Source organism: Gigantopelta aegis, unplaced genomic scaffold, assembly GCF_016097555.1.
Source record: "Gigantopelta aegis isolate Gae_Host unplaced genomic scaffold, Gae_host_genome ctg5189_pilon_pilon, whole genome shotgun sequence".
Taxonomy (NCBI): Eukaryota; Metazoa; Mollusca; class Gastropoda; order Neomphalida; family Peltospiridae; genus Gigantopelta; species Gigantopelta aegis.
In genome coordinates, this window is record NW_024534273.1 from 1 (window position 1) to 60,370 (window position 60,370).

Below are 60,370 nucleotides of genomic sequence, written 5' to 3' on the forward strand. Positions count from 1 at the left end.
CATTAAGTAATAGTGTTTATCTTTAGGGTATTTTTACCACCTTTACAGAATCAATTTAGAAATAACTTGTTTTTTTCAGAAATTGGGTTAGGTTTGTTATTAACTTACCGTAATCAAATGCTTGTACCTATTAATGACAAAAATGATGTAAACATCAATGAAATTAAACCTACTTCTAAACATGGTAATAGACCCAGAGTTGTTGCAATGCATGGTAGCACAATTATATGATGAAAAAAGTAATCAATATTTATTGTGTTGATTAGGTAACATAACTAACGATTTTGACTGCTCATGTGCTAAATTTTAGAACTATCGATGATTTGTGCTTAGTCAAATAAATGAGAGCTGATAGCCATAGCTGTGGGTACTAGGGAAATTTTATATACACAATGCAAGTATATGACCAACATTCCTCAACACATACTCTATACACATTTAGTAATTATAAAATTTATTGTCATTTTCAAATGAGCAAACCCTTAAATGACCTTAGCCCATACAGGTAATCCCACATAAGGTATTAGTAATCATATTACTGGTTTTCTTGGGCTAGCTGGCCTTATTCTACTGGTAGTATCCTTAAAACTACACTAAGATTGTTTCTTCAATCTCTCTACCTAAATGTTATATCGTTATAGAAAGTAGGTGTGGTGCGTGGAGATAATTACAGTACATGATTAGAGAGAAAAATAATGTAAAGTGTAATACTTATACTAATTGGAAATTCCTGTGTGGACAGCATCTTAAAGCACATACTTTAAGTGCATACTTTAATGTGATTTTAATATATATATATCTTTGACACCTAACCCTTAACATTATTACTTAAATGTATGATTTTGCATTAGAGTATTATTTACTGTGCTGCTTATATGAATATTCATGTTGTTTTTATTTCTTCCATCTTATAATTTTGGTACGACCAAATCATAATCGGTTAGTCAACCAATCACTTTATAGTGATATAATATAATTAGTTATTTTTAGATTAACAACACCACAATAAATACTAAATAAAACGTTGTCTATTACCTTCAGCTAAAGGATATTATTAATCAAGCTTGACTTGACCCTTGCAAAAGTGGAGGATATTGACAGGATAAAGAAATACTGTTATACTCTAAAACCGTTGTCTTTTGTATAGTCTTGTTAATTCGTAGTTACTAAAAGAATAGATTTCTAATCTATCAGAGTAATAAGCTCGACCCAAGTACGGCACTATCGTCTAATCTTCACATATTCCCAGCCCTGACAAATTAAATAGGTTAACAATTACAATTTTTAATTTAACCCGTTTACAACAAAGTTATACCCATACATTATCAAGTACAAAAGGAGAATACGAATCAAGAATAAGATGTACATAAGTTGTATAGAAACTTCTTATTAATCTGCTTCTTTTATATGATTGTCATCATTTTCTGTTCTCTCCTTCAAGTAGTAGTATCACCTTAGGAACTACCTCTTCTCTTTTGGTATCAATGATTGTATAATCTGGCTTAAATCAAGTTTTTTCTTGCCATATAATCCCCATTTGTATTGGTGTCATGAAGAGCCTGGTTTTTCATGATAAGTCTGTATTTGCTGTCCATCATCCATACTGGCTAGTTTCAATATAGCATGTCGACCAAACAAGTCTCTTTAAATAAGAAACCTTCTCTACTTTCTTGTGAGAATATTCTTTCACGATTTACTATGACCTGCAAACTAGGCTTTTTTGTTCTTCAATGTGATCTTCTCTTCTTCTCTTCATCATCCTCAGGCAACTCAAGACCTTCCTTTGGCACTGACATAAATTGTCTTATCTTGGTTATTCTTTTGAGTTGTTGAACACTGGTACGTGTTTAACCATATATAATACAGGAAACCATGTTTTGGGTGTACCCATTGCGTACAAAGGCAGAGTTAAATACTTGGTCACAGGTCTCACTTCACAAGTAATATAGTAGATTTGTTTCTGGTTCTCCTTATCCTGCAGACATAATCCTTTGAGTGTGGTATATCATCACCTGCAAGAGGAACAATGGTAACACAATAGCTCAGAAATCTTCTTTCTATTCTGGATGTTCTTATCTATGCCAAGTACCAGGTTGTTACTGGAAGTGCTTGTAACAATTTCCTTGTAGGTTTCAGTAGATAACAGCTCGATTACCAGTACTGTTGACCATCTTCACAATATCATATCATGTTTCTGGATAATTGGAAGGCTTTTTTGAAACCGAAAATATTCTTGTGCCATGAGCCATCAAATGATCTGCTGATACCCCTTCCCTTCTTTACTCTGGTGTAAGTTCGGTACTAATGTTTCTGTTTAACTCTTAATTGTTGTAGCAACTCAACGTTTATGTTGGTGGTGGTCCTCAATTTGAAGTTTTATTGTTTAGTATTTCTTAGCCAAAACAATAGCAAAGTCACTTTCTTTTTGGATTTTTTTTCTAGAAGGACCTGCCACTCTGAGTACATTTTTTCTTATGTTATTGTAGAAAGAAGGTGCTATTTGATGATTTTCTGATTTGGATAAATGTTTAGAAAACGTCTGTGTTTGTCATTCGTTAAATGAAACCATCAGTCTGATTTTAAATTTCAATAGTTGCTGTACATCGGCATATCCTGCTTCATTTATACTTGAAAACTGAACTTCAGTATTAGTGACCCTTAGTGGCTGAGGGTTAAAACCTTTTTATGTATTAGAGACTGTTAGTGGTGTGGTTTTAAACCTTCTTGTTTAGTATTAGAGACTGTTAGTGGTGTGGTTTAAAACTTCTTTTTAGTATTAGAGACGTTAGTGGTGTGGTTAAAACCTTTTTCAGTATTAGAGACCGTTAGTGGTGTGGTTAAAACCTCCTTTTCAGTACTAGAGACCGTTAGGTGGTGAGATTAAAACCTCCTTTTCAGTATTAGACGGACTGGTTATGGTGGTTTAAAACCTTCTTTTTAGTATTAGAGACTGTTGATGATTGGTGGTTAAAACCTTTCAGTATTAGCGGACCGTTAGTGGTGGGTGTTTAAAACCTCCTTTTCAGTACTAGAGACCGTTAGTGGTGAGATTAAAACCTCCTTTCAGTATTAGAGACTGTTAGTGTGTGGTTAAAACCTTCATTTCAGCATTAGAGAGACATTAGTGGTGGGTGGTAAATATTGTGTCAAACTGTTTTACTAAGTCACTTCAGTAAATTCAATAGTTGCTTTGCATATCCTGCTTGACTTTATAATTGAAAACTGTGAACTTCTATTTGTGTTCCAGCTGATTCATCCATTTTTATAGGAAACTACAGTAAACATCTCCTTGTTTAAATATAAATTGGCATTCAAGGTAATGCTTCAAATCCACTCTTGTCAGTTTCATACTTCAAATTAAAGTACACATATTTAGGTTTACGTCTGTATACTTACAACTGAGTTGTCGTTAAACATTCTGCAGCCGCATTTCTAAATAATAATTAATATAATGCTTCTCGGGGCGTAACCTGAGGGGAACTTATTTGGTCAGCTGTTCGGACCCAGTATCGTAGTATTTATATATAAAGGCCAAGACTAGATTCTAAACTGTACTCTCGTGCTGTCTGGATAAGGAAATCTCGTTAAGCCTTGTATTGTTTCTTTAAAGTGTTTGCAAAAGCGTCAATATGGTGGACCTAAGTAAATGGTATGTGATTGTTTTATCTGTAAATTTCTGTTGGAGCACAAAAATAGCCCATCAGCCGTTACTTATGGGTATATTAGGGAAATCCTTTTGGCCTCCTTCAGTCAACTTATTTGAGTTGCTAACGACGGGAACACGAGTGTATAGTGATAGCGTTACTTGACTTGTCGCCACATCGTGCCTATTAGTGAGTCTCCGTCTACATGATATACTATAGTAATAATAATGCATTCTATCGCAGTATTGGAGCAAGTTTGAAGTTTCCCTTGACATCGTTTTCATTTGCAACCATCTCAAATACAGTAGATAATCTTTTCCAAGAATTCCGTGAAACTGCACATCAAGTGTCCAACTTGATTATGGAAAGTTTGTTTCAGTCATATGACCTTTCTAAAAGTTGCCTAGTTAGTAAGCCACTAGATCCAACATTTGTAACTGCATTGTTACAACTTCCACAAGACATTGATGATCCTCATCAATAGATTCATTTGCTGATTATGAGCAATTTGTGACATTATATGGTGGCTTTGTACTTACTGGAGTTAAAGTTGGAGCTCGACTACAAGTTTTTGCCACTGCAGAGACATCAAGAAATTATACTCGGACAAACAGTTTAATAATCGTGTATGTGTACCAGTTTCATTAGGTACTCTGGGGACTGTACCGTTAATATTGGTCCATGCATTGGTTTTTCATATTCAACTTTAAGCTCCTCGAGAAATCTCCATATGTCAACACGATACTATCCACGTGGTGGTAATAAGACTCTGCAAACTCAATTATCTACACAAGGTATAACACCTTCTGTGCTTACAAAATTTATTCAATCTGCTAGTACAAATCCATATCCTGTTGACTATACATTGACACCTTTATGCATCTATACACTGGGGAATAATGCCACAATTACTAAGGCTAGATAACATTCAATTGTACTTCACTCTTCTTTCGAGAGAAAAAGAAGAAGACACTTCCAAATTTCCCCACATATGTCTATTATATATTAGCTGGAGTGTTGACTGTATTATTATGTATCTGTGTCACCTGTTGTGCTTATTGCTGTTTACAAACGACAAGCTAACCATTGGGGTGCAGTATAAAATATAATATTGAGTTTCATAATATTTTTTTGTGGTCTTGTAATCTCCTTTTAGTCATTTATTGTTTTGCCAAAAAAATTTATTAGCAAAATTAAATCAACATTCTATGTTTTAATCTAAAAGAGTTCTATCACATTGTTTAGATCACTGTGATAATACCAAGAGGTGAAGAAAAAGAAAAGAGAGTCAATATCTTATTTATTATAAATTCATGGCTTACTGTGATATATATATATATTATGCAAGCCTTCAAGGACAAGGACTCTTAAGTTCTAGTAAAAAAGGCTATTACATCCAATATAATATAATCATAAATCGAAAATAATTAATTAATTATATCAATGTGGCCTGTCACTTTTATATTTACACCTTATTTGCACAGTTTTTTGCTGTTTAGAGTATGAATTATATGTTGGGAGTTTTCTAAAGAATTGTTTAATTTTAATACCACCATACTAGTAAATATCATATGCATGGATTCCAAGATATTAATTACTGTAAGAAAATTTGGCAAATATGCAATATCCTAGCCCAAATTAAACTCTCACCAAAATACTGTCACATGTAATAAATTAACAAATTTTAACATGCCAAACATCATTTTGGAAGCAATTTGTCAAATTTGGTCCTCACCAAATCAACCCACTAGATGGTATTAGATAGGTAGTAGCACTACCTATGTAGGGATAGCATGATGTTCTATCTTCTTTTATATAATACTAATAACCATATAATATTAGTATCAACTTGTCTATGCATTACATATTAATTTGTCTGGGTGTGTTATGGGCTCATAACACACATTGAAAAGTGGCCATGGGTGAGTTAGTATAGTATACATTTATAATTTGTATAGCTATCCTTTTAGTGACTTCATACGATCAAATAGGAGAGAAAAAGTAATTGACACGCATGGAACTCTTAAATAAATTTATAGGTGTACATAATCTTTGGTTAAATATGATATAAATTGTAAATTAATTCATGATAGGATTGCCAAAAGATAACTTAAATAGTTGTCTAGCAAGATCTCTACAGCACTCACACTACAAAACTACTTAAATACTAGATCACTATGCTAAGCTGATCAAACACACATGAATCAAGTCAGTGTGAGACAGCTGGTGTTTTTTACTAATTAAAGTGCAGTTGCCGAACAACCACAAAATCGTGGCAGAGATTACGTTTAGTATCTTATAATAGTCATGCCATATACCCATAGTTTTTGACATTATGTCCATTAGTCACATTAACTGTCTATCCATCCATCAATCTATCCATCTATTCAAACCATCCACCAATCAATGCATCATCCAATATTTTTAAATTCATTTGAAAAGGTTGTTAGATCTCTCAAGTACAGTTCACAATAATTATACCTATATATAACAAGACATTAACACTCTTATACAATATAGCATGGTGTCAAAATGATTTAACTTGGTCACATTTGGTAAGTCCCAATTCTCTGATATTGTACAGATAATCCCATTTTGTAGATTACAGCTGGACATTTCCTCAACTTGACTTGAGTGATGGGAAGAATGCAATGAATAAAACTATACACATAGTGCTAAAACATCCCCCAAGATTGTAAAAGGCAAATTGCTTAGTGTTATGTCACGCAATATTTTATCCTACGCAATTTTTGGTCCTAGGACCAAAAATTGCTATGTTGTTTTTTATCCCACCCTGAATTTTTGTATCGCATGTGTCGCTATCTCTCCAAACTGAACAAAGAGTCCTTGCCGCGCAAAATAACTGATCAAAGTCTTTTTGGAAAATGATATACTGTTCAGAGATTCACACTTTTACTGTTCAGAGATTCACACTGGTCGAGATTTAGCTGGAAAAGAAAGTATGGCTGAGGGAGACGATCTAATTGATGAAGCTTTTCTTTATGTGTCAGAGAAGAAATTCCAGATGGAGCCAGTGCAACTAGGAAGAGAATAATTAGAAAAAAAAAAGCAGAAAAGTTTGTCATAGTTGATGGAGAGCTGTACTACAAAACCTGGAAGAGAGAAGCAGGTAAAATGACAAATGTTTGTAAAATAAAGTTTCAATCATATCATCCACAGGTATTGTAGTCAGTCTCTTATGATATACTATTATGTGTAAAAATTGAATAGGCAAATGGATTAGATGAAAGGTGGAATCAAACCCTTAAACAGGTGTTGGTGAAGTTTACTCATGACAGGAAAGATGAATGGATTTATTTTTTAGAGACGTGGGTTTGCATATAATACATCCAAGCATGAATCCTCTCTGCATACACCATTTGAACTTATGTTTGGTAGAAGAGCTGTCTACCAATTGATGTTGAAACAGAAAAAAAAGAAGGGAATGAACTCCTACATGAATATCTAACAACCACATCTGTAAGTTAGTGTTTTTCTCACTGATTTTTACTAAAAAAGGAAGAAAGACAATAAAAGTGTATAATGTGTATAATAATTACTGTTATATCAGTCTTCAGATAAAAGATATCAGATAAAATTTCTGTATAATTCAAAAGTTTATTACAGTAAAATGAAAATTAATGTTAACCTTAAATATTATTAGTATAGAATGAAATATAACAAGTTATATTTTTATAGATCCTAGGATAAAATATTGCAAGCAATTTATTATCCTAGGATAAAATATTGCAAGTCAAATTTTTTTGTCCTAGGATAAATTTTGTGCGGTTAGGACAAAATTGTGCAGCAATATTTTATCCTAGGATAAAATAACTCAATTATCTACACAAGGTATAACACCTTCTGTGTTTACAAAATTTATTCAATCTGCTAGTACAAATCCATATCCTGTTGACTATACATTGACACCTTTATGGCATCTATACACTGGGAATAATGCCACAATTACTAAGAGGCTAGATAACATTCAATTGTACTTCACTCTTCTTTCGAGAGAAGAAGACACTTCAAAATTTCCCACATATGTCTATTATATATTAGCTGGAGTGTTGCCTGTATTATTATGTATCTGTGTTACTATTTGTGTGTATTGCTATTGTAAAAAATGTTGATTAAAGAGTTAATGATATTTCTTGTAACTCCTTTTAGTCATCTATTGTTTTACAAATAAATATAATAATAAAGCTAAATTAAATTAACATTATTCAATCTAAAAAGAGCTCTCACACTGTTTAGATCACTGATAATCCTGTTGTGTGCTTATTGCTGTTACAAACGAAAAGTTCGCCAAATGGAAGTATATTTGGTATAAAATATAATATTGAGTTAATAATATTTTTTGTGGTCTTGTTACTTCCTTTTAGTCATTTATTGTTTTACAAAAAAAAATTATTAGCAAAATTAAATCAACATTATATGTTTTAATCTAAAAGAGCTCTATCACATTGTTTAGATCACTGTGATAATACCAAGAGGTGAGGAAAAGAGAGTCAATATCTTATTTATTATAAATTAATGTCCATTAGTCACATTAACTGCCTATCCATCCATCAATCTATCCATCTGTTCAAACCATCCACCAATCGATGCATCATCCAATATATTTAAATTCATTTGAAAGTTGTTAGATCTCTCAAGTACAGTTCACAATAATTATACCTATAATAAACAAGACATTAACACTCTTATACAATATAGCATGGTGTCAAAATGATTTAACTTGGTCACATTGGTAAGTCCAAATTCTCCGATATTGTGCAGATAATCCCATTTTGCAGATTACACAGCTGGACATTTCCTCAACTTGAGTGTTGGTAAGAATGCAATCAATAAACTTATACAGATAGTCATAAAGTGCTAAAACATTCCCCAAGACTGTAAAAGGCAAATTGTTTAGTGTTACTCTGGCACACTTTTTACAATAGAACGATAGAATGGCTATCAACGTGGCACATGAAGCATGCTATAAAATTTAAAATTTGGGACTAATTATTCATGATGGGTGTGACCTTTAACTTATTATTAATGTTAGAAATGATCATTTGAATGTATAAATTGTTTGGCTATGAACTAATGACTGTTTCATTGGAATAAGCTAACTCTTAGGTTTTGTGCATTCTTGTGAATCACATGTTTTTGCTAAATGTGCATAACATGATAATTTATGTACAGTTGTTATATTCACACTTCGTCACTGTGAATAATTGAAAATATGTCATTACACAATGTACTTAAGTATGATGCATATTAATTAGATCTGTTTACTGAGCTATAGCTGTTTGCAATAAGATGTATACATTGATTCCAATTGTAATGGGCTTGCTTCATGCTCTAGTCGAAAATGTTGTGGACAATTCTTGATTCACTGTGACTATAGGAATAAACCAATTGCAAGATAATGGTTGTACACATCCTATAATGTCAAAGATATATAGTATTAAAATCACATTAAAGTATGCACTTAAAGTATGTGCTTTAAGATGCTGTTCCACCCAGAAATTTCCAATTAGTATAAGTATTACACTTACATTATTTTTCTCTCTAATCATGTACTGTAATATCTACAGCACCACACCCACTTTCTATAACGATATAACATTTAGGTAGAGATATTGAAAGAACAATCTTAGTGTAGTTTTGAGGATACATACCAGTAGAATAGCCAATGCCAAAGAAAACAGTAAATGATTACTAATACATTATTGGGATTAACTGTATGGCTAAGGTCATTTAAGTTTGCTTTGAATATGCTAAATACTAGATCCACAGAGGCAAATTCTCTCAGTCTTTGCCAAAAATGATGCAATTACCAAAATCAACCAAGTGATAGATGATTACACAAAATCATTTTTTCTACTACTGGCCTTCAGAAATTAATAAGAGAATCTCAACCAAAATGTTGTGTGTGTCTATGTGACATTGAGAACACACATGATATCATTAGATTGGAGTATTGTGGTCATCCTTACCATATTGAATGTATGAAGCTACAAGTGTCACAGAATACACTAACTATTCTCTTCTTTGTGCTGCAAAAGATTGTTCACAACATTTTGTTTGGCAAGACTTTGAAAACCCTTTTCAAGAGAACACCATTAACATTACCAGTCCTAGTTGAAGCTTTGCTGAGATCCTACTTAGTGGCTAATCAAGATAAAGTTCGTAAACTGTCTTACTCCAGACTGTAAAATGGTATATGCAGTGAATGAAGATGGCCAACGTTTTATATGTAGTCACTGCAGTGTTCATATATGTACTACTTGTCATGTTCAATATCATGATGGACTGACATGTGAAATATACAAAGATATGAAATTAGGTGGAGACAAAGCATTGGAAAATTGGATGCATAAGAATTCAAAAAAAACGTAAACGATGTCCTAAATGTGCAGCTCCAATTGAGAAAACTGATGGTTGTAATCACGTGACTTGTAGTCAATGTCATTCTCACATCTGTTGGGTTTGTTTAGACTATTTTGACACAGATCGTTGTGTTATGCACATTTAGTGAAAACACATGGTGACATTTTCTAAACATAACTGGTCATTTAATTTGTTAAGTAAAATGAAATTCTTTTTCAATGATCATGCATGTATTCATGTTTGTGATCATTATTACAGGAGGTGTTTAATTATATTTCATAATAGGTAGTTTTTTTCTTATATAGTGTCTAGATATAGTACTTTCAACTCTCTCTCTCTCTCTCTCTGCACACACACACACATACTTTATTAATAGTACTGTTACACTAATTAATTATTTATTTCTAGTTATACATTGGTTGATTAAAATGTAGATAATAGGGAGGACTTACATATGAGATGTACAAAGATATGAAGTCAGGAGGAGATAAAGCATTGGGAAATTGGATGCGGGAGAATTCAAAAAAACATATTGACTGGACAGACCAAATTATGGAGGTGCTATTGAAGTGTGGTAGCATCACTGTTACCAATACAAACTCAAAGAAGGAAAATTGTTTTTATGTCACATTTGACAATCATGTATCTGCTTCTAAGGCTGTTGAAACACTGAGTAACCTACAAAGTGGTGTTTACGTTCAAAATATAGTATGAGTTCAAGAAGAAGTGTCCATCTATTCATTATATATTAGCAATGTATAGAGTAGACCATGTTAAGGTAAATGAACAGACCAGAGAGGGTATTTCTGATGTGTAGAGTAGACAATGTTAAGCTAAATGAACCAGACCAGAGAGGGTATTTCTTATAACCTTTTGATAAGCGGAATGATTTACCTTGGTTAATACACATTTGTCCAGTTCATGAATGATTAATACTAAGATTTCAAGAGTTTTATCTACAATAAGGACAATGTATTTGTTTCTATCGTGTGACTGGAGAACATGTCCATTTACTAGAAGGATATATAATACTATTTACGTAATAAATTTCAAACTATTTACTGATACAATTTGGTAATCCTTATACTGTACTTATAACACTACAACACTACATGTTGACCTACCTTGGACATTTGTCCAGTTCATGAATGATTAATACTAATATAGTATGAGTTCAAGAAGAAGTGTCCATCTATTCGCTTATATTATATTAATCTTCTTAATGTTCGCCAGAGTTAAATACTTGGTCACAGGTCTCACTCACAAGTAATATAGTAGATTTGTTTCTGGTTCTCCTTTATCCTGCAGACATAATCCTTGAGTGTGGTTATATCATCACCTGAAGAGGAAGAATGGTAACACAATAGCTCAGAAATCTTCTTTCTATTCTGGATGTTCTTATCTATGCCAAGTACAAGGTTTTACTGAATTGCTTGTACAATTTCTTGTAGGTTTCAGTAAGAATAACAGCTCGATTACCAGTACTGTTGACCATCTTCACAATATCATGTTGTCTGGCATAAATTGGGAGTGCTTTTTGAAACCGAAAATATTCTTGTGCCATGAGCCATCAAAATCTGCTATGTTACCCATTCCTTCTGACTCTGTTTCTGTTTAACTCTTAATTGTTGTAGCAACTCAAGCTTATGTTGGTTGTGGTCCTCAATTTGAAGTTTTATTGTTTAGTTCTTAGCCAAAAAACAATAGCAAAGTCACTTCTTTTTTGATTTTTTTTCTAGAAGGACCTGCCTATCTCTGAGTACATTTTTTTCTTATGTTATTGTAGAAGAAGGTGCTTATCTGATGATTTTCTGATTTGATAAATGTTAGAAACATCTGTGTTTGTCATTCGTTATAATGAAACCATCATTCTTGATTTTAAATTTCAATAGTTGCTGTACATGCATATCCTGCTTCATTTATACTTGAAAACTGAACTTCGGTATTAGTGACCCTTAGTGGTGAGATTAAAACCTCCTTTTCAGTATTAGAGACCGTTAGTGGTGTGGTTAAAACCTTCTTTTTAGTATTAGAGACTGTTAGTGGTGTGGTTAAAACCTTCTTTTTAGAATTAGAGGACCGTTAGTGGTGTGGTGAAACCTTCTTTTCAGTATTTGTTAGTGTTGTGGTTAAAACCTTCTTTCAGTTAGAGTGTTAGTGGTTGTTGAAAACCTTCTTTTCAGTAGTGTTTGGTTAAAACTTCTTTTCAGTATTAGAGACTGTCAGTGGTGTGGTTAAATAATGTGTCAACTGTTTTACTAAGTCACTTTAAATTTCAATAGTTGCTGTGCATATCCTGCTTGATTTATACTTGAAAACTGAACTTCTATTTGTGTTCCTGATTCATCCTTTTTATAGGAAACTACAGTAAACATCTCCTTGTTTAAATGTAATTGGCATTCAAGGTAATGCTCAAATCCACTCTTGTCAGTTTCATACTTCAAATTAAAGTACACAATATTTTTAGGTTTATTTCTGTATACTTACAACTGAGTTGTCGTTAAAGTTCTGTAGCCATCTTTCTAAATTAATAATTATATAATGCTTCTCGGGCGTAACCTGAGGGGAACTTATTTGGTCAGCTGTTCGGACCCAGTGTCGTAGTATTTATTATATACTATTCTAGACTGTACTCTCGTGCTGTCTGGATAAGGAAATCTCGTTAAGCCTTGTACTGTTTTCTTTAAAGTGTTTGCAAAAAACGTCGATATGGTGGACCTAAGTAAATGGTATGTGATTGTTTTATCTGTAATTTCTGTTGGAGCACAAAATAGCCCATCAGCCGTTACTATGGGTATATTAGGGAAATCCTTTTGGCCTCCTTCAGTCAACTTATTTGAGTTGCTAACGACGGGAACACGAGTGTATAGTGATAGCGTTACCTTGACTTGTCGCCACATAGTGAATATTAGTGAGTCTCCGTCTACACTGATATACTATAGTAATAATAATGCATTTCTATCGCAGTATTGGAGCAAGTTTGGAAGTTTCCTTGACATCGTTTCATTTGCAACCATCTCAAATACAGTAGATAATCTTTTCCAAGAATTCCGTGAAACTGCACATCAAAGTGTCCAACTTGATTATGGAAAGTTTTGTTCAGTCATATGACCTTTCTAAAAGTTGCCTAGTTAGTAAGCCACTAGATCCAACATTTGTAACTGCATTGTTACAACTTCCACAAGACATTGATGATCCTTCATCAATAGATTCATTTGCTGATTATGAGCAATTTGTGACATTATATGGTGGCTTTGTACTTACTGGAGTTAAAGTTGGAGCTCGACTACAAGTTTTTGCCACTGCAGAGGCATCAAGAAATTATACTCGGACACAGTTTAATAATCGTGTATGTGTACCAGTTTCATTAGGTACTCTGGGGACTGTACCTGTTAATATTGGTCCATGCATTGGTTTTTCATATTCAACTTTAAGCTCCTCGAGAAATCTCCATATGTCAACACGATACTATCCACGTGGTGGTAATAAGACTCTGCAAACTCAATTATCTACACAAGGTATAACACCTTCTGTGCTTACAAAATTTATTCAATCTGCTAGTACAAATCCATATCCTGTTGACTATACATTGACACCTTTATGGCATCTATACACTGGGAATAATGCCACAATTACTAAGAGGCTAGATAACATTCAATTGTACTTCACTCTTCTTTCGAGAGAAGAAGAAGACACTTCCAATTTCCCACATATGTCTATTATATATTAGCTGGAGTGTTGACTGTATTATTATGTATCTGTCACCTGTTGTGCTTATTGCTGTTACAAACGAAAATTAACGATTGGGAAGAATATGTAATATAAAATATAATATTGAGTTCATATATTTTTTGTGGTCTTGTTACTTCCTTTTAGTCATTTATTGTTTTGCAAAAAATTTATTAGCAAAATTAAATCAACATTCTATGTTTTAATCTAAAAGAGTTCTATCACATTGTTTAGATCACTGTGATAATACCAAGAGGTGAAGAAAGAAAAGAGAGTCAATATCTTATTTATTGTAAATTAATGGCTTACTGTGATATATATATATAAAAATGCAAACCTTCAAGGACAAAGACTGTTAAGTTGTAGTAAAAAAGGCTATTACATGCAATCTAATATTATCATAAATTGAAATAATTATATAATTATGTGCATGGGCCTCTCACTTTTATATTTACACCTTATTTGCACAGTTTTTGCTGTTTAGAGTATGAATTATATGTTGGGAGTTTCTAAAGAATTGTTTAATTTTACCACACCATACTAGTAAATATCATATGCATGGATTCCAAAGATATTAATTACTGTAAGAAAATTTGGCAAATATGCAATATCCTAGCCAAATTAAACTCTCACCAAATACTGTCACATGTAATAAATTAACAAATTTTAACATGCCAAACATCATTTTGGAAGCAAATTTGTCAAATTTTTTGGTCCTCACCAAATCAACCCACTAGATGGTATTAGATAGGTAGTAGCACTACCTATGTAGGGATAACATGATGTTCTAGCTTCTTTATATAATACTAATAACCATATAATTTAGTATCAACTTGTCTATGCATTACATATAATCTGTCTGGTGTGTGTTATGGGCTCATAACACACATTGAAAAGTGGCCATGGGTGAAGCTAGTATAGTATACATTTATAATTTGTATAGCTATCCTTTTAGTGACTTCATACGATCAAATAGGAGAGAAAAAAGCAATTGACACGCATGGAACTCTTAAGAAAATTTATAGGTGTACATAATCTTTGGTTAAATATGATATAATTGTAAATTAATTTCATAATAGGATTGCCAAAAGATAACTTAAATAGTTGTTTAGCAAGATCTCTACAGCACTCACACTACAAACTACTTAAATACTAGATCACTATGCTAAGCTTATCAAACACACATGAATCAAGTCAGTGTGAGACAGCTGGTGTTTTTTACTAATTAAAGTGCAGGTTGCCGAACAACCACAAAATCGTGGCAGAGATTACGTTTAGTATCTTATAATAGTCATGCCATATACCCATAGTTTTTGACATTATGTCCATTAGTCACATTAACTGTCTATCCATCCATCAATCTATCCATCTATTTCAAACCATCCACCAATCGATGCATCATCCAATATACTTAAATTCATTTGAAAAGGGTTGTTAGATCTCTCAAGTACAGTTCACAATAATTATACCTATAATAACAAGACATTAACACTCTTATACAATATAGCATGGTGTCAAATGATTTAACTTGGTGACATTTGGTAAGTCCCAATTCTCTGATATTGTGCAGATAATCCCATTTTGCAGACTACAGCTGGACATTTCCTCAACTTGAGTGATGGGAAAATGCAATCATAAACTTATACACATAGTCATAAAGTGCTAAAACATCCCCCAAGATTGTAAAAGGCAAATTGCTTAGTGTTACTCTGGCACACATTGTGAAACGGTAGAAGGGTAGAAGGGCTATCAACGTGGCACATGAAGCATGCTATAAAATTTAAAATTTGGACTAATTAAATTTCATGATGGGTGTGACCTTTAACTTATTATTAATGTTAGAAATGATCATTTGAATGTATAAATTGTTTGGCTATGAACTAATAACTGTTCCATTGGGATGAGCTAACTCTTAGGTTTTGTGCATTCTTGTGAATCACATGTTTTTGCTAAATTGCATAACATGATAATTTATGTACAGTTGTTATATTCAACACTTCATCACTGTGAATAATTGAACATGTGCCATTATACAATGTACTAAGTATGATGCATATTAATTAGATCTGTTACTGAGGCTATAGCTGTTTTGCAATAAGATGGTATATGTTGATTTCCAATATAATGGGCTTACTTCATGCTCTAGTCGAAAATGTTGTGGACAATTCTTGATTCACTGTGACTATAGGAATAAACCAATTGCAAGATAATGGTTGTACATGTCCTATAATTGAAGATGTTCATATCACAGAGTAAAACAATCACTATAATCATCTGTCCAGAAGGGAGTTCCATACTTTTGATGCGTATACTTAATGTTATAGGATTTAAGGGTGTGTGGTGATCACTGGCGGATCCAGAGTGCAGAAATAGGGGGTGCACAAACCTAATAAATATTCATAAATTTATTATTCATAGCACACCCTTTTAATTGCAAGGTGTGGTTGCTATGAAATACTTAAAGTAATAATTATATACCACAGGGTGTGACTTGATGATTGACCATGAATATTATTATAGAATAAAAAAGGGGGTGCTGTGCACACATCTGATCTGCCAGTGGTGGTGATCAGTATTAATGTTACCAAAAATTAATCACTTAACATAATGAAACATATTGACTATTAAAAATGTGGCATACAACTAATAACTGATATGTCTGGCATAAACTGGAAGTTGCTTTTTGAAACCAAAAACAATCTTGTGCCATGAGCCATAAATTTTGCTATGTTACCCATTCCTTCTGACTCGATCCGTTTCTTGTTGTGGAAGTGGTATATGACATTTGAACTCAAGCTTATGCTGGTTGTAGTCCTCAATTTCAAGTTTATTGTTTTGTTCTTAGCCAAAACAATAGCAAAGTCACCTATGTTTGATTGCTTTTCTAGAAGAACCTGCCTATTCTGAGTATGGACATTTTTTTTGTTATGTTCTCGTAAGAGAAGGTGTCTTTTTTGTCCAATGAATTTCTGATTTGATAAATGTTAGAAACATCTGTGTTTTGTCATTCGTTGCAATGAAACTATCATTGTTGATTTTAAATTCTCTAGCTCAATAGTTGCTATGCATATCTTGCTTGGTTTGTACTTGAAAACTGAAACTTCTATTTGTGTTCCTGATTCATCCTTTTTATAGGAGACTACAGTAAACATCTCCTTTTTAAATATAATTGGCATTCAAGGTAACGCTCAAATCCACTCTTGTCAGTTTCATACTTCAAATTAAAGTACACAATATTTAGGTTTACTTCTGTATACTTACATACTGAGTTGTCCTGTAGCCATCTTTAGTTTGTTTTCTAAATAATAATTAATAATAGTACTTCTCTGGGCGTAACCTGAGGGGAACTTTTTTTGGTCAGCTATTCGGGACCCAGTGTCGTAGTATTATATATAAAGGCAGTCTAGATTCTAGCTAGACTGTACTCACGTTCTGTCTGGATAAGGAAATCTCGTTAAGCCTTGTACTGTTTCTTTAAAGTGTTTGCAAAAACGTCGATATGGTGGACCTAAGTAAATGGTATGTGATTGTTTGTCAGTAATTTCTGTTGGAGCACAAAATAGCCCATCAGCCGTACTATGGGGATATTAGGGAAATCCTTTTGGCCTCCTTCTGTCAATTTATTGGAGTTGTTAACGACGGGAACACGAGTGTATAGTGACAACCCACCTGACTTGCCGCCACATCGTTCCTATTAGTGAGTCTCCGTTACACTGATATACTATAGCAATAATAATGCATTCTATCGCAGTATTGGAGCAGTTTAGATGTTACCCTTGACATCGTTACGTTTGGAGCTATCTCAATACAGTAGATAATCTTTTTTTCCAAGATTTCCGTGAAACTACACATCAAGGTGTACAACTTGATTATGGAAAGTTTATTTGGTCATATGATCTTTCTAAAAGTTGCCTAGTTAGTAACCACTAGATCCAACATTGTAACTGCATTGTTACAACTTCCACAAGACATTGATGATCCTTCATCAATAGATTTCATTTGCTGATTATGAGCAATTGTGACATTATATGGTGCTTTGTACTTAACTGGTTAAAGTTGGAGCTCGACTACAAGTTTTTGCCACTGCAGAGGCATCAAGAAGTTATAGTCAGATACAGTTTAATAATCGTGTGTGTGCATCAGTTTCGTTAGTACTTTTGGGACTGTACCTGTTAATATTGGTCCATGCATTGGTTTTCATATTATAGTTTAACCTCCTCAAGAAATTTGTATATGTCAACAAGATACTATCCACGTGGTGGTAGCAAGAGTCTGCAAACTTATCCTATCTACACAAGTTTAACCCTTCTGTACTGAGAAGTTTTATTCATCTGCTAGTACAAATCCTTATCCTGTTGACTATACATTGACACCTTATGGCATCTATACACTGGAAATAATGCCGCAATTACTAAGAGACTAGATAACATTCCAATTGTACTTTGCTCTCTTTCAAAAGAAGAATAAGACACTTCTAAATTTCCCACATATGTCTATTATATATTAGCTGAGTGTTGCCTGTATTATTATGTACCTTTGTTAACATTTGTGTGTATTGCTATTGTAAAAATGTTGATTAAAGAGTTTAATGATATTTCTTGTAACGTCCCTTTTAGTCATCTATTGTTTAACAACTAAGTATAATAGCTAAAAATTAAATTAATATTATTCAATCTAAAAAGAGCTCTCACACTGGTTTAGATCATTGTGATAATACTGAGAGTGATGAAAAGAAAAGAGAGTGTCTGTTTTTATTTATTAAAATTCATGTCTTATTGTGAGTTGATATATATATGTGTATATGCATACATTGATAGGATTTTCAAAGATAACTTAAGTGAGTTGTCTACCAAGAACTTTACAGCACTGACACACTACAAGCTGCTTAAATACTAAAAATTAACGATCCACCTTAAAAAAAAATATTAAGCTGACACACAATAGGTGAGACAAATTGGGTGTTTACTAATTAAAGTGAGCAACTGGGTACAGAATAACAACCACTGAGGGATTACTGATAGTATCTTATAATTGTCAAGCATATGTCCATATTTTGACGAATTGTACTCATAGTCACTTAGTCTATCCATGTATCAATCAATCACTGTGTTGTTTGTTGATTATATTGATCTAGTCAAACAATCCATCATTCATTACAACTTCCAGTACATTTAAATTTATTCCAAAAGGTTTGTTAGATCTTTCAAGTATCTTTGCAATAATTTATACCAAGACATTTATACTCTTTGTGATATAACAGAGTGTGTAAAATGATTTAACAATGGTCACATTTGGTAAGTCCAATTGATTACAGCTGGTTGTTTCCTCAAGTTTTCCTCTTTTGATGGGCTTAAGTTGTCACTAAAAGGCATGCAATCAGTTATACTTATACACATAGTAAAACATATCCCTCAAGAGTACATTGCTTGGTGTTGCTCGATAACTTTTGTACAGTTGTTAAAGTGGCAAAAAAAAAAGAACGTTGGAAGGGCAGGCCCTCGTACACAGGGGGGTGACAAGTCACCCCCCTTTTGAGCTTAATAAATTAATTTTCATATACGGTTTGCTTTGATCAGAGGATGACAAAGCAAAAGCTTTCAATTGGTGTGCAAATTATTTTATTATGTGCCCTCTTAAACTATACTCCAAATGCATTAGAATTGCTCTCTAAGCACCTATTTAAAACATTTTTCTGGGGGGAGAGCCCTGCCGTGGGCTGCATATTTCCGAGGGTCTGACACAACCCTATTTAGTATACAAGATTATAAATCAACCTGAATTACTATTGATTTTCTGTGATTTATGGATTACACGTCGTCTTTAGGTATTGCATAGTTTTGATTTTACAGATTTCACTATTGATTTCCCAAACTTTCCTTGATTTTGTTTTGTTATTATTTATCCCCCCCCCCCCCCCCCCGTTAGAGATTTTGTCACCCCACTTTTCAGAACCCTGTGTACAGGCCTGAAGGGCAATCATTGCAACAAATCTGGGTCTAATTGAATTCATGATGGGTGTGACTATTGATTGATTATTATTAATGTTAAAAAATAACTAAATGTAATCTACGTTTAAATCTATAATTGTTTGGCTATGAACTAATGACTGATCTCGATTCTCGAGTAAAAAATTACAATGATATCTGTCCAGCAGGAGCTCGAGTCCATAGCTTTCATGCATATACTTAATATTATAGGATTTAGGGGGTGAGTTTAAGTATTCTGTTACCAAAAATTAATCAATTCTAAAATAATGAACATGTATGAGTACTTGGCTATTAGGAAAACATCTCATTTCAACATACAAACTAAATAACCAATAATTACGAGTGTGTTCCATGTTCCTCATTAAATGTGTATAACACAATTGGTCTAAACAAACCAACAGATATGGAATGACATAGCTGCAAATCATGTGATTACACCTTTTTGTTTTCTCAAGTGGAATAGCACATTTAGTAATACTTACAACACAGGAAAAACAATCCCTCAAGAGTGTAACAGATAAATTGCTTAGTGTTACTCTGACAATTTATGTACAGTTGTTACAGTGGCAGAGAAACACTAGAAGGGCTATATAGCAACAATTTGGGTCGATTTAAAATTCATGATGGGTGGACCATTAATTATTATTAATGACTAAAAATTCAAGTCTATAAATTGCTTGACTATAACTAATGACTTATCTTAAGTAAACAATTGCAATGATATCTGTCCAGCAGGAAGTCCATACTTTGATGTGTATACTTAATATTATAAGACTTAGGAAGTGTGGGATTAGTATATTATGTTATCAAAAAATAATCACTTCTAAAATAATGAATAGTCATAAATACTAATAAAAAAAGTTTCATTTCAGCATATTAAAAACTAAATCAATAGTATTTAGGACATGCTACCATGTTCCTTCATTAAATGTGCATAACACAATTGGTCAGAATCATAATAGTCTAAACAAACCCAACTGATATGGAATGACAGCCTGCAAATCATTTGATTACAACCTTTTATCTTCTCAATTGGAATAGCACACATTGGACAATCGTTTATACGTTTTTTTGCTAAATTCTCTCGCATCCATTTTCTAATGCTATATCTCCACTGACTTTTTTTTCATATCTTTGTACTCTCATATGTGAAAGTCTCCATCCAATATTAAGGATATGAACATGACAGTAGTACATATATTGAACACTGCAGTGACTACATATAAAAAGTTGGCCTCTTCAGTCACTGCATATACCATTTTACAGTCTGGAGTGAGACAATTACGAAATTTATCATGATTAGCTGCTAAGTAGGATCTCAGCGAAGTTTCAACTAGACTGGTAATGTTAAAGGTGTTCTCTTGAAAAGGGTTTCAAAGTCTTCCCAAACAAAATGTTGGAAAAATCTTCTGCCAGCACATGAAGAGGAATAGTTAGTGTATTCTGTGACACTTGTAGCTTCATACATTCAATATGTAAGGATACCACAAATTCCAATCTAATGATATCTTGTATGTTTCTCAATATCACCTAGACACCACACAGTCAATTCGGTTGTGATGTCTTCTTATGATTTCTGAAGGCCAGTAGTAGGAAATGATTTTGTGTAATCATCTATCACTTGGTGATTTTTGTAATTGCATCATTTTTGGCAAAGACTGAGAGAATTTGCTTCTGTGGATCTACATAGCATTTTCCATACCATCCATTTTAATGATACCATAAGATAGTACCAAATTGGTCTAAATGTTTCATTAATCCTGGAGCTCTATCTGAAGCTTTTAATTAATCTCATGAACTCCAAACCCATGGTCTTCAGAATTTGCATCTGCTCATTCACTTGGACTAAAAGCCTTATTTCGATTTAGTTCAGCTCCACATATATTAATATTCATGGTTGAAGGTTGTCAGATATGTAGTTGAAGTAGTAACTTGTATCTTTGTAATATGGCTGTCGACAAGTATGAGACCATAAATATGCTGACGGTCAGGAGTTTGACATTCAGAACCAAGGAGAATATCAGACTGTGACGTTGTTCCTTGCTTTCATAAAGACGTCGACACTGATATCATCGTAACTGAATCTCACATAAAGGATGTTGCCATATTTGTCGTTCTCTGCTCATTTTATTAAAGACTTGTAATTGTTGTGAGTAAGCTTAGCTTCAATAGTAGCTATTTCACTCTTTATAACTTTATAAACTTGTTAACAACACTGAATGGAGCACCGTTATCAATCTGAATTTCAATTCTTTTTCATCAATAGACTCAGCCTGAAGACCTCATAGCCTGAAGTCCTTCTTGTGGGTTTTTTATAAAATCGAACAAAAGTTGGAATTTTGCAAAAAGTGATCTTTAGGTACTGAATAACGTTAACATTATCTTGACCTGTGAACATATTGACTATGATACTTTCTAGTTCATCTTGCAAGTCTTTCCACATCTTCCCCATTGTAACAAAAGGTTTTTCAATTATAAACTAGCTTTACTTCAATTGAATATCACAATAAGTAACTCTCCAATGAGTCTGATATCTTCACGACATCATGTCAGGAACATTTGCAACAAAATTTCTTGGTTAGGATCATTCTGGGAGGTTTGAATTTTAAACCTGGATTCTGACTAGTCGCTCCTGATGATAGCAACAACATGTACTGACAATGAATCATGTGCAGATTGATGTTATAGGATTTTAAGGGGTATTGGTGGGAATAGTATTAATGTTACCAAAAATTTAATCACTTCTAACATAATGAACATATTTGCTACTAAAAATGTGGCATACAAACTAAATAACTGATAGTGTGTAGGACATGCTAGCCATGTTTCTTCATTAAATGTGCCATAACACAATTGGTCAGAAATCATAATCGGGTCGTGGGTAAACAAACCCACAGATTATGGGAAGAATAGACCTGCAATCATATGTGATTACAACCTTTTATCTTCACTATGGAATACCACATTTAGGACAATCCATTTATTTTTTTTTTAATTTCTCGCCTCCAATCCATTTTTTCAATGCTTATATCTCCACCTGAGTTTCATATCGGTTGTACGTCTCTATGTAATCCTCCATATTATCTACATTTTTAATTAACAAGGTTTATACCTATGGAAATAAATAATTCAATTAGTGTAACAGTACTATTAATAAAGTATAGTGTGTGTCTTGTGTTTGTGCAGAGAGAGAGAGAGAGTTGAAAGTACTATATCTAGACATCTATATAAAGAAAAAACTTACCTATCAGTATGAAATATAAACTAAACACTCTTGTATAATTATCACAAACATGAAGACATCCATGATATTGAAAAAGGATTTCATTTACTTAACAATTAAATGACCAGTTATGTTTAGAAAAATGTCACCATGTGTTTTCCACCTAAATGTGCATAACACAACTGATCTGTGTCAAAATAGTCTAACAAACCAACAATGTGAGAATGACACTGACTACAAGTCACGTTGATTACAACCCTTCAGTTTTTCTCAATTGGAGCTCACATTTAGGACATCGTTTACGTTTTTTTGAATTCTTATGCATCCAATTTTCCAATGCTTTATCTTCCACCGATTTCATATCTTTGTATATTTCACATGTCAGTCCATAATGATATTGAACATGACAAGTAGTACATTATATGAACACTGGCAAGACTACATTAAAACGCTGGCCATCTTCAGTCACTGTGCATACACCATTTTACAGTCTGGAGTAAGACAATTACGAACTTTATCTTGATTTACCACCTAAGTAGGATCTCAGCGAAGCTTCAACTAGGTTTGGTAATGTTAAAGGTGTTCTCTTGAAAAGGGTTTCAAGTCTCCCCCCCCCCCAAACAAAATGTTGTGAACAATCCTTCTGCAGCACAAAGAAGAGGAATAGTTAGTGTATTCTGTGACACTTTGTGCCGTCATACATTCAATATGGTAAGGATGACCACAATACTCCAATCTAATGATATCATGTGTGTTCTCAATGTCACATAGACACACACAGCATTCTGGTGGTGATTCTGTTATTGATTTCTGAAGGCCAGTAGTAGGAAATGATTTTGTGTACTCATCTATCACTTGGTTGATTTTTGTAATTGCATCATTTTTGGCAAAGACTGAGAGAATTGCCTCTGTGGGATCTAGCATAGCATTTTCCACATATTCATTTCAATGATACTTGAAGATCAGTACCAAATTTGGTGACTAATGTTTTCATTAAACCTGGAGCTCTGTCTGGAGCTTTTAGATGAATCTCATGAACTCCAAACCCATGGTCTTCAAAATTTCTATCTGCTCATTCACTTGACTAAAAGCTTTATTTTGATTTAGTTTAGCTCCATAAATATAATAGTCATGATTTGAAGGTTGCATATACGTAAGTTGAAGTGGTAGCTTGAGTTCTTTGAAATATGCTGTCGACAAGTATGAGACAATAAATATTGCTGACGGTCAGGAGTTTGACATTCAATACCATGGAGATTCAGACTGTGGAGCTTGTTCCTTGCTTTATAAAGACACTGATATCAGTAGCTGAGATCTCATAAAGATGTTGCCATATATTGTCTTTCTTTTTCTGCTCAATTTTATTAAAGACTTGTATTTGTTGTGAAGCTTAGCTTCAATAGGAGCTATTTCACTCTTTATAACTTTATAAACTTGTTTAAAAACCGAAATGGAGGACCTATCATCTGAATTTCAAGTTCTTTTTCATCAATAGACTCGACTGAAGACCTTCATAGCCTGAAGTCCTTCTTGTGGGTTTTAGAGAAAATCAACAAAAGCTTGAAATTGCAAAAGTGATCTTTAGGTACTGACAACGTTAAACATTATATTGACATTGTGAACAAGAATTGACTAATGATACTTTTCTAGTTCATCTTGTAAGTCTTCCAAATCTTCAATCAGTTGTAAAAAAAGGTTTTTCTAAACTACGCTTTACTTCAATTGAATATCAAATAAGTAACTCTCCATTGATGTTCTGATATCTTCAGCTGACATACATGTAGGAACATTCGCAACAAAATTTCTGTAGGATATTCTGGGAGGGTTGAAATTTAACGTTGATCTGCTTTGCTCCTGGAATTGAGATAGCAATAACATTTACTGACAATGAATCATGTGCAGATTTGAGCATCTCCAGCAGAGTGAAACTGTAGAAAGAAACAAAATTGCGTCGTTTCCTACGGGACCATTCAAATTGAGTGTGAAGCTTTACGTCCTTAAACTTTTTAGAAGGATACACAGGTTTGAACGTTAAACACCACGTTGTAGGTTACTCAGTGTTTCAACAGCCTTAGAAGCAGATACATGATTGTCAAATGTGACATAGAAACAACTTTCCTCTTTGAGTTTGTATGGTAACAGTGATGCTACCACACTTCACATAACACCTCAATAATTGGTCTGACCAGTCAGTATTTGGTCCATCAATGGGACCCTTTACAACCACTGTACGATAGTCACATGGCATGAGAATATGTTAACAGTACCTCCAGGACCTAGAATGACTCTAACATCATCTGCTGCCTGTGATGCCAATTTCTTGTGACTTTTTTTGCCTTCATTATAATTGGGTTTTTCTTAGTTTAGCTTTAAACAACTCTTTTTATTGCTGTGTGGTGGTGTGGGCTACATAAACACGAACCAATCCTAATTCTGGTCTGCAATCATATAAAATGGAGGAGTACATCAGTGACACGCATAATTTCATCTTGTATTGGACTGGACAGGTTTCGTGATAGTAACTCATAAACTTTCTGGCCAATGTTAGAAACTGTTAGAGGTGTGACTAAGTAATTGTTAAACTTTTCAATGGATCACACGAAAGTTATTTAGACTTATAGCTTCTTTAATCCATAAATCATCCACTGGCATAGCTTGAAGTAGAAAGTGTTGTGATAACTTGAGGGTTTTCTCATAAATGAGATACTTTTGGAACTTGTTGGTCTGTTATAAGAGACGATCCTGGAAACACAATAAGAGGGTCTTCTATCTTAAGGGTCATATCACCAAACTTTCTCAGGCCTAGAATAAACTGCTATATTACCTAAGAAGGCATAAAAAAAAATCATTGGGAAAGTTAGCTTCAGCATTTAATAAATTGATTGTGTTAGAAATAGTGCATTGAAGATTGTGTGTCAAGATTGTTTTTAAACGCTTTCATGTTTCTTCTACAATTCTCATCTCTTACGATTGATGTAATTCTCAACACACCATTTTTTGCGTTGGTCTTTCTTTTGTGACGACCACTCCTGGTAGACTACAAGAGACGTTAGTTGATCCCTCCTTCAGGATGAAAAATTTGATTTTCTTTCGATCACTTTCAGTTCATTTCTTCAGTTTCTTCCTCGAAAAAAATATTGCCACCAAGACTAGAGACAGCAACAGATATAGCAGCTTCATAACCTATACCAGCATCCAATGCCATCAAGAAGTACCTTGCCTAGCAAAGGGTCCCTGGCAGAAGAGCTAACTTCTTGTCCAAAAGATGTAAGAACATTTCATTCTCTCGCCACCAATATATGAAGTGTGTTATTTGCATTTAGTAATGCATTTCTTGACTGGGCATTTCTAAAAATTTAAAGCCAATATATTAGAAATGCCAAATCGTAAAGCTTTAAAAACAGCATGTGTGAGATGAACTCGAAGAAAATCTGGGAGTGTCCTGTCTTTGCATAGCTTTGTACTTTTTCCTCAGAGTAAAGACGATAGCATTTTCCAGCAGAGACAAACGCCCAGCTCTCCCTTTCCTTTGATCAGCAGAACTTTTGCTGATCAATCGAACTTCTAGTGAGTTCATGTTCTCTTAGCATTCAAAAGCACAATTCTTTTGGCTAGACCAGTGTCTACAATGTTACTTAATATCTGGAATTGTCACTGATGTTTCCGCAACATTAGTTGACAGAACTAGTTTCCTTTTTTCTGTATTTGCTTAAAAACTTTTGTTTGGTCTTGTGGGTGTAATTTACCCATGTAATGGAAGGACAATGGCTGATTCACCAAGCTCCTGTTGTAAGGTTTCACAGGCACGCATCAATTTCTGGAGGTGCTGTTAGAAACACAACAAATACCAACACTCTCTGGTTATTCATTATGTATCTGCTTGACTACCACTATGGCATCTTGAACATATTGTCCCGTTGTAGTGGAAGCTCGATTTGAGTTAAGAGGGTTCCAAATGATATCAACAGACAAGCTCTTTCCAAAAACTTTATAATTGGAGCAATGACCAAAATATTGGACAAAGATAGATGTGAGGCTAATGGTAGCTTTGACATGATGATGACTTTCAGATCTGGTACAACCGATATGGTAAACACTCTTTGATAAAGGCTAATAACATATTCAGTACCTAGAGGACCTCTCTCGTGGCGTGTGCCTTCATCAATAAAACTAAGCGTAGGGAGGAGTATTTTGAAAAATGTCGATCACTAATGCACTCTTTAATAAACCTGATGATCTGGGGTCATATATATGATTTTTGTATCAGATCTGACTTTTCTTGTAGCTGAAACGTACAATGGCCTACAAGGAGTTCCCGAGCAGGAATACACATTTTCAGGTACCAACATGATTGTAGTGTGACAGCTGCTACTTTTCTTGGTTAGTACATACAATACAACCATGTTTCAGCAAAACCATCATATATAAATCTTGAACTACTTGTGTGTACTCTTTCCAGAAACCTGTTTCACCAATAAGAATAACAACTGAGGTATCATGGACCGTCTTCACAATATCCTGTCGTGTCTGGCATAAATTGGGAGTGCTTTTTGAAATCGAAAAGACATTCTCGTGCTATGAGTTGTTCAAATTCCATCGTACATTCCCTGTACCTTTTTGACTCCATGTCATCTACAACATTCGTTGTAGATGGTGATTAGCAACTTTTGAACTCAATTTCATGATCAGTGAATTCATTTATTTGCCGTTTTTACCGTATCAATCTCACCCAAAACAACATAGAAATTCACACTAGATCTAAGTTTTTTTGAGTTTTCTTCCAGGACACGATTTTCTGTTCGCTTAATACCTGAGATCTTTTTCTTATGCTCTCTAAAAGACTTGTCTTTCTTTTTTCGAAAGATTTTCTAATTTGAAGAATCTTAGCTGCATGTAAATCTGTATTTGTTATTTGTTGTAATGAGGATATCATCCTAGATTTTGGGATTTTTTTTTGGCTTGAAACTTTGTTGTGCTCTTCTGGCTTGATTCATACTGTGAAACTGTACTTCTACTTCAATTTCTCCTTGTTCATTCTTTTGAAAAGAGACTATTGTGAATGTTTTCCTTCTTTAAGTGTAAGTTGACACTCGAAGATAATACTCAAATTCACTCCTCATTAGTGTCCATACTTCAAAGAGAAGCGTATACAAACAGTTGCTTTTGCTTGTTGCTTACATTGATGTATTTGTATACTTCTTTTTTCTTTTTCTACTACTAGCTTTGGTTTCTTGTATAGGGTAGCTTTGGGTTTTGGCATACTTGTTTGTTCACTGGTTTCAATTCTTGCATGAATGCTCCTACGTGTTTAACTTACTTGTTCACTTGGCTTTTCTTCAGGAATACATGCTCCTACTTGTTTGTCTGGTTGAGGCGGTTTTCTTTTGCGTACAGATGGTCTTGGCCTTGGTCTATACTTGCTTGTCACCTTGGCTTTTTCAGGAATAACATGCTCCGTCACTTGTTTGGCTGGTTGTGGCTTTCTTTTTCGTACAGATGGTCTTGGCCTTTGGTATACTTGCTTGTTCACTTGGCTTCTTCTCAGGAATACATGCTCCTACTTGTTTGTTGGGGTGGGCTTTTCTTTTTCGTACAGATGGTCCTTGGCCCTGGTATACCTTGCTTGTTCACTTGCTTTTCTTCAGGAATCCATGCTCCTACTTGTTTGGCTGGTTGTGGCTCTTTTTCGTACAGATGGTCTTGGTCTTGGTATACTTGCTTGTTTTAATTGGCTTTTCTTCAGGAATAACATGCTCCTACTTGTTTGTTTGGGTATGGTTTCTTTTTTGTACAGATGGTTTGACTGTCCTGGTTGGTCATTTGTACTCAATGTTATAAGACAATTCTTTTCTTGCATTGTTGTTGGGTGCATGTATATCTAAGGTAGATGTCATGTATATGGCTGAACTTCTTGGATACTGAAGTAGCCATTTCTTGCATTTGTGTGATTGTATTTGTCTCCTAAAACAGATACTGGTAATATATTATAGGTTTATATTAAAGTGTTTTAGTTGACCATAATGTTAAGGTCTCGAGGACTAAATACATGTAGTCATGTACATTTAACAAAACAAAACAAAAATAGATATTTCAATAATATACAGTGGCTCAATGGATTTACTGAGCTCTCACTATAAATTATAATCTTGATTTATGTCTGAGTTACTCTGTCAAGGTGGGGCAGTACTGTTTCTTTGTTTATATCAATGCAAGGGAGTTTTGAGATAAACAAGTGCATTACCGCCCACCCTCTTAATATCAACATTGACAGGTGTGTGTCAGCTGATTGAATACTGACATGACAACATACTGCAAATGAACTATGAAAAACATACTTTTCATTGCGACGCCATAGAATATCAGTGAGGATGTAGTACAAAGGTTATATAGATGGTTTACATAATGCCACAATTCTGAAGTATTGCTTAATTAGTTATATGAATTATAGCAAAATTACATCACTCTTTTTAATTATTAGTTTTAGTTATAATATACAATTTAATTAATTTAGTATTAATTTTTTACAAAACAACGCTATTATAGTACAAAGTCGATTTCTAATCTATAATCAACTATCAGAGATATATGTAATCTGTAAAGGCGTAGTACTGACGAGCATATGTATACGTACTAGATAAATAACATAGATTTCTTTAAAAATACCTTTTCGCTTAAGTAACGAGTACTTCAATCTTCGTACCTCTTCGGTAATTCCACGGTATTTTCCCGTCTAATTCAATAAGGATTGACAGTTTTAATTTAAACCGTTTTACAACTAACCACTGACTCATAGTTACGATACAAAGTTAAAGGAAGACACAAACAAATCAGAATAATAATAAGGAATAAGACTAAGACAGTAGATTTTTTTAGTTCTTGTTCTAATCAACTTCTTCCATGCGATCATCTTTCATTTTTCTTCTCCTTCGAGAGGTGGCATCTCCTCAGGAACAGCCTCTTCTCCGGCAATGTCATCCTCATCAATACCCAATCCTAACTTGATCATACGATGGGATAAGATTAGCATGACTTTGAGGGTTCTCAAGAGTAAAACCAGATGACATCAAGAAGTCTCAAAACAATAGCAACACACGAATCCTGGACAGATTTATCGTTTCTTATCAGCTTCTGCTTTCTGGCCGAAGGGTTTCAATGATTGGATGATTGGGTTCAATTCAAGTTGTTTCTCTTAGCCTGCCATATATCCCATTGTACTGGTGTCACGAAGAGCCTGCGCTTTCATGATACGTTCCATATTGCTGTCCCATCCATACTGAGTAGTCACAATACAGCATGGGCGATGACACAAGTCTCTTTGAAATGAGAAACCTTCTACTTTACTTTTTGTCGAGAATATCCTTCATGACTTTACAAAGACCCTCAAAATTTGGATTTTGTGTCTTCAAAGCGCTTCTTCTCTTCGTCATCTTCGGGCAACTCAAGACCCTTCCTTGGTCACTGGACATGAGGGATTTACCTTCGTATTCTTTGAGTTGTTGAACGCAATACTCATCCGATAGGTTCAACCAATATACAGGACCTCAAATCCACGTTTTGTGACCCGTTCCACAAAGGCAGAGTTAGATACTTGATCACGAGTCTCACCAGTAATATAGTAGAAGATTTGTTTCTGATTCTCCTTCATCCTGGAGACATAATCCTTGAGTGTGTCATGTCCTCACCTGAAGAGAGGAAGAATGGTAACGCAATAATTCGGCAATCTTTCTTTCTATTCTGGCTGTCCTAGTGTAATACCAAGTTTTAAGTTTTTACTGAATTGCTCATAAAATTTTTTGTAATCTTCAGCATCTTCGGACAATTCAGCAAATAACTCGAGGATTTCTTTCACTAAGATTTTTTCGGGATGACTTTGAGGATCTTATTGTGTTGAAGCATTTCACGGAAATATTCAAAGGAAGGTCTTCCGAGTCAAAACGACTCCTTTTACGAAGTTGAGATACTCTGGAATCAACGTCCTCAAGGCATTTTCCATGATGAAGACACGTCGAACATAGAGTTTTGATGTATTTTTGACCTTTCTGTTCTCAAAAAGATCAAAAGGAGCTCTCTTGGAATGAAAAGGAGAGCGCCGAACTCAAGTTGCCCCTCCACTGAAATGTTTTGACAGCCAAATGCTCCTCCCAGTCATTGGTAAGTGACTTGTAGAAATTTCACCATATTCTTCTTTAGTGGATTCTTATAGGATTACGAGTCCAGATTGGCTTGTCTTGTTCCGTTCTTTCAACATCAGTGTACTTTTTTTTCCTGTAGACACATTGTAATCTTCAAGTGTCATTGAAACAAATATAAAAACTACCTTAAGTTTTCTTCTTATTTTTCTTGTCCTCTTTCTTGTCTCCTTCTTCTTCTTCATCAGAATCAACTTCTTCTATCTTGGTTCTCATCTTTTCTTCTCTTCTCCATCGTTCAACATCTGCTTCTTTCTTTCTTCTTCTTCTTCAGCTTCATCATCGCTGATCTCCTTCTCTCTTTTCTTCTCAACATGAGGTTGATGGATAGCCAATGAACTGACTGTGCTTTTTAACAAACTTCCTTGATACGTCGGTCTTCAAGATATTCCATTTTGATCTTCCTTGAGATAGAGGATGATCTTGGTTCCTCGGTTTAATTGGTTCTCCTGTATCATCTCGTCGGACAGTGAAGAACCTCCTGCAGCTGATTCCCAGATGTATTGCTCATCATCATTGTGCTTATGAAGTGAGAGAGATTAGTAAAGTAAGCTATATTAGTTGAAGATCACAAACTAAAACTTTGTTTATTCAAAGATCATTATAGAAAACAAAAAGGTAGTATTACTGTTAATAGGTTAACTGAATTATAGAGAGAACATTAGACTTTAAGGAGTGAAGAAAAAACTAGTCTACATTGCTACATATTACACTATGGGTATGTGTATGCTAGTTCCTTGGTGATTACTTGGGACCTTTTCAGCAACCAGATAGGATGAGTAAAATCCCACACCAACCAAACTGACCAATCATAGAGATATCAGCTCCAGCCTACAAGTACATACACATATTGTTACTATAGTGATAGTATCACACAATATAAACTGTGGGAGTGGGTTGGACTTTCCCAAACATTCTAGAAGGGGAAGCCACCTGTTGTGCTATATACTAATTAATTTCAGAATGGAAATATTAGAAAACACAAGTATTCTAAAAATAAATATACTATGTTGCCTAGCAATAGGGCTTTGATTTAAAAAGATACCTGCAGAGCTTCCATAAATGTCCTTGTACCGGATCGAGCAATAGTACCAAGATTGTTCACCAAATCAGCTTGGTCATACCAACACCAGTGTCGATAAAGTAGCGTGTTATCGTTCTTGTTTGGGATAATGCTAATCTCAAGTTCTTCTCAGATTCCAGAACTGTAGGATCAGTGAGACTTTGATAACGGATTTTGTCAGTGCCTGCAAAGGAAGATTGAATAGTAACTTTTATTAAAATTAATTTCTTACATCTGAGGAGTTTGGAGATACTTTCCCTCGAAAGATTTTTTGTTGGAATAGAACGTATTAATAATGGACATCATAAGAAAATTGAGCGATCTCAGCTTGAAAAGCGAAGGTTTCGACTTCGGTTTCGTCTTCCATAACGACAATTCTGAGCAGGATCAGCCATTCTGAACCGACAGACAGAGAAGAAAGATTTTAAAATCGTTTACTTGAAGGTATGAAAAGGAAAATATTGCCGCTACAAAATTCTTACTAGCGCGTTAGGAATGGCGTAAAATTTATACCTTGTGGTATAGAACTTCACCGTCTTGGAGGGAAAGCACGTGAAATGGAATCTTCGAGCTTAGAGTAAAGACACGTGGAAAGAAAACTTCTAGAAGATGATCTTACTTAACACAATAATCAAAACGATCACAGGATTCTGATCACTTTATGAGCTCACCCAAAGAGCTATGTAGTCACACCCCCTAACTTAATAGACTGAGAAGCGGCCTCCATCCAAAGGCAATGGCATCCACTCGAACAAACAGTATGGTCGCTTTCTGATCTTCGTATTGAGTTAAAAACAAAGAGGGAATATACAAAAACCTCAGAGATCATCGATACAGTAAACCTAGAGACTCCTTTGTTAGGGAAAGAGTTATCGAAGTACTCATATTACTGTTGTCTCTGTTAAAGATATGCAAGGGCTGTCAAATGGTTGCTGTTTAATTCAGGTCGTGAAACTGTAATTGCTATCCATTTCAGTTGGCAACTGAAAATGTAAGGATAACCATCCATTGTATTAAAGTAAGTACACTTGTGTACCACAACCCCACATCTATATATTAGCATTCTTTCAGTGGGTGTAGCATAACCACATATATGGGATATAAAACTGTGTTTATAAAGAGCCTATTGTATAAATCAAGCCCCTGACATTTACTAAGTCTCTTCACTCCCAGTGAGTACTGAGTACAATGGAAAATAGATGACACGCCTACATGCCCTATTTACATATAGATGTCTACATTCTTATTAAGATGTAGAATGTAGCTCTAGTGAATGCTGAACTTATACCTAAAATCTTTGAAATTTTTACAAATGTGAGACTAAACTAATCTTAGAGGGTGTTTGTTTTAGAGCATCATTCTAACTGTAGTTACTAACTATTTCCCTTTATTTATCTGCTTATCTTCATACCTCCCATCTTGCTCATCCAGTGTGACAGCACTCCTATCGTACTTCTTATACCTTTATACACCTGACGATCAATCTCTGTACTCGTAGATGTTGACATCTGGATCTATAGTGGGGTTTAATGGAGGACCCATTACAACTGATTAATCCTAACTAATCTAGTATGCTATCTACACAGTGATGTAAGTCAACATTAGTTTTATATAGTGAAGTGATATGTCTAGTACTTTACTAATGATAGCTAACCTACTAAATACTGATGTTTGCTAATCTAGAGTTTTGTTAATGGTACGCTTTCTAGGTCACTATGTAAATACTGATGTTTAATAGTCTAGAGTTTATTAAGGATAGGCTCTCCTAGGTCACTGTGGTAAGTCCTTGATGGTTGGACTGGTCTAGATGGATTATTAATGGTAGCTATCCTAGATCACTATTGGTAAGTACCTGCTAAAAAATTGACTGGTCTAGAGATTAAATTAAAGGGGGTGGTCAAAAAAACACTAGATTCACTGTGGTAAATATTGATTTAAATTTCACTAATCTAGAGTTTACTAATGGGGATAGCTATCATGGGATAGTACAAGCAGTAGAAACACTGATTTAGATATTCTGGTACTCTAATTATAGCACAAAGTTCTATTTCCTTTTCTCTATTATCGGACTACATAGCGTCACGAGTATCCTACTGATGTTACAAATGGTCAGAGGGTTACCTGAGGAAGTTGAAACCCCAATTTGTATCCTCACACATTAGTGGTAACCTTATGTATGGTCACAGAATATCAATATAAAACGTCATCTCTCCCACAACAAAATATTCCACTCACAAAGAACTAAAAAGATACCACTATACAATCTTATGCAACCTAGAAAAACAAGTGTCCCCTCGCGAGTTTATAGATGGCACATTGGTCCTGGCTCGATCAAAGGATTTGCTTTATCTCCGATACAGCGCATATATGCTGTAGCTAGTCAAGATGGCGTCCTTCGTGTGTATGACTAATCATAAGATGGAAAGTTGTCATGGATCCGTAAAAATTCGCAAAGTTATTTTGGATTCTTTACTCATGCGTTTGTTGGCGTCCTGATGGCCACAAACTCAACTGTGGATTCCGGCAGGAAGAGATGTATCGTGAGTGTGAGGTAATTTTATGAGAACTGGTGTTACCCGCAGGGGAAGGTAACATAAGTCTTATGTTGTAATGCAGTTTCATTTAATGCACAGAACTATCAGAAGCTAATGCCTCACACGTATTTACCATCTTATAAGATTGAGGGTTTACAATATAGAACTCTGACATACTGTCCAGAGTTGAAAAAAGTCAGCGAAGTAGTGTTTTTTTTAGAACGAGACTGAGTCATATCGATATATGATCTGTAGGACAAGATGGTGTTGTTGTGTTTCTGGAAGAACTATCGGGGATAACTGCCAGGTTTAAGGCAGAAACTTGCAAACAACAATGGGACGTACCAGATCACGAAAAAAATGGAATAGCCAAGCAAAGAAAAAGGAATTAAAAATAACTATTACAAAATGCAGAGGACGAGGAAGGATGATGACGAAGAGAAGCAGTACAAAAAATGAACACTGTGTGTTGAATGTAGGGAACAAACAAGTTCGTGGCAGTTTATGTACCGCCTGTGTCTACAGGTCACCCTCCTATCATGGGTAAGTCTCAAGTATGCTCAAAAAATCAATATGGGAGGAGTGCATATTAGGAGGTCATACACCATAAAGCTAAGGTGGAGTGACAATCGTAACAACTGATAAGAAAATAAATAGACAACGAAAAGAAACTGAAATCTAAAAAAAAAAAGCACGAAGGAATGGCGATGAGTGGGAATTAAAAAGTACGTTGTAAGTAGGGGGACCCGTAAATGTCTCAGAAAGGGTCATTGGTACGGGACATCCTCCGTGTTGTCTTCGACAGAGTTGTCACAAAAATACGAAGACAAGATAACTACAGAAGGGTAAGGGGTCTAACCGTCAGTAAATCGTTTGTCTCTGTCAAACAGGAAACGTGAAGAATTTTACCAGTGGCTCAATGTTTCATCACAACCACGAGGGTATGTAGGTGCTTTGAATCGCTGGTACAGTTAAAAATGAATATAGCTCCGAAAATGTCTGAAAAAATGTGATTGACCCTTGGTTTGTAAAAAGATCTGGTGGGGAAGATCAGAAAAGACCTGACTGATTTGACCTAAATTAGCATATAAAAAAAAAAAAAAAAGGGATTGTCTGTTAGTTGGCAACTGAGAGAATGGATATGATGTTCAGGTCTGGGAAAAACTCGAGCCTATACTATTGTCCAACACCACCGTGATAGTGATCTATATATCTGGTCAGCAATGATAGATACCCAAAAATCGCAGGGGTAAGACATTATAACTAGTATTAGATAATTCGGAAAAATTAGTTATCAAAATTTCTCTCTTCTCTCTCTCTCACCACACACACACACGGACAACACAACACTACAAATACAGCTCAATAGTCCAAGGACCTTAGTATCATCAGCTAGGTAAGCACCCGTCGAGTAAAAAGAAAAAGTTAATGATACTAAAAATATAACAGTAAAGTCTAAACTATTAATTAATATACCTAATATTATTAGATATTGTTTGGAAGTTATGTTGCTGCAATATGTTGGGAAAAAAAACAAACCAGATGAATTCATTTAGTTGTTACAAAAATTGAGTTCAAGTCACCTGTATGTCGAGACCTATTCTATTTTGTAGACAGGTCCAACGTTTAACTGATATCAGTCAAAATTATTGTTACTACAAAATAGAGGCAGCAATATCCAATGACAAAACCACCCAGTTTGTATACATTTAGTAAATAAGACTGCAAGTAAAGAGGATTAAAGACATGTCTCGAAACCTGTTACCTAGTTATAATGCGAGGGAGATATCATGACACTAAATGGAAATTGAGAGAAAGTAGTCGGATAATAACAAGTCCTTGACTAGAAATATAGCCTTTTCTTGTCAGAGGATACTTTATTATATATTCCTATTTGTTAAAAAATTATCATTATTGTCAAGATTTCTACTTCGACAAGACCGACCTGGAGTTGGTACCATACTCCTTTCTCACAAGGTTTGTATATCATTGAAACATCATTAACATGACTATAGTATGTTCAGAGTGGAATAATGTCCTCTATCCACAACTTAACTCATTGACATCAGACCGATTTTACTTATTCTGTTGTTTGTGAATTGTTGTTTAAGTAATTGCATGCATGAGTTAAGTTCCTCTATTAGTGTCTCTTTCACTAGTAATTATCACACGCTACATGTAAGCTTTAAAATGTTATACTTTATGAGACCTAGAGGTCAATTGTAAGGTGTTTGTAAACGATATTATGAGATTAGATTGGGCTGGAGAAAAGTGTACCTGTGTACATGTTTGATAATGATGCGTATTGTGGAGGATAGACATGTTATAATAGTTGTTTGTACCTTGTGATTATAACCTAAACTTAATGTTGATAACATGTCATAGGTTCTAGATACATGTCCCCGTCAAGATAGGTCATGTACATGGGGGTAGTTATATACATGTTTTAACATTCTTATAAGCGATTTTAATGTCAATTTGGTTCTCTTGTATAAAGGACCAGTCATAATTATTCTGTATTGAGGAACCTTTCCCTGTTATAGATAGGATTCTATTGTAACTAATGTTCCTTTATGCTACCATAATATTAGTACCATTATATTATTATGTGTAATAATTTTTATTCAATTTTGTGTTTTTATAGTCCTTCTAGTGACGATACCTTCTGTTAAGACTATACTGGAGCGTTTAGTAACAGTAGAGGTAGAGAAAGTAAGATGTTGTGTAGATTTAACTAACCATTATTATATAGAGAAAAAAAGTATTATTAAGGATTATATCAAGAAAACATGATATGATAACTAATGAATAGAGATATCTTCCTTTCTTCTCTAAGAAAACACCATACAAAACAATGCATTTGTATAATTATTCAGCTATTGGTGTAGACAACACATTAAGTATCATTTTCTATATCGCTTGGTTACTTCGGACTAAATTTTTATCGTTAAAGGGTTAACATTATTTTTGTCTCCTTTAATTTTTATAGATCGAGATTCCTGCATTGTTTTCGAGTTGTAATTAAACTTTCTACGAACACGTGAATGTTGATTTGAGGTACAAATGACATTACCTTATCATCATGACATGACTGAATGAAGTGAGGGAGAGAGAGGTTCAAAAATGGAGATTTCATGTAATGAGAGAAAGAGTCAAATGGGACAAGAAAATGAAGAAATGACATTTCGCATTTTTTTTTATCCGTACATTTTTCTTCATGTTATAGAAATGTAAACTTTATTATCATTGAAACCATGATTCTTAGTTTATTTATGGAATACATCCATTAGGGTAAATTATCGATGGTTATACAGTTTTTATAAAAAAAAGACACAATAAAAATAATACGGGGACCCCGAGGGCCGCGCGGGCCCCCCTGAGGGGGAGAGGGAGGGGGGGCGGGGGGGGGGACGCCAGCAGGGGAGGAATAAAAAAAAAATAAAAGAAAAAAAAAGAAAGAATAAAATAGTAAAAAAATAAAAGGGGGGGGAAATAGAAATTATAAAAAAAAAAAAAAAAAAAAATATAACAAAAAAAACAAAGAAAAAAACAAAAAACATATAATGTTAATGATAAAGATATATGTACAGTACCAGTCGATAACCTCTTTGGGTATAGGGTTCAATGGGACCCTTTTAAAGGCCATACACTATTAATACTTAATGTTTTGGGGTAAAACAGTATGTAAAGCTATGCGGGTGTTGACTTCCCCTTTGGTATCTATATCTACATATTATAATTAGTTTTATAATAGTGAATGGCAGTGTAATAGATAATAATAATAAGATATTGCTAATTTTAGTTTTACATTTGTCTGTGAAGGTTGACTGGCTTTAGTCCTTCATTTAATTATCATTGGAATTTATCTTAGTAGAGAGATTAGCAGTATGTGAAGAGTTAGAAAATGATTCCGTGTGGCTCATCTTGTTTATGCTCACTCACTCCACCAGGTATACATGTACATGTAGAGTATAATATCAATGTATTAATATTCTAGTATTGTGATGAACACAGCACTAGAAACACAACACGCACAAGTAACAGCTCTTCTTAAACCAGGTTCACACAACACGTAACATACTATAATAGAGACATATATTTTACATAATAGCAAAATATATAAATATCAGAATAGAGACCTTTTACCACATATAATTACACTGTAGAAGAGTTTTATCTGTTTCTATTTAGTTTTTTAGTCTTGACCTGTCTTTTATTTTTTTAAGAGCTAACAGAACAGGTTGTTCAATAGTTGGTCATAGAATTGTATTGCTGGAGGCCTATTATCATTGTGTGTGTGTTCTTTTGGTAAGCTATGATGCATACAAGTGCTGATGAATGCCTCTCTCTCTCTAGTCTTATCTAATGTCTCTCGTCTCTCTCCAATCTCTCTCTCTCTCTCTCTTATCTCTCTCTCTCTCTTATTTTCCTCTCCTCTCTCTCTCTCTTTCCCCCATCTCTCTTCGTCTCCTCTCTCCTCCTCACTTTCTCTCTCTCTGTCTCTCTCTCTTCTCAGTCTCAGTGCCGTGACTCTAGAGGTTGAGAACTTGTCTATACAACTCCTCCTTATAGAGAATTCCACAATGTATAGCAACTAATGCTCGTGTCATAGCTACATAATCACTTGAGAGATCATAGTTGCTGTTGTTATTAGTTAAGTGGATAGAACAATAGGTCATTACCAGAGAGTAATTCCTCTGTGTATCTTAGTTACTGAGATTAAAATATGAGTATCTCTCCCCCAACCAAGAGTACTAGGTATGAGTCATAATATGACATTGCAACTGCCCCTTATTTAATGCATTCAATTAAATGAGTTGGCAGTCTGATGAATACATAGCACTACCATTTTTTTTTTTTTTTTTTTTTTTTTTGTTTTTCCTATTTGTAGCTACCTTTTTAGATATGCAAATTCCAGTGGATGGTATGTTCTTACATTATAATCAATTAGTTTGTATAGCCACAACTGAAAAGTTGCTGATGTGGCAGTCTTGGCCAAAGGCATTGGCGAGTCAAGATATGAATAATGAATCTCATCACTTTGAGGCCCCTCTTACCTCTTCCTCTCCTCTCTCTCTCTCCTTCCTCCATCCCTCCCTCTCTCTCTCTTCGGTCTCTCTCTCTCATCTCTCTCGCTCCTCCATCTCTCTCTCCTCTCGTCTCCCTCTCTCTCTTCTCTCTCCTCTCTCTCTCTCCCGTCTCCTTCTTACTCCCTCCCTCCTCAGTTCAGGAACTCTCTCAAATTTTTGGTAGCTATGATACAGCTGGATCATGATCTTCATTTTGGGTTTGTGCTAATGGTTCCATCTACTACAGTGGTTAGCATTCATATATAACAGCCTACCATAGAACCTCTAGTGGCCTTTAAATAAAGGGCTTCCTCTATATTTGTAATGTATCACCATACTAATACTTTTCATTAGCTTCTGTTATTGAGAGTATTATTCATAATATAATTAAGACCATTTTGCTGCAGCTAAGATTTAACTATACATATACTCAATGTACATGTTCTAATACCTGAATTTGGTTTGTGAATATAAATTTTTTCAGAGTAATGTTTTGTGGTGATAAATTTTTTGGTAAGAGTGATGCAACATTGGTCAATGTGGTAATTGAAATCCTCAAATCATAACCTTCTCCAAAACTCTCAGTGTTATAGAGGATTGTTTTTATTAAATTTCTTGTTTGTTCATGTGTTTGTCTCTGTCTCTAAGATAGGGAGAAGTTTCCCTGTCCGTAAAAAGATAATGATCTTTTAGTGACTGAAATGTTTCACAGAATCCTTTCAGAGAGGCTAATAACAGCACTCAGCCTATTTATGCCAACTGCCATTGGTTGTGAGTTGGCTCACATAACTCATTCCAATACTTCACATACAATTATAGTACTGAAGAATCTCATTCCTATTTCTTAATTTAATCATAGGATAATGATAGTATGATCATAGATATGAGTATGTGTTATTAATCACAAGATAATAGGATATGACTGAGGATATGTCCTGTAATCATAAGGTAATAATAGGTAATGACGGAAGATATTGTGGTCACTTAGTCACAAGGGGAGGTTTACTGAGGATATATGTCATGGACTCATAATGTCATAATAGTATATGACTGAAGATATGTGTTCATGTAAGCACAAGGTAATAATAGGGTATGACTGCGTATATATGTTCCAGTAGACACACGTTCATAATAGGGTATGACTGATTATATTGTCAGTAGTCCAATGTAATAATCGGGTTATCCTGAGGATATAATGTCAAGTAGTCACCCGGTAATAAAAGGGTATTCCTGAGGAATATATGTCAACGTAGTCCACAAGGTAATAATAGGATTTGACTGATAATATCTTCAAGTATCCACCACGGTAATAATAGGGTATCTGAGGATTAAGCCAATAGTCACAAGGTAAATATATGATTGACTGAGGATATATGTCAAGTATTCACAAGGTAATAATAATTTGTTGCCTGAGGATATATGCCAAGTAGTCACAAGGTAAATACTAAGGGTATGCTGAGTATATATGAATCCAAGTAGGTCATCAGGTATAAATAGGATATGACTGAGGATATATTCACATGTAGTCACAAGGGGGTATTACTGAGGATCTATGTCATGTAATCATAGGATTATCATTGAATATCATGGGATATTCCAACAAACCTGGTCCACACCAATATACCATAAAGTATATTATCATCATTGTATGTGTACATATTATTGTAAGCGTTTGGTATCTAAACCTGTCCACCATTAAGATCATGTGATAGGTATCATGTGGACTTTGATTCTTTGCCAGTCACTGAAGCCGACTAAACAAGACTATTAAGATTAATAGTTACACCTGAGATATTCCCATATGCTGGAAATCTCTATGTAGCAGGTGCTTACTTTGTTGATCTAACCCTTAGACGATTTTAAGGTTTTAAATTCTTTGTTCATCACTGCTTCCGACTCATACATTCTCTGATGTTTTTACATTTGCCCCTAGGCAATAGCGCTGTAGTATTGTGTGTAATTGGCGACCTGAACAGATGTTTCTTGGCGTAATTTGGTATTTAACTAGTCTTATAGTTTAAAATGATTGGTCTTAATTTCGTCTTTGTTTGATTTTTATGTTTATATGCTTCACATAGTTGCTAAATAGGGTGAAACTATCTTTTCACTGATAGCACACATAACTTAAATAGATTTATCACCAATGACCATAAGAATGTATTTTTACATAATATGTAATATACTGTATGTATGTTATTATCAGGTAAACAGTATCTTACAGATCCCATCAACATAGTGGTACTACCTACAATGTATAGATGTTGAAAAGGGGGGGGGGGAAGGGGGGCTGCTTAAACTTCATCCTCCCCTCCTACTACAACTATATTGTAACAAAAAATATTAAATAAAACCCCAACATGTACATATATATACTGACTTTCTTTTAGATGCTGTCAACTTTGATGGAACTGCATATGGGTACCTCCGAGGTGTAGTCAGATTGATTGTACGACTCCTGAAAATATTGGCCACACTCCTCAATTATTTCAAAGTTATAATTGTTCACCCAACCCAGGTATTCTAAAGTTGTACTAGGGAGAAGCATCTCGTCTCAGTAGTGGAGTCACTTCGATGTATATGGACATTATTTCTTTCTCAGTTGAATATACAGTTAGGTAGTACCAATCAGCGCATACATAAAGTATATTCCATATCTACATATGTTATACTGTTGCCTTGTAAAGAGTGTGTTGTGTTCAGATAGCCTTTTGTATTGTGTTACGTAGGTTTCTAATTATGCATTCCAAATGATAAGGGTTTTCGCTAATTTACTCATGTACTGCATTTTACCATCCTAATATATTAAATTCATTCACTGTTTTGTTGCTGTATGCATTGTTTTGTGTGCCAATCTTGACTATACCATGTCTGCCCCTGTAATTATAACTATAATGATATACATTATAGAATTTAATTTACAATTTTGGTCCATGCTGGCCAAGATTTTTTGGTTTCTATTTTTTAGTCTGCGCTGAGAATCATTTGCGAACGTTGACGGTGACCAGATTTCGTGGACGTATCTCTACTCAACCTGGCTCCACTTCCTATATCATCGTTTAAATGTGTTATCAATTGAAGGGGCCTCACTCTTGTTTTATCCGTAAACTCTATCGGTAAGTTTATATGTTAATATTTATAATCAAAAATTTTATATATCCATTCCCTGACTATACATTAACATTTATCCATTAATTTTACAAGTTATCTTTTGCTATGACTATCCATTTTTCATTCACTCCATTCCTCTAAGGTCCATTTGGTGAAGGTATGAGGACATCTTTGTACCAAAGAGTGTTTTCCCGATCAAACTACTATATTTGTTCGTCTCTCCTCAACAGATGACAGTGTCCGACAGCAAAGTAGAGCAGTCCCTATTAATAGACCCTGTTTTTAGGGTAGCTATTTTTTAGTGTCATTAGTTATATCGTCCTATGTAAATGTCTGAAAGTGCAACTGCTATTCAAGTGTTGTAGTCATGATACCACTTTCCTTAAGCTAATTTGCCTGTGTGAGCCACATGCCATTGGATTATATATATGAAGAAGACCTATAAAGGAATAGTGTTGTTTTGTAACCAATTCCTTAGTTCTATAACCTGTGTGTGTGTGGTCTTATATAGTTTTGTTCTTTGTCTTGTTTGACAATATAAATTCATTGAAGAATATTACATTATTTCTTGAAGAATTCCATTATACAAATTGATTGTCCTCGTTCGTCATTGTCTGTGACACACTATGGATTACATGCCTTGTACTGGTTGCTATGTCAACATTATTTTCGTTAGCTTATATGAATCCTTTGATCATGTCGCGTTTGACGTGCAGCGTGTGAACATCTTCTTCCAATGTTTTGAACGGAACTCTGACAATACCAATTGCCATGAGCATTAAAAACAAGCCTTTCTTGTAGCAAATTCTGGTATTTTGGGTATATAATATCCTTTGGTTTCCAAGATTTGGGTATATTAATTTATATGTTCCTGTTCAAAGCTCTATGTAGTTTAATGGTCTCTCTCTCTTCACACACACGCACGACAAACACTCACTAACTCTCACATCTCTCTCTCCTCTCTCTCTCTTTCTTCTCTCTTTCTCTGTCTGTCTGTCTGTCTGTCTCTCTCAGAGTATGTGAGATTACTTTCAGTTGATGATAGGTTATATATAGTACATATTGTGTACATGAATGTGCGGCCTATTAACTAGAGTTGGTATGAGATCAATACGATTTATCTTCACAGGACATGTCATATGGTCGTACCGGTAAGGTCCATTTTTTCTATTATTCTGTGAATATACTACCTTTTTAATGTTGGTGGGTAATTTCTATGATGTCCAAAGCACTGATTTTATAAGTGATTTCTAGTCAGTATTGTTGATATAATTTTAACAGAACTGATATCACTGTCAGGTTGACTCCCTCCAGTCTGAAAGATTGAGGAAATTGGAAATGTGGATATATTATCTCATATATTTATGTGCAGTATAATATTTACTGTACCAATACATGTACCCTAAGATTAACACATTATTTCCTTAGTGGTTTTGTACTTCCTTGAAAGAGTTCCTGGTCTTTGTTCCCAAGCTATGTTCTCATTCTCTGAGGTTAAAATTTTAGTTCTGCTACACTCTCATGCAGTTTACTGTAAAAAACCATAGTGATGATGTAATAATACTAATATTAATTGTTTATGTCATTATAATGATACCCACCATTTGGTGGTAAACCACTCTCTACTTTGAAGTATGTACTTAGCATAAAATCACAAGAAATAAGGTTAGGACTTATCATAGACAAACCTCTAGTCCTGATCTTTATCACACAATTGGAATTATGAAGATTTATCTTTTCCCACAGAATATTGTTCCTATAAATTAGTAAAGTATCATTATACATCACCAGAGTAATAGCCTCTTGTTTAATTAGTGGTTTTATTTCCTTGGATTGGGTTATAAATTAATGTTTTTTTGCCAACTAATCAATTATATGGTACAATGTCCAAAAAACAATTATAATATTGTTGTGTTTAATGTGGTTTAGCTCCTTAGAAACAATAATATTGATGACACATGGTTATATAAAGATTATTGTGACTATTTCTCTGTCACACACCTTACATACATCTTATTGTTACTATTGATGTATCGTATTTTACTTGTCTCTTGTTTGTATCTGCTGTTTTTTTTATTCTCACTTTTTCTTGTCCTGCTACCATTATTGTCATACCTTTGCTCCTAAATTACTTTGTTTACATTGCAAGTAACTAGTGAGAATACTTATTCCTTCTTTAGTTATGGGACTTGACACCGCTCTGAATTGTTCCATAAAATCAAATGGTTACACACACACACCACACCACACACACCCACACACACCCCACACACTCCAGCACCACTGCATGCACATAGTGTGTCGTTTACTACACATATTTAAAAAATGAAATTTCTTAAATTTTTTATATAAATTAAGTTTAAATTTTAGCATAATAGTATTCAATTAGTGCTTCTCATGGAGATTACTCTAAAATTAACATTTTATATTCTGATTTTAGCATTCTGTACACAAACTCTCACCAACAAGAATTACTTCAACTCTTAAAGAATTGTGATTTGGCTGGTGCTTCTCGTTTCCAGCAGTGCCATGTCATCACGCACACCCTCTCCTCTCCCTCACTGATGAGTATCATGTGTCCCGCTATAAACCAGTCACAACTGTCAGTCATACAGGACCCCTATCAGTACTCCCCTAATGAACCATATAAGTGGATCAGAGTCTCATTTTAATGTACCCCTGTCCCCCCATCATCCTACTGATTTATAATGCCAAATCGTTTGATGCGGGCGTCTGGAGTTTTCAGTGTTCTATGATGTCATTATCAGGGGGTGACCCGAGATTTCTGATGCTAATGAGACTAACGAAGCATATACCACCCCCACTCATCACTTAATGACACCACAACTGATATCTCACAAACCAAAAGATACTCCTGACCAGGCTATTTTTTAACCGATATACCATAGCAATGTCTGTACCTTTCTCGTCTATGATCCTTTCTCATCATTCTCCTCCCATATCACCTCCTCCATCAGCGATACAAGACCAGGTAGTTAGCTTAGATAACAGATCTCAGGAGATGGATATGCTAGTAATCCGACGGGTTCAATCCGACACTAAGACCTCCAAATCACGTTTTGTATCACCACTCATACTAGCGAAACTTTATCAACACTTCGGCAGTGAGTCTAGACTCTTCCTCTAGTGCTATTGGTAGTCAGAGTGTTAGCTCAATGGATTCTGATGTTACTCTTACACCTGGGACTAGTAGACCATCCCAGTAGCTCCTCCCCAGATCGAGTATCGTCTGTATGTACTATATCTGATGACTTGTCATCATAACTTTGTGGGTGTTGTTAAAAATTTATTTCTGTGTTTTTGACTGTTCCATTAATGATTGAATCACTGATTATATCACCAATGTGTGTTTCTGTACATTTTTTAATTGTCATTTGTACGTTAAAATTATATTAATATTATAAGTGTTGAAGCCAGATAGGTGTTGATTAGTGGTCATAAAAGCTCGCGTCTGAGTCTTGTTCCCTGCAACTCTTTTTTTAAAAAAAGTGAAGCAGTTCTGCCAATAGACCCAACCAGTATGTCAAATCTTGTATTGGTACTCACGGTAATATGGTTGTTGTTAGCTTCATTCTATGCCCATGAATTCATCGATCCGAATTGTAATGAAGTAGTTAGCGAAGACGAAAGGGTAGAACGCATCAGATCCGCCATTCTCGGCAGACTGAACCTGACGTTCCTCCAAGAATCCTGCATTTCCTCCGAATATTTCGTCGTCAAAGATGGCAGACTTCAACGCAGTCCAGGAGGTGAATAGGATATTAAGAGCAACGAGGAAACCATGCACAGAGCCAATGGCATTTTCCACCACCAAACGTGTCTCTCTTTTCCAAAAAAAGTACCTTATTACTATAGTAAGTGAACTATACAATAGTTTGTGTAGCAAGCTAAATTTATTTCAATTCTTTAATTTTTATCCATTTTTCTATAGACTATAGATCCAACAATGCTGGGGAAAGAGAGTCCTTTTAGCTATTCTTGTGCACCTCTTCCAATTGAACCATTTTCATATCGGTTTCATGTTCCCTATAAACCTGACCTCTGATGACCGTACTTTCATGTCTAGTGAACTTATGCTATTAAAAAGGCTGCAAATTTGGACGAAATCAACTGACAGAGACAGAAACAATACAAGTTAACTTTGTATATAAAGCACATTATTATAGTAGCTATGGCATAGATTGTGAAGAAGAAGGCAGGTTGTTAAACAAAAATTGTAAATGCTGAGCCAGGCTATGTTTCTTTTGATACAACTTCTGCTGTGACTAAGTGGATAGAAATGAATTACAATCACGAGGTTGGGGAAATTAAATTTTGAGGTAATTATTCGCCCTCCAATTTTATTTCTCCACAAACAAGCCTCTAGCACCAGTTATAGACTTTGATTTATCACTCATACAACTGCACATTTTGTTGTGGTATGGCTCACCACAGGCAAATGTTAGATATGTCAACATCAAGTAGAGAAGACGTCAGTCTCAAGTAACTCGATTAGATAAAAAGTTTTGTTTTTAGTGCTCCAAAAAAAAAAAAGATGCTGCGTTCGTGAACTTACTATCAATTTTGCTAAAGATCTAGGTTATACATGGATAGTGGAACCAAAAGAATATCAAGCAAACTACTGTCTTGGTTTTGTGCCCAGCATTTTGGCCCACAATATCTATGTCAACTGATTTTCTACGTAAATATCGAGAACAAAATCCTGGCTTTTGCTGTCAAGCCTTGTTTGTGGATCTGAAAAACTAAGTGCTTTGTCTGTTTTTGATTGATATGGGTGGTGAGTCTGATCCCATGATTGAGAGTTTACCCCTGACATGGTTCTTGAATCATGTATCTGTAGATAATATAGTGATTATTATTGATATATAATATTATACTGTTTTCATATCAATTTATTAATAATTAAGAATATTGTAAAAATTAATCAATTTTATTAATACGAAACGTTTTGCGCCTTTAATTTTAACCCTTTTCATTCTATTATGAAACTAAATGAATATGGCCGAGACACTTTGAAAACTTGTGGAGGTTTGTACTCACTATATCAACTATAATGTACATATATTTCACTTATTAGAGCCCGTTGTTCCTGGACTAGCTCTTCCCAAAAGCGTTTGAAGATCTAGAAAAGCAACTTGAATCTGTAGCTAGCCTCTGTAAATTAAAGGTTCACACGAGGCCCAGACTACAGGCTGTTACTAGTATGTAATGAACTAACAACGTCTTCTCAGGCTATCATTTATTGTCAGTTGTATTACTAGCTGTAGTAATTATGTAATATGTGTAATTAAGTGTCTGGTGGTCTTGACACAGGAAGATTACACATGCACTTTGTCATGGTGTAATTAATGTTTTGATTGAAGGGGTTGGAGATTTGTATCATACAATACACAGTGAAGTCTATTTCTGTTGAATATCTAGTCATAATATTACCTATATGGCAAATATCTAGGACTCTTCATAAAATTAGGGGCTTACCATTAATATATGTATTTATGAGTAATTAGGAATTGAATGTATTTTCTCATTATTTAAATGTTTGTAGAGAATGGTATTCTTGCTAGTCGTATTGAAATACTTACACGATATCAAGATGAATGTATAAAGAAATTTGGTAAGTCACTTTAAGCAGTACTTGTATCAAGTATTTTAATGAAGAACAGTCAATCCCTTCTTATTGATAGCTGTGGTCAATCTCCTTATATATGTATGTAGTAGTAGTAGTTAGTGGCTTCTGTATGATGACCACTGGATTCTTTCTCTCTTAGTGTAGTCACTTACTAAGTGCTATGATATATATATCTATGGTTAACAATAGTTAATAAATATTCTATTTTTTTCAGAGAAGCGGCTCCGTGGGTTTGAGACAGAACAAAAGTGACTCATAAATAATTTTAAAAATTTAAGAAAAAGGCAATATAGTGAGTTGTGTTATGTGGTCTAACAGTTTGTACAAGTCAGTTTGTTTTGTCTTTTGTCAATACTGCAAATCAATTCTAGACAGTACTGAAGGTCTTACTGACCATGTGTATTTAGATTACTAATGACTTAGTGTGAACAGTAGCTGAGTGTTTTATGGTTCTGGGCTTCTTGTGGTATTGATGTGATTTTTCTCCTGTATCTTGTTCCTTAATTATTTGATTAGTACATTTGTTATAATTAGTTGTCATTAGAGAGTATTTATAGGGCTCTCCTCTCTCTCTCCTCTCTCTCTCTCTCTCCCTCTCTCTCTCTCTCTCTCTCTCTCTCTCTCAGATTATGAGAAAATAAGAAGTCTAAAGACAAAGAATGGTGGAAATAGATGTCTCATCCATCTGATTATGAGTCTATTAGTGGACTCTCTAGGGTAAGTAGATAATACTCCTTTTATTTACTTGTAATTATCTCCTTATATGTGTGTGTATGTAGATATCTGGTAATCCTAACTTGGAGTTTATGCTGCGTCTTAATCAGTTACTATTGACTTTTGTAAAAGACCCTTATACTAATGAGTAAATGGATGGATGGATGGGATAGATGGACAGATAGAAATAGGTATATATACTGATGAATGGATGGATATATATATAATATATATATATATATATATAGAATGGATGGATGGACAGATGAAAGAGTGGAGAGAGAAATGAAGACATTTAAAACGTTCTCTTTTCAGACTGCTTTGCCTCCCATGGGTAATGAAGAGAGAGCTGAGGTTAGTCAATAATTAAGTAATTAGTGTCCAATCATGTTATGACTACACATTAGACCATAGTTTATATAACAAGCCCACACCTGCAGACTTTGACTGTAATTATGTTATATGGGAATATCCATGTATTTCCACATGCACACATTATTTTAATGTATAAACTGTACATTGGATTATAAGTACATATGTTTATAGTTGTCTAGTTGGCTTCACTGTATAATTTAAGATATTTCATATAATAAGTCAACACAAGTGGCGACTTCAACTATCATTAAAGCGGAGGTTAATAGAATATTTGAAGAATTTAAATTGTATAATTTGTCTTTATTTCTGTTTAGGTTCTAGTCAACATTTTGTATTATATTTTTTCATGCTTCCTTATTTTTTTCTTATCTCTTTCTCTCTCATTCACAGACAAACTTGTATTCCTGGTTCTGGTGAAGTAGATGCTATATTAAAATACTTTCACAAGTATGAAGTAATTAATTGTTAACTATAATAAAGTACTTCCTGTTAATAAACTACTTGGCCACGCCTAGTTCAATATGCATGCTAGTCCCTCGAAAAGAGTATTAAAAGTTGAAAATACTTTTAAAAATGAGAAAAAAACTTCAAAGGCAAAAAATAGTGTATTCTTTCATAAAAAAAGAGGCTTGAAGAAAAGCAGTCAGAAAGAGATTTGCTAATAATATTACTCTTGAAAGAGCTAGAGTTATGTTTTAAAAACAGTATGTTGAAAATGTTGAGACCTGTAAGAGCTAGTAGGAGTGCTAGATCATCGTAAAACTATGCCAATATCCTGAGGCTAAAAAAGCAGCTGTTAAAACAAGATATTATGCTAATAGAGAATGGATTTTTATTTAAGAGAGCAATATGCACTGAAGGCAGAGGCTGCTAGAACACAGTATGTACTAGTGTGTTACTTAAACAAGGAAATGGATTGGTAATGTCCTTATTGAGAAGACTGCTAGATTTGTTTGTCTTAGGGTGTTAAACATTGAAGTAACTGACAAATACAGTGCTTTTGAACATTGTCAGTCTATTTCTTTAGTATATTAAGTATGGCAGAAGTTGCTATTGGACATTGTCAGTCTATTTCCTTAGTTTATTAAATATGGCAGAAGTTTGCTATTGGACATTGTCAGTCTATTTCCTTGTTTTATTAAGTATGGCAGAAGTTGCTATTGGGACATTGTCTGTCTATTTCCTTAGTTTATTAGTATGGCAGAAAGTTGCTATTGGACATTATCAGTCTATTTCCTTAGTATATTAAATATGGCACATGTAAATGAAAACATGTTAGAAATTAATAAGAATATTTCACTATGAACCAGTTCTTGAGACAGTCTTGCATTAACGTCTGTAAAGAAAAATAACATTTAATATTTATAATTAGGAGAATATGAGGATAATGTCTTTATGATTTGTTGTGTTGATAGGAAACAAAGGATGGTCCTGATGGTGAGACAGAGACCACTCCTGGCTCTCCGAAAGACGACAAAGGTACTCTTTAGACTACTACTGTATACTGGAACAAACTTATCAAATATAACTATTATTGTCTCATCTCTCTCAGATGGTACTACATCTACTGAAGATGTGTCCCCTAATAAAGCTATCAAGACATCAGTGACAAATCCTAATCATCTGCTCTACCATCTTACATGTTAACTCCAGTATCTACAATGGGGCACGCCCACTATTACACTAGAAGGTGAACCAGTTTGGACCATCCTCACAAGTTACTAAAACCTGCATCATCGGGACTCTGATACTATCACTCCTACTTCTCGTCCAAGTTCTGTTAGAGTCACTAAGATAGACACTCGTAGTGGACCATCAGCATTACTTCAACTTATCCCCTGATGGAACTGGAGGTATGACTACATCATCACACCAACTTTACCATCAACAACTCCTAAACCACAGGTATTAGCAATATTTAAATAAAATCATTGACTCTTTAAATGTCTCCTTTTTCTTTTTAGATGGTATTACCCCAAGTTCCACTGCTACAGCCTATACTAATCTCCTCTCGTCAGCTAACTCCTCCTTTCCCACGGCTTCTCCAGCTGCACTTCATATGGCACTGCTCATGCAATCACAACAATTCGAGCTCTAACAGCTGCTGTTACTGCTGGACAGAACAATGCTGCAGCATCAGGAACTGGATCATCTGCACCAACTCCTCCTAGTTCAGGGATATCAACTGTTTTTAGCCACACCTCTCCCTCCTTCTCTTTCATCAACATCATCATTCACTACAAACACGTACCTCTCCTACTACAGGAAGTGGTACCAAACGTGAGAGTACTTCCTCTACTAGTTCCTCTAAGAGATCTAAACTGTCTACTAGAAGATCAGCTGGTAATGAATGAAGACCTGATGACCATATCTAGACTGGATATCTCACTATAAGACAGCTTTGTAATCATTTTAGTATGTACTCTTTTGAATATTGTTACTGTATTCAATTATTATCAATTTATCAGTTGAATTTTGAGTTAGTAAAATACAAAATAACAAATACTACTATTAAGTAATATAGTAATGTGGTTATTATAAGTGAGTTTAACAGTATTATGTATTGTGCTATCATATGTACAAGATATTAATGTTACTATAAGTTATTGACTTAGTTGGTTCATTATTTCATTACCAATATCTTTAAGGGACTTGTCCTTTTTTGGTTTTGAAGAAACTTAGAAATCTTTATTAGAAATTGGACAGGATTACTGTCAGCATCTATTTGTCTCTGAAGCTCTTCAACTATTGTATCAGCTTTATCATATGCTGTACCACTCATACCTTTAATGTCTTTCCTGATACTTGGAGCTATCAGTTTGTCAGAATTGAGTCTATTAGCAACACGAAGAGGATCAGCTTCATGGCATCACAAAGTTTTGCAGATTGTTTTCGAAATATTTCAGATGGATCCTCATTACTAGTAATGAAATTTATAAGTGTATTGTGGTTTACATTTTATATACTTACCAATAGGTTGAAAACTCAGCCCCAGCTGATGTTACTGACCTCTGTCTATGTAAGGATTAAAAAGTTATTTAAACACCAAATGAAATTATTATACCATTAGCTACTGAGTCACTGAGAGATCTGACAATACATATCTTCTTAATATTTGCTTCAACTCCTTTCAATGGTACACTATATTTTATTCTTTTAACAGTACTTGGACTGTGATCTACAGATATTGTTATAAGTGTAGAGGGAAAGATGGAGCGGAGATTGAGCACCAAATTTTTGTCCACATCATTTTTTTGATACCTATATCATCGAGTAAAGAGCATCAACAGAAGACTATATTCCTAACCAATGATGGGATACTGTGTGGACTAATACTCCATCCATCATATGGATGTTTCTTTGTTCTTCTTCAAGAACTAGTTCAATAAAACCATTAACATCATTGAAAGTGAAAGAAATATGATTATCTCTCTCAACCTTTTCTGGGAGAACGTCTTAATGTACTAGTAAAGAAATGACAGTCAATTAATTAATTAACCAATAACATAATTACCTCAAGTAGACCATTTAAATGTTTAGCAACCATAAATCTCATTAACCATTCATTATCATGATGTTTTAACTTCATATACTACCTGACCTACATACATGTTATCAGGAGATTGAACTACCAACAGGAGATTGATCTACAGTTATAAAAGTAATCTCAACATGAAGCTCAATAAAGCAGTATTGATACCTTGTACCTGGATTAGTTTACTGGATATTGGATTTTAGGTGTAGCAAGAGAGATTGTGGAGAGAGTTCTAAACCAGGTGTGGGTGTCTCTTTCATTAAAGTAACTTGATCATTTGATGATGAAGAGAGTGATGAAATTTGAATGTCTGAATTAATAATATTAATAACAAAGTATTCATATATATACCTTACCTTCTGTTAGATTGATTAATTGAGCTTTGTTTGTAAAGTCTGTGTCACAGGACCATCTGTGTTGTTTCATAATCATCAGATGATATAATGATTTCTTGTGACTTAGATACAGATGGTTGACTGGTAATAACTGTTGACGTGATATCAGATGATGTATTATCAGAGCTCATAACATCCCAATTGACAAAAAAGTGATTTAATGATGCCAATAACAAAAATGGGACAAGGAGATACTGCCATATTGGTTGCCAGGATAGAACTGTCCTCCTTTTAATAGTTGAAACTGGTAAGGAAGTACAGGTTGTTTGGAAGAAGCAATAACAAAGCTCAGATAAGTAGTATGATCTTGAGTGACTAGATGTGCACAGTGTTGGATCTCTATTTGACTGGTTTAAGTAGTGCTTAGCAATAGAGACAGTGTATATATACTAAGAGATTCTGTTCCTTTAGGAAATGTAAACTGTCCTCCAATCATGCTGTAACAGACATTTTGCAGATCTCTGATAAGGCAAAGTTCCTTGTGGAACCCTAACTCTTAGACCATATTCCTCCCAGTTAAAAGATTGAGGAGAGTCTCCTTGAATTAGGAACAAATTCTTGTCTCCTACATGCACACCACGTAGTGTATCTGTAACATTATCAAATACAATGAAGAGGATATGTTATAGTATTTACCAGTAAGATAGTCAAATTGGACTGATTTTCCAATAATTCTGTTGACTCTGTCTGTATCTCCTTCTCAATCATAGATAGTTCTAAAGTAGAAAGAGATTGTTATATATAAGATAACACAAGTACATATATTTTAACAGCATATTAACAGTACATTGTAACTATAAAGACATAATTTTCAACATTCTAATTACTTATAAACTACTATTTTTCATTTTGTTTGACAATGAATTTTAATTTTTCTATTTCTTTTGTTTTCAATTCTTTCTCATTTCAAGTTTTATTCTCATTCTTCTATTTCTTCTTGTTTCTCTTTCAATATCTGTTGGACTAACATTTATATACTTCATATTTTGTAATATCATAATTATATACTAACAATATATAAAAATTACATATTCTCAATGTATTTATGCACAATAATAACATGATTATTCATTTACTTACTGTTATTCTGATAGTCGTGTATCTGTGGCATCAGCAGACACTTCACTCATATCAATCATTTGATGAAACCTAATTAATTAATATACACACATTAATAGTCAGTTGCTCAAGGTATACATCAGGATATTAGTTTTATAAAACAGTGACTTCTATATGTTATGGTACTAAGTTTTCCTTTGATCTAAACAACATACCATGGATTAAGTCCTTCCTTCCAATAGACATTAGTCCTCCTCAAGATTTTGTAACTGTCCTCCCTCCATACTCCATTTCTCTAGAAGTTGTCTCATGTACTTTGTAGAGTCTCCTGGTATAGATTTTATTGATGATAGTATAGACTGATCTACACGCAGTGATACTCCTAACTCTTCCCAATTATCTTGTATTGGTTGAAGAACTACCTCCAGTTTGGAGAGATACTGGGAAATATCTATTATATATTGTGAAATGGTGTTACAGTATAGTATGCAGCATTTAACTAACCTAACTGGACTACAGGCTTCATAGCATGACTATATTTGGTTTTACACTGTAGTAATTCCTCTTTGCCACTTGACAATTCCTTTGTAGAGTTTCTATCTCACGACTTTTAGCAGACAACATTTTTTCCTGCATTTCAGATTTTGTTGTGACTGTTTTTAAAACCTATATAGTTCTGAAAATGATATGTTCTAAAAAATAATCTGTTTCTTACTATTTTCAAGCTCCAATATTTTTCATATCCTTGTTTTTAATCTTCCTTTAGTGATTGTTGTTCTATAATAAGAAAAAAAACACTAAGGTACTGAACAGATGTCTCTTATAATATGATCACAAATAATTTATATAGTTTTTGTTGAATTTTAGTGCTGAGATAGTAAAACTGAGTAGCTACTGAAAAGCTTAACATAGTACACTAATATATAGAAAATATAGTAATCACTAATATATAGTAATATAGTAATACCTAATATATAGTAATATAGTAATACACTAATATATAGTAATATACTAATACATAGTAATACACTAATATATAGTAATACACTAATACATATATGGTTCTGAAAATGATATGTTATAAGAATAGTCTCGTTTCTTACTGTCTTCAAGCTCCATTATTTTTTTTCATATCTTTTGTGTTTTAATTTCTTCCTTTAGTGATGTGTTCTATAATTAGAAAAAAACCTAAGCTACTGGGAACACGTGTCTCTTAAATAATGAATCACACAAATGATTAGTTATTTTGTTGAATTTTATTACTGAGATAGTAAAAACTGAGTAGCTACAGAAATATAGTATACTAACATATATTAATACACTAATATATATTAATACTTAATATATAGTAGTAGACTAATAGGGAAATTGTATAAACTCTAACAACTTCTTTTATGCTTTTTGTTAATCAAGTCAACTTACCCTAAACTTGCCTATAAATGGCTAAATTTTTATTAATTTGTAATAATTTATAAACAAAGGATATTATTTTCTACATAAATCAACTAATAATGAATAAGTTTGTATTAATAATTTAGTTCTCTTTGATCTACTTACTACTTTCTTTATCTTTTTTTTCCTTTACTCCTTGAACTTAAACTCACGTTCATGCTTCTCATTCTCTTCCTTGTTCTTCATTACTTAAATCTTGTCTACCTATAAAAATATTAATAGTATACACTATACACTATATGTTATTGACTGTCAAATGTGTTTATATACATGTAAGTAAAAAAACCAAGAAAATGATGATTTATGAATTAGTTATTTAAATAAATGCTGCAAAAATAGAATAGGACTAGTTTTTACCCAATTCCGAAGATTGGAAAGCTGCTCAAAGATATTGTGCTTAAATACCAAAAGCTTACAAGCTTCAACTGGTCATTCCAAGAACTACATGTAAATGTATAATAGGATTGTTTCTGATATTTATCATTAATTTGAACATTGAATGCATGAGGTTTCAATTTCATGATATACTTCTCATTGTATATAGTTGGTGTTTAATGATTGTTTAACAGTGACATAGTTAATTGTAACAATTATCATAATATCCATTAATGGACATACTTACTAACATGAAGTCTAGCAACAACTAACAATGAAGATTAATTCTAAATACCTTGCGATGAGATTTGATTTACTGAAATCCCATAATTATCCTCAGTGTGTAAAACAACATCTGCTCTTTTCATCTTAATGAGTACATCTGCAAATGCTGTCCAAGTAAGTGAAGGATTAGTAGATAAGAGATGTTCAAAGAATTCTAGACGACTCTTCTCCATATCCCTGTGGTCAAATTCGTCTAACACTGAGGATGGTACATTGAAAAGAGTACCCAGCAAGTAGAAATCCAGGTTAGATGGAAGTAGGAACATCATATCTTCAATTGTTAGCTCACCTATTATAAATTAAAATAATGACACTTAACTATATAACAAATAGTGAATTAATATAGATACGACACTATTGTCTACTATTATATTGGACATAAACAATGAAAAAGGAGTGATAATTACCCCACTAAATAAATTTTATTCTCATTGGCTTAGATACAAATACAGGAGGTGATTGACTACAATAGGCAGCACAAGCAAGCCCACTCTGGTGTGTTCTATCTGTTGTTTGTTTGAGATATTTTCTCTATATTTTCATATATTCCATTTTAAGACAAGCTATCAATATATTATGTGCTCAATTTGTAAGATTTGTAGAATAATATTTACAACAAATATGTATAGTCAAGAGAAACAAATGAAAGATGAGAATAAAGACTGTAGTAAGATACAATGGCTATAAAGAGAACAAAGAAAGACAAACATAGCTACAGTTCACATAAGGAGCCATTAGGACATGTACTGTGGTTATCGTCTCTTTGCTCATGCTTATCTGATAATGTCCTATAATCACCTAGTAAATATATGAAGAAAGGCTTGTGTAGTACTTAGTGGTATGGGCTTCCTTCATTTGTACTTGTTATTGTAATTGTGTTAAACACTTTGTAATAACTTATATGAGCTTTTTCTCAAGAGGTTATACTAAACATCCAGAATTTATTTGCCTTCTGAAGGATTCACTTGAGAAATAAGTATAGGATTAAACATTCTGTAGTCATCACTTTGATTAATAGACACTGTATGGATTGAAATATCAACTATAATTTTACTTCATATATACTTTCTTATTTATTTATTGCTTCCACATAAATAAGCTAGCAATATATTTTATTTCTATTTGTACATTTACAACAAATATGTATAGTCAAGAGAGACAATGAAAGACAGTACTAGCATAACAAGCTACAAAGAGAGAAGACAAACATAGGTACAGTTCATGAGAGCTCATTAGCATAGTGTATTGGTGATATCCTTCCTTGCTTATGCATAGCTCATGATGTCATATATTCACCTAACGGAATAGATGAATTGGATTATGTGGTACTTAGTGTATAATCAGTAACACCTTAACTAGTACTACAATTAATTAAGGTAACTGTATATGAATTTTTCTGTAGGGTTATACCAAACATCCAAATATCTTAAGGGAGTCAAACTGATGAAATAAACACAGTTAGTGTAGGGTTAAATATTCTTTCATGTCTTGAATAAAGGCTATATGTATGAAAATATCAACTTAATTCTTACCTTCATGTTGGTAATTTCTTAGATTCCATATAGATTCTCTGATCTTTTTAATATATCCAGTTCCTTATTAGAGTAACAATCCTTTCTCCCCAGGTGTCCTCAGGACAACATTTTTAGCCAGTACTCACACACCTTTAGCTTATACTTGGTATCAGGGTACCCCTCACATTCTTGTGTCAATCTGATTAAGTACATCAACTGGTACTTTCAATCCCATACCCAGCAGGAAAAAATATCTATATTGATATTATTTAACTGAACGAGTAAGTCTTCAAGTATAGGTTTTTTATATGAGACTTACTATAGTGTGAAATAATGGAAGTAAGGTCATGGACTTTACTGGTATAATGTATTATATATAGCTGTCGTAAAATATTATATCTATCATATACATAAGACCAAAACTCCATAAAGCATGTGTACAAAGTTTGAAGCATCATTACATGCACAAAATTGAATAATACATACATAAACTACTTGTACTATAATGGATTTATTGCCTGGCATATGCATGAAACATATCAGATGATCCTATAATCATTTTGAACTATATGTATATGTTCACTTTCCAATTTAATATATTGTTGTATACAACTTTAGAGATCAACCAATGAAATTAAATCACATCTTTTATAAAACCAAGAAATTTATTAAGTTTAACTATGATTGTTATAACAATGGTGGGACTGATAATGCTAGAAGTTTCTTCATGCTTTAGAGTATATTTCTATTATATAGCTATAATATCATCTACAGACACTAATGCCCAGCATACACATTTGTATCCTTAGGTCAGTGTTTTTTTGTGAAGTCAGCATCTTGCCAAAAAAGTGACAGGATGCACATATAAAACATGTTATAGGGGAATGATTTCATGAACATAATCAGTCCATGAGCTACCCAAAATATGAAAATTCTCGCGCTTCAATATAAGTCACACAATTATTCATGATTGCCTTTTGAAAAATGATTTACTTAAACAAAAAATTGCAAAAGATGCTACTATCTGTGCTATGAAAAGTGATTGTTATATTATTTCTGTTTATGATTTATGTGTGTTTGGTAACATACTACATACACAAACATAACGTTACAATCATGAAGGTATTCACTGTCAATAGGAGGCATCAGGTGATGGTACATAATGCTCCTGTAAAGATTAGAGTGACTTAGTTTACACAGTAGTACATAAGAAAATGTTTTCAACAACAGTGACATATGTAATCTAAATACTGATTTGTGTGTAGCTAATTATGATAATTGCAGTGCATAAGCATTTCAAAAAAATTATTGTCTGTTTTGGATCTTTAGGAAATTAGTAAAGCTGTGACTTCACTAATAACTTGGATTTTACAATAGTGGTAAGTCTGTAAACAAAAGCATTATGGTAATGTGGTTATTAGACATGATAATAATCAGTAGGAATCCCTTACAATGTAGATGGTTATATTGTTCAAAGATATTGCTACAACTTGCATAGTATAACAAACAAAATCAAACAAATGCTGGTTAGTCTAACATTGGAGAGTTTTGAAAGTGTAAATTAAAATTAGTGACAAATGATAAATTGTCATACTAGCAGAAGCTTAATTAACGGAGAGGTGTGGTAGTTATAATATTATTAATCATCACTAGTAAACACAAGGAAAACTTCTAATTGGGGTGTATTGTCAACTCGTTACGTGATAAAAACATTAACAATAGATGTTGTATTTCCCATCTTCACAGGAACTTACGTGGGTAACACTGTATCAACAGCAGTGATCACACTCCTTGACAATTATACGGTTTTCCTGATAATTTATAAACTTGTTAAGGTAGTCCAGAAACTATCCGGTTTATAGGTGGACGACAATCATTTAAGAGCTCTCTTTGAATATTGTTGTAATCCAGGAAGGAGAAATAATGGACCTCATCAAGATTAAACAAGTGGTAGTAGAATGGTTTCTAATGTATGATATAATAAAATATTATTAATATATGGAGGAGATTAAAGTTTAGGTTCTTAAAACAGGCCAATTATTATTCTTTAAATTAGGTTTGATTCCCAATTTACCTAGTTATAAAT

The 60,370-nt window shown here is 34.0% G+C and overlaps 1 pseudogene; it reads right to left on the reverse strand.

Moving 5' to 3' along the window:
• Positions 1-29,848: 29,848 nt before the first annotated feature.
• Positions 29,849-32,586, reverse strand: LOC121366285 (annotated as a pseudogene).
• Between the last annotated feature and the right edge of the window lie 27,784 nt (positions 32,587-60,370).